The following is a 72,089-nucleotide window of genomic DNA, read 5'->3' as shown; positions in this document are numbered from 1 at the left end:
CCTAATGACCATGGTTTGTGAAAGAGTATGGAACTCCATCAATATGGTCAACACAAGGAATGGAGAAGTCTCACTATCAAGCAAGCAACGCATACTTTCCCCACACCAGATATGCAGGAGGGAAAGTGAGAGCACACAGTCTACATGAAGTATTCTAATGGTTCTACTGGAGGATTTTGCAAAAATTACAAATAAGAAGCAAATTGGAGTGCATGAGGCCTTACAGAGCACATTGAGCAGCACAAAAAGCAAAAAGGCAACAAGCATATAGAGGATCACATGCTGCACAAAAACACTCAGTGTGGCGATGATAGAAAGTGTGCATCAATCAATGCTAGGTAGACCGCACATAATGAAGCAACTCTTTTAAAAAAAATTGTATATTAAAATAGCAAGAGGAAGTATGTACAAGCCTTTTTGTATCTGGACCGAGATAATACCAAGGAAGTTCATCATCATCTTTTTCCTTATCTATAACATGATTCTATTAACAAGACATGTTTATTTACAAAAGACCATAACAACGCGACAGGGGGTAGTGCCGTGTTGAAAGAGAACCCGTATCGCGTTGTTGTGATCGTTCACAAAAATCATGTTTACCGCATAATGATACGAGAAAATCATGTTTAGTACCTCATGTTTGCATTCACTTTTACAACCAAGTAAGTTGATCATCATTTTTTCCTTGTTTTTAAGACGGTGCTATTAAAAAGACACGTTTATTACAAAAGACCACAACAATGCGACAAAGGGTAATCTTGTATTGAAAGATGAACCATATCACGTTGTTATGGTTATTCACAAAAATCGTGTTTAGTGTATGATGATGCAAAATAATCATGTTTAGTACCTCATTTTTTCCTTGTCTACTATAACCCGGTGCTATTAACAAGACATGTTTATTACAAATACACACACACACACACACACACACTTTATTTTGTCATTCTCTCTCTCTCTCTCTCTCTCTCTCTCTCTCTCTCTCTCTCTCTCTCTCTATTCTATTAACAAACCATGTTTATTACAAAAGACCATAAAAACACGACAGGGGGGTAGTCCTGGGTCGAAAGAGAACCCATACGGGTTGTTGTGGTCACTCACAAAAATTGTGTTTATTGCACACACTTTATTTTGTCATTGTCTCTCTCTCTCTCTCTCTCTCTCTCTCTCTCTCTCTCTCTCTCTCTCTCTATTCTATTAACAAACCATGTTTATTACAAAAGACCATAAAAACACGACAGGGGGGTAGTCCTGGGTCGAAAGAGAACCCATACGGGTTGTTGTGGTCACTCACAAAAATTGTGTTTATCGCATAATGATACAAAAAAATCATGTTTAGTACCTCATGTTTGCATTCACTTTTGGAAATAAGGAAGTTGATCATAATTTTATACTTTTATATAAGACAATGCTATTGAAAAGACATGTTTATTACAAAAGACCACAACAATGCGACAAAGGAGCAGACTAACTTTATAAAAAAACTACTTCATAGCCAATTTGTGCGATAGAAATGCTACAAGTGAAACCAAAAGATGTATGCACACCAAATGGCTATCATTGCAAAGATAGAGAGAGAGAGAGAGAGAGAGAGAGAGAGAGAGAGAGAGAGAGAGTCTAAGGCAAAGATATGAGAGAATTGGACATTTGATTAAAGTATTTTCCCACCAACTAAAATTTTGTTGTGTCGACTTCTTTTGCATAAGATAGAGAGTGAAACTCAAGCAAAGAGTTGAGAAATAAGGGCTTCTGTATGGACCAATTTTAATTTTTTCTCAAAGAGAGAGAGAGAGAGAGAGAGAGAGAGAGAGACTCAAGAAAAGAGCTCAGGGAGTTTCAACAAGATCATTTTTTTGTATACATTAGAGTGAGAAGGACATAAGGGCACATATTTATATTATTAGCATAAAACGAGAGAGATATTACAAAATAGCTTTAAGCACCCATTGTACTCAAGTCCCTCCTTTCTATATATTCTATGATACACTAGTTTTACATCCATGACCTCGTACTCTAGCCACTCTTCAGCTTGGGCTATCCTCTGGTCACACTCAAATTTTGCCTCAGTAACTTTCTACAGGGCCTCCTTGTTGGCTTCTGCAACCCCTCTTTTCTTCTGCAAAAGAGAAAGCACTGAGTTATGCTTACCTATGGAACCACTGAGTTAAGGACTTAGTTAGGCTTTCCTATGGAACCACTGATTAAAACACTGAGTAAATGCCTGAGTTATGCAGCAAGGAGAAAACAGAAGGAGAAAGGATTACCTCCAGAAGGGCCAACTCCAAACCTTACAGAATTTTGAGCACTTTTATTTTGTTCAGTCTCTGTCCCAATGATTGAGGGAGCACCAGGTATTGGAGGGGCTCGAAAAGCTCCATAAAGTCTAATACCTCCTCCGTTACATAGGAAAGGAGATTTTTTCGTAGTTTTTACACTACCTCACTATTAGCCAAAGGATGGTGTGTTGATAAGGTGGTTGTGTTGACAAAAGAGTGTTTGTAATGTTTACAAAGGCTCAAGTGTGTTTGCCCATGTAATGTGTAAGTTTGTCTTTTAACAAATTTGGCTTAAGTGTGTGTGCTCGTGTGAATTTATGATGAATACAACTGGGGGATGCATGTAAGTATTATTTGCTGATGTCATCATGATGATTACTATTTTATTGATGTCATCATGATGATTACTATTTATTAATGTCACCATGATGATTGAGAGAGAGAGAGAGAGAGAGAGAGAGAGAGAGAGAGGTTCTTAATCTTTTTTTGTAGTTATAATTCTTTATTTCTCTCTCTCTCTCTTTGTCTCTCTCTATCCCTCTCTCTCTTTCTAGTTAAATTTTGAGTGAGATGAAGGTGATGTCTATTAGAACAAAGCCTTCAACCTTATTTGGAAGCTTTGGTCTGTGCCATATATACAAAACTCTTCATATGTATGTACAAGCCTTTTTGTATTTGGACGGAGATAATACCAAGGAAGTTCATCATCATCTTTTTCCTTGTCTATAACAAGACATGTTTATTACAAAAGACCATAACAACACGACAGGGGATAGTCCTGTGTTGAAAGAGAATTGGTATCGCGTTGTTGTGGTCACTCACAAAATCGTATAAGCATTAACTTTTAAAACTAAGGAAGTTGATCATCATTTTTTCCTTGTCTATAACATGGTGCTATTAATAAGAGATGTTTATTACAAAAAGACCACAATAACACGACTTGGGGTAGTCCTGTCTTGAAAATGATCCATACAGAGAATGTATATTTCATTGATAAATTTCATACAGAGGTAAAAATTACAAACCCCCTATAAGGTATGGGGTGGTTGAGGATCGGAACAATTAGGTGGGGACTCCACACAACCAGGAGGAGGATGATCGGGACTATTGATGTGGATAGTTGCCTCAGCATCACGTTGAGGGGGAGCGGCGGTGCACCATCATGGGGCCAATGGTGTGAAAGGATAGGGGGCATTCCAAGGCCTAATACTAATTTGGTTGATTATCTGTTCGATAAGCTCTCTCTTGAAAATGTCGTAGTCCTCCTCATAAGCATTTACTGGGCGGTTCTACAAAAAACAAAAAGAAAGGTCAAGGATGAATAACATAAATTAAGCAAAAGAAAGGTATTTAGAATATGATGTGCAAAATTGTACCTCTGATGGTATTTTAAGAGGAGAGTGCATCAACAAGAAGGCATGGAATGCAACATGCCAACCACAAGAGCAGGTGTAGAACTAGTTGCAGATATTGATCATGTTGGTGACCTCGGATGCAAGGACCATTGAGACCAGAGAATTCACCATATACACCAACCACTGGTGATTTTTTGGTAGTCTTGAAATGAGGACACTGTAAACACAAGACGAACATGAAATTGGAGAAAATTACAATGGACCCCACAAGCAAAAAGATACATTAGAATGGCACCAACCTAAGAATGAGGGACATCAAATCATCTTTAACCTCCCTATAAGAGTCAGACATAATATTCACTTTGTCGGCACCGACAATGAAAAAGAAGTCAGCATTGTGAATCGAGACTCACACTTTGAAGTACGGCCTCAGATATTTGAGGGCTTGCGAGTTTATCGCAAAAAGCTCGAAAGCCAACTCAGGTTTCTCCCTTTGTTCTCGATCTCTTCTTTCCTGTACTCTTCTCCTTTCGGCTTTAGCCCTCCTCTCCTCCTCTAGCTGTTGTAGGGTCTCTTGTACCTGCTTAGCCACATTCTCTTCATCTCCTCCTTCTTGTGCATTCTCGATGTCTAGTTGTCCTAGGGTTTTAGTCCTCCTCTTCGAGTGAGTGTCTTGATTATGGGTGATTGGCACCTCCTTAATCCTGACCCTTTGCCTCCAAGATCTCCCTCATTCTCCAATTAGGAATAACGACAGGCTTAAGAGTCTTGTCGTACCTGAAACGGAGAGGCCGCCACAGAGAAGCCATATCCTTGGGCATGATGGTTGAGCGTGTGCTGCAAGTACATAGCTATCCTGAAAGAACTCCACAAGAAAGTCTTCCACGGACTCTTGGAGGCATCCCAGGGCAAAAGCTTGCCAGTGCACATCCAAGCCATAATCCACACAAATACCCCTAACCAACCCTTGGAAGTCTTGGTATGGCAATAGACATGTGCTTCTGCACCTTGCAAATCTCTCTCAGCATGCTGGCACAGTTCCTCACTCGGGTCCTCCAAGCTTGATTCATAATATCTATGTTCTTGCCCTTTCCTATTCGTCTCGTTATGCCAGGATCGCTTGGTGAGGTACGACGAGTTGTGGACTTCGTCCTAGCCATGACAACTAAAACCACGAAAACACATCACAACCTATTATAAATGGCAACAATAACAATATGATGACTAGCAAGTTGAGAAAATGACATAGAAGAACCGATACTCGAAAAAAAGACATGACCACAACAATGAGATGGTGGTCATTCTCTAACCAAGATTGGTTTATATCACGTTGTTGTGGTCATTTACCAAAACATAAGATTTTGCATTCAAACATCTTCATTCAAACAAAACATACCTTCACACCTAGAACGACCACAACAATGCAATATGGGGTATACTTACTGGTAGGATGACCTAGCATCTTGTTGTGGTGGTAGTTTTGGGGGATGGAAAGGACTTCCCATCTTGCATTTCTCTTTGCTACAAAAATGACCACAACAATGCGATACAACACATACTTGCTGGTAGAATGCCCTCCCCTCACGTGATTGTGGTAGTTTTCATAGATATAAGGGGCCTCATCTCTAAAACTTTCTATCCCCAAAGCAACCACAACAGCATGATACACAGTATAATTGCCGATGGGATGACCTCCCAATGTGTTGTTGTGGTCGTTTTGGTGGATACAAATTTTTTTTGAGCTACCTACATTAGACGAGCACCTATGCTAAGTTTGTATCTCAGAGAAACACGAAAACAAGACACGACCACAACAATGCGATGGTGGTCATCCTCTCACTAAGATTTGTCTGTATCACATTATTGTGGTCATTCAAACGAAACATACCTTCATACCTTCATACCTTCATTTATCAAAACATAAGATTTTTCATTCAAACATCTTCATTCAAACGAAACATACCTTCACACCCAAAACGACCACAACGGGATATGGGGTATACTTGCCGGTAGGATGACCTAGTGTCGCGTTGTGGTGGTAGTTCTGGGGGGGATGGAAAGGACTTCCCATCTTGCATTTCTCTTTGCTACAAAAACAACCACGACAATGTGATATGACACATACTTACTGGTAGAATGCCCTCCCCTCACGTTATTGTGGTAGTTTTTGTAGATAGAAGAGGCCTCACCTCTAAAACTTTATATCCACGAAAGCGACCACAACAGTGTGATACAGAGTATAATTACCAGTGAGATGACCTCCCAACACGTTGTTGTGGTTGTTTTGGTGGATACAATGTTTTTTCAGGTACCTACATTAAACGAGCACCTATTTAGAGGTTGTATCTCAAAGAAACATGAAAATGACATAGAAATCAGACGGCGACCCCAATAGCAAATATCGACATAGAAATCCAAAAACTATGGAATCAGTCAAAAACCTAATGCACATCACTGTAGTACCTATGCCATGTCATGGAATCAGCCCACGAAATAATGTAGTCATGAGGACGAAGATGATGACATAGAAGCAACAACATATTCATGAAGACAAAGGCAAAGATACAGACGAAGACAACGACAAAGACACAGAAGCAACAAAGGTCGGGAGACCCATGATGACGAACAAGATAGCATGCACAATTAAATATAGCATTAATTGGCATTGAATGCACAACATGGAAAATGTTCGAGGATGTCAATCACATCATGCACTTTCCGTCAGTTTGGGTCACGTGGAAAAAGTATGTCTTTGAGCCCTTTACCCGAGCCTACCCAATGTTCCCACTCTCATTCCATTTTTTGCCGTTTCCTCATCACTTGTCCTTTGTTTGAGTCTGAGTCCTTCACTAGGCCTTCGTCAATCCCTGAATCCATCCATTATGGTGGTAACTCTTACCCTTTTTAGACAAAAGTAAAAAGAATAACTTCATACCACAAATGACCCAAGCCACCAAATATTCTAGGACCTTTTTTCTGTATTGTGTTATCCAATGCCTTGTTCATTATGTGATTGTTATTCTCTCTTTTTTCCTTTGCTTCACAACTTCACATTCATCAAGTTTGATAACAAACTTAAGCATTCCTCTAGTCTCTACCAAGGTCATTCCAAACAATTGGACCATTGCCTTTTGTAATATTTTCAAATCAAAGAAAATATTGTTGGTCTTATCATATCTTATTTCTTCGTCATTATTAAGGTAGGTGTCTTTGATGTGAAAAGGCTGACCAAGCCATGTTCCGATTTGCTCATTGAGCACCACATGTTCTCTCCTAACATGATATGGTTTTGGAAGAAGTGTAGCCCAAATTCTGTTTTCTTTGTCTTTTGAGTGTATTAGCTTGAAAATCTCGGAATACCCCTTTCTCCCTATGCCAACATCATAAAGACATTTTTGTATATCAAGAGCTTGAAATACCTGGCTTTTCTTTGTATACTGTTCTATGAATGTTCATCGTACTTTCTTATACTTCTTCTCCTTGAGCATCTGGCCTACCATCTTTGAAGATAAAAACTTGGAATATTGTCTGGCTAGTAAATTCAATTCCATGTTTTCTTTATTTGGATATAGGAGACACTTAAAATGAATTCATCTTGTTATAAATTTACAAGTTACATGCACTAAATGTTGTATCATAGAAATGTAGAAGTTTATTACCTTGCAGCTTGTATTATTTTCTTGACTCCTCCACCACTTGGATTAAGTTGCTCTATGTTACTCAGATTCCTTTTTCTTTCTCTCATGCCAATGCTTGTTTCTTTTACATGTGCAACCTCTAATTTCTTGTCACTCTCCTATATTGTTTTAGATTGAGACTCTATTTTGCACAAGAGCTATGAACTTCTTTCTTGAAGAGAGATGTACACCTGTCGTCACAAATGACTACTCCAACTGTGCTGCATAATTCAAGTCTTTTAGAATTCTATTCGATTGGCTTAGTGCATTGAAATAGCCAAGTAGTCCTTGATGACTATCACCAACACATCTAATTGATGAGGCTGGATTTGAGAATGAGGGTGTGCTTGAGGTTAAAGGATTATTTGGATACATAGATCCATCACACCACAAGTCTATATGCTTTGAGCTTGAAGTTCTCATCTCTTCCTTCTCTCTTCGATTGATTGAAAGCTGTGGTTGATTTTGTTTCTTCAAAGGTGCATATTCTTCTTCAAGATCAATATGCATATGATATGGCTTCCTCTTCTCTCCCATATCAATGTGATGCAACTAAGTCACAATGTAGCACAATGATGAGCTTGCAATAGCCCGAGTTCACGAGAAATGCACTTGAATGTCTAAAATGGGAGAGAAAAGTCACTAGAAGGAAAATCCTTTGCCAAAAAGGAAATAAACATGCTTAGAAAGTGCATTAATGAGAGCGTGTTTCCATCAATATTTATTATGCACCCATAGGATGGCGGTGAATTCTCTTTGTTCTTCAGCATTTAAGGTCTGGACCACCATGTTGATTATCTCTCTCTACAAAAACAAAAAAAGGGTAAAAAATCCTTCCTTTTTCCAAATTTTGGGCCACAAAAAATATGGTGATGTAGATTATCTTACAGGGCTCCAAAATGAGTCCCAATTTCCCCTAATGTTAGCATGTAACCATCGCACTACATCGACTTTCAAGGGAATCTTTCCTGAGCAGTAGTAGATAATCATGCTACACAAAGAGAACAATTCAATCTAGCTCCTCACTAGCTTAGAAGACACTTTTAGACATGCCTTTTCACCTCTTGTTAATGGTTTCTGAGCCTGCGCGATCATCCTCTCACCTACTCTCTCAGGCAAGGACTTCTTTACGGTCCCTTCCGTCATTGTCATTTGCGCATGCCCTCTTCATCTTTGTAAGATTCCTCCTAAGCCCTGAATGATGTATAAGCTCTCACCTCAATCCCCTGTAATCGTCCCCTATTTTAGAATGCAAAAAAATAATGTTTTCCCTTGTTTTGGCCTAGAGAGAGAAAATATTCTAGAGAGAGGTAATTCAAAATTGAGATATTTTTTGATATAAAGTTTCTCCTAATATCTAAGATGAACTCCCCTAAAACATAAGTTCAAAATAAATTTTCCAATGTGCATTAATAATTAATTGAATATGTGTTCTAAAGGCCTTAGCCTAAGGGTCCACATTTTCATGAATTAACGCCCAAATAAGGTTCCAATGGGCCAATAGGATTAATCCAAGTGTTGGGATGACAAAAATGCAAAGAATAAAAGAAAATACCCCAAAAATAAGTAAATGCTCACATAACATGAAGAGTTGACTGAGTACAAGGTTTATTAGTTAAAAATTAAGGTTTATTAGTTAAAAATTAGGGTTTATTAGTTAAAAATTGGGACATTTTGCCTCTTCTTTTGGGAGCTTTGGAGCTTCTCTATTCTCCATCCTCTCTTGGAGATTACCCTCCCCCTGTTGGTGGCCAAGGACTTTCTTGAGGGCTTCACTTCTATCCAAAGAATCAAGCCAAAATCAAGGGTAACCTCTTATTTAATGGGTTTTTCTATTCCTCTCACAATGATTTTCTTCTTCTCAACCCCTCTAAAGCTTTCAATGGAATGGTTTTCTTCTTCTCAACCCCTCAAAATCTTGAGAAGCTTTCAATGGAATGGTTTTCTCTTGAAATCAAGTTTTCCAATGATTTATAATGTTTAATCAGATTAATGCTAGTCTATATGCTTAATTATAATGTTTCCTTTAAGAAAATCTCTATTTTGGAAAGATTAATCATCTTTATGATTAGATCATTGTTAGAAGGATGATTCTCAATGATAATCTCTTTATTTTAATCAAAACTCTAGGCTTGATAAGCTAGAGAAAGAGATTAGATATTTTCATGATTTTTAATCTAGTAAAAATGATGGTTAATTCTTTTAAGCTTCATTATGAGTAAGAAAAATTATATTAACTCATTATAAATTGAAACAGGGTTATGCTAACATTTTTAGTTCTAAATGAGGACTGGTTATGTTAGAATAATCAAGATATTTACTCATAATTATGCTTATAATTATGTTATGTATGCATAATTTAATTTTAATCTAAAAGAAGTGTTCCTATCATATTTCCATTACAAGTATTCATTTTAAAATTAAAAATAGAACATTCTCATTAATTGTAACAAAGCTATGGTAAAATTTTCTAGAAAAAAGATAAATCTTATTTTTGTGCATAATTTTAATAAGGCAAAAAGAGGAATTCCTATCATATTCTAGGTATAGATATTTTATGCTAAAAGAATGATTTTTATCATATTTATGAAAAATACCTTTATAGTATTTATGCATATTTATTTAATTAGAGAAAAGAGAAAATTTTGATAGTATTTATGCATATTTATTTAATTAGAGAAAAGAGAAAATTTTGATATATTTATTGCTTAGAATAACAAAATGTGATTTTTCTTCTACAAGAATTTAACTAACTTCATCCCAATCATTGCGCTTTATCCCAATCATTGAATTAGAGCATATATTTGATGTTAAAATAAGTAAGTATATGGAGTCCATGGCTGTAGAAGAGGCTTATTGAAAGAAAAGATTTCTCTAAATTCAGATAGAAAACGAATGATCCAAACGGTCAAATTTGAGACGATAATAAGTACTATAATTTATCACTTTAATTTATTTTTATCTAACGGTTCAATTTAGAGTTATAGACTTTGCAAGAACACAGTTTTTAGTTTAACAATTAAATTTTGAGCCATGTAAAAAGACAATAGTTGTTGTTCTTCTGAAAAATTGATGAAAATTTAAATTTTGGAATCCAAATTGTTGACAAAGTGGATTTTGAAATCCAAAATTCCATGAACAGATTGACATTCTCACAAAGTCAAATTTCTGTCCAAAGAAAGAAAAATTTCAATCCATAAATAGACATAAATTTCACTTTTGTCAAACGAAAATTTTAGCCTGATAATAATGGATAGAAATTTTTATCGACAGCCTAAAATTTTCATCATTTTTTGAAGAGAACAATTATTCTCATTTCATGGCTCAAAATCTACGCGTTATAAACTAAAAATTATGTTTTTGCAAAGGCTATAACTTTAAATCGAACTATTAGATCAAGGTAGTGGGTTTTTTTTAATGTTTAACATGAAAGTGTGTCTTTTTTTCCCATAAATTTGAAAAAATGTACATTTTTGGATTCCTTTCCAAAACTGGAGTTGAGTTGTAGTTTCCATGATTTTGTTGTTGTTTTTCATGACTCGTTGTTGCTTGTCAAGCCGTCATCATAATCTATCACTCATATCCTTGTATTACTCTCAAGGCTAATCATTAGTCACCTTCCACCACCCTTTTGTCAAGGATTATGCTACATTGTCATTGTCATTTTAATCATCATCACGGTCCTCTTGTATATCTACCTAATTTTCCATCTCACAAGCTAGACCCATTGCCATAGAAAAGGGGAGCTATGCTTTGCTTGAGCTTTGTTTGTATAAGATGTGTTGATTTACAATGCAAGGATGGGTTGGCTACCACATATTTTCTCTCGATCACCTCCCCTCTCCTCATTCCTCTTGACCCAAGGCTGTGAAGGGGCTAAGTAATCATTCCACACGCTTGAGGAAAAAGGTCTAGTAAATTCACATAAATCATGGGTTGCATGGGTGTGCCTGCGACGTTCATTTTTTTAAAGTTGATCGGTCTATTTGTTTTTTAAATCTAAATTTGCGAGCATAGTATTTGTAACTAGCTTGCTTGCCCTAAGATTTTACCTTGTCTCACCCCATGAATTTACATTTTGTGGGTTTAGGTAAATTTAGTAAAGACATCACTTTGGGAAGATTTTCTTTAAGTGGGATATATGCTAGCCATGTTTGGTTGAGTATATGCATAAATTACGATCCATGAATATTTTAAGAAAAACCCTTAAGTACTCATTCAAAGCATGAAACATGAATATTTGGAAAGTCGTTGGAGCATTCATCAGACCAAAGGGCATGACTTTATATGCAAACACCCCCTACAATGTTGATTTGCAGGGTGTATAGACACTCGCTTATATCTTGAAAAGCCATCTCAAAAGTTATACACCTCTTTACAAACCGCTCATTTGAGAACATGATCTGTAATCAAGAGAGGGTAATGGTCTCTAAGTGTAGCTGCATTAACCTTTTTCAAGTTGACGCAGACATGGACTTTACCACCTACATCTATGAGCTTATCATGCTCCCCTTTGATCATCCGTGCAAAGTATTGGCTATCAGCATAAGGCCTTTTTTTGGGGTCAATTTAGTGCCTTGATTCAAATGGTGTACTGGTAGAAGACCATGCAAAAATATATCTTGAGGGTTTCCACAAGTTCTTTCTCTTCTTCTGACGTCAAATCAGTGGAAATCTAAGCCGACTTTGATTTTCTACTCTAGATCAAACTTCATTGTTTCCTTAGGTCCGTCATATGACTTGCTTGGCTATTTGTTCACGCCTAGGATTTCGCAAGCAAACATTATGGTTTTCCACTTTTTTGAAGCTCTTGAAACTAGGCAGAACACAAATTTCGTCTTGTTTTTTTGTCTTCTTTCACATCAAATTTCGAAAGACTAGTGTGCTTTTAGGGATTTATTCGTCCATTGGGATTTCAATTTAGGTTCCTCATTCACTAGGGACTATTTGTTGGTTTTTTTTGTGTCAAGTTTAAGCAAGGGCTCCATTGCTCCAATAGAATAAAGATATTACTCATTATTTTGCAATACTAGGGTTTCTCTTTTACTAAACTTTATGGTTCTCTTTTTGTGTTCCCTTTTTTAGGATCAAGTCTGAGCTAATCTTTGCTAATTTGTAAGAGAACTTCTTCTTATATTCTTATGAGTAACATTCTCACCTTTTCTAGTTCTTTTTCTGGGAATCGTTGAGGTCATTGTTGGAATGGTTAGTTAAGATATGCACATGAACCACGTGCAACATTTCTTTCCGAAGTCTTCGACCCAGTGAGCGCACGGGAAAGATGTGTCTCAGCTAACAGTTGTGGCCGGTTCAAGTTGAAGGTAGTAGGAACAAATGAACATTGGAAAATAGTAAGGCATGTTTCTCTGCCAAATTTCACAGACAACGTGGGGCCGGTTCTTTACTGCTCTGCACGCCGCCTAGCTCCGCTATAGCTCAGTCCGCGGCAAGTGGGCTTCCAACCCACACCTTAGCTCAGTCCGCCTCTCTATTTTTTTATTTTAAATATTTGTCGTGATTTGCACCTTTAGTCTTGATACCCAGCTTTTTTTTTTCAAAAAAAGGGCAGATATATTGATGAGAGAGAGAGAATCCGAGGTTACAAAGAGGGGCCAAGTGTCTGTTATAAAACCAGACACGTGCAGACTTTACCAAGTACACAATCAGAGAAAAAATCAGGCTAGCCACGACCAAAGACAAAGCACTAATTGGCGTAATCTGCAGGCAGTAAAGTTGATCTTCATGCAGATATCACTGCAAACCCCCACAACCGAGTACAATAGACGTCTGAATCAGGACACTTTCAATGTACAGTACAAACGCCAACCAGATCCCTGCAAGAAGACAGAAACAATGAGGGACAAGCCTCGGAAAGTGACCTTCAGGACAGACTTGTCAGAACCAGTCCTTGCCTCGACTTCAAGCCTCGCCATAGCAGAAAGGTGCAGCTACCCACGAAGTCCTCTTTACCTCCTGCATGAACGGTGGAAAGCATCAGAACAAAGAAGCCGAGTTCAAGGCCAATCAATACCTCAGCGGGGAGGAGATTGATACCCAGCTTTAGTCTTGCCAGTTGCCTCTAGGCTTTAGAGACGCCACTAGTGAATTGCAATGAGAGTGAGTCAGTCGCATCATCGCTTGGATAACCTTCATGGCCACACACTCCAGAGAGAGGTCGGTGTGCGTGTGTGAGAGAGAAAGTGTGTGGGAGAGATGCTTTTCAGCTGATGTCTATAGAGAGAGAGAGAGAGAGAGCAGCTGTGCAATGGCGGTGAGGAAAGGCCTATGGGCTAAGTGCAACTTATCTTATCCCCAACAAATTCAGACCTAGTGTTATTTGTGTCCGCGGTGAGCTCAAGCCCTCACCACTACGCATGCAAGCACGCCCAATAGCTTACCTCACACCATCCTCACAGCTTATCTTGTCCAACGTGCTCAAGGAGCTGCATGGCTTCATCTTCTGCTCCCGTCTTGCTTCTGCTTCTAGTATTGGCAGCCGCAGCTTGGAGCTCCTCAGTACGAATGGTGGATGCGCAAGCCCGCTCACAGCCTTGCTGCGGAGCGCTGCCACAGGGCGGCACCGGTTTCTGCTCCACTGGCGAGTGCTGCAGCCAGTATGGCTTTTGCGGCGGGCCCAATGATAGTGCCTATTGTGGCAGCGGCTGCCAATCCCAGTACGGCCGTTGTGACGCCGCCGCCACCACTAGCACAACCACCTCCACCAACACCACCGCTGGGGGAAACAACTAGTAAGCTGGCGAGGCACCCCGCCAGCTGCTTGCTGGCATTGGTGGTTAGGCTTGGGTAGTTATATATAGTGGGGCACCCCTGCTAGCTGCTTGCTAGGGTTGGAGGTAGGGTATGTCTTGAGTATGATGCTTGTACTAATAAGTAGTGGCCACCACCCCCGCTAGCTAGCTGCTTGCTAGGGTTGGAGGTAATTGAGTATGGGGTTAATATGATGCTTGTACTAATAAATAATGGCCACCATGTATTGAGTACGATATAATATGATGCTTGTACTGATAAATAATGGCCACCATGTATTGAGTACGATATAATAAATAATGGCCACAATGTATTGAGAACGTCAATTGATTTTTTTTCGATTTGAACCGATGCAAAATACATTGAAGGATGGTTTATTCTAACACTAGTTGACACACTTGTCGTATCAATGTTTCTCATGTCTATGATCTGATTGTGCGACCTTCCAATGGCTGTGCTCAAAAAATGGTATTCTAGTGTGTTTCTATTGGCTAAAATGAAGAAAAGGTTGAAAAATTAGGGTGAAATTTACGTAGGCTTTTTTTTAATTATCAAATGAAACTTATATATAATTGACTTATAAACTGGCGAATAGTAATACTATCGAAAACCAAACCAAATAGAAATTTCCTAAACAAAGCCAAATAGTCATTTAAACTTTGCCTTTATTTTGATATTGAAAAACAAGCTATTTTTGACCACCAGCTACCATATCGATAATTAGCATGGTAGGGTCATCCTTACAATTGACTTGAATATCCTAATATGTAAGCAATTACAGTTGAATATTTGCAAGGGAAACAAAATTGTGTTTGTCATGTCTCAAGCTGTTAAATTTGTCACTTGCGATGTTCCTTCCCTTAGTGTTCCTTTCTTCTTTATACAAAATGGCCCTAGCAAATAAGATAATACTCTTGTTGGTTCATGTATCTCTATGGATTTGTTGATGTATATAACTAATGGCTTACTTTGTACTTTGGTTTTGAATGTGAAATAACAATAAAGGCTAGTATCTTCTATAGGAAGAGGAAGAGAGGAGGGAAATAGAAAGCCACACAGGTTGAGAATAATAATCTCAACCTGATCCTCACACAGGCATGAACTAGGGGTTGGTATAGGGAATGTTGTTGAAGATACTCCTCTTGCGTTGGTCTTGTGGCCTCTAGTAGTTCGTTGGAGGGGTAGGATGGTAGGCATGAGCAAGCTGGAGAGCTCATTCCAAATTGCATAGAATGGTGACCCAAATGGTCACATGTGTTTCTCGCAGGGTTTATAGCCAAGCACGGAGAGGTGTGGCTTAGCTGCACCAATAGGAGTAGGAGATAGTCATTATCATAACTTAATAGCGTCAAGCAAAGAAGGAGAGGGTAGATAGCCGGATCAAGCTTACGCCGTGGCTCTGCTGCGCTAACGGGAGGAGGAAGGCGATCGTCATTGTTGTGGTGGAGATGCACTTTAGTGACGAAGAGCTACTCCTAATTTGGCACATGACAAGCTCAGAAATCTTAGCATAGATATATATATAATATAAAACTAACCCCTCCCTTTCACCTTTCCACTCTTAACTTTTTAAATAAACTTCTCTTTTTAAAAGAAATCTACTTGTATTTTTTTCCCATCTTACAAATACTTTTTGTCTATATTTCTCTCTTTTTTAACAACCCCCTCAAATATTTTTTTCTTTTTTACAAAAAGAAAAAAGAAAAAGAAAAAAAAGATTCAAACGCCAAAAAGAAACAAATCTCATACATGGAAGCAACAAATGAAGTATCAAATAGATGAATGTCCAACATGTGAATTTGCATAACGAGGCAAAGGTGGATGGTTGGCCACACAATCTTCCACGGCACTGACCAAATTTTAAGCTTCTAATTCATTGTAGCTTCATTTTAAACTCACCACAGCTTTTCTAATCAGATTGTTTGATTAATTTTTCAAATGTATATCTTAACATATATTGTATAGCAACCACTGGAATCAATAATTAGCATCCTTGATGTTTTGCATGTGTATATTAGAGAGCAACAATAGAGAGCTCTCTCTCCAAGATCATTGACTGAGGCAGGTATATTCTTTTACGGCCACTATTTCCGAATTCATACAAGAAGAAAGATAACTTTTGTCACATTGAGTAAGGCTCCTTCGCTCGAATTCACAAGTCATGAATAAGTGCAATTATCGAGCAAAATGTTTCTAGGAGGTGCAATTTAATCTCAAACCACATATCTCTACAAGACTCCTTCAAGTAGCATTCGCAATGCTGGTAACGATATTTGTGGATTTGTTTGCAAAGTCAAGAATACGGGTTACAAAAATAATGTTAGTCTGTGAAAACATGCAATACATGGATATGCTTGAAATCCTTGACAGAGGATGTGATACAAAAGGAAGAGAGAAATGTAATTTGCTTTGTTGAAATGAAAATGTGTTGTAGGTATGTCTTTCTGCTTCTACAGACGTATACACAGAGTACATTATAAATTAGTGCCAATGGATCGAGACATGGATGAGAATGCTCTTATTGAAATTACAATTAAACTCAATGATAGAGTGATTTCAATGGTAACTATTGGTGAAAATTATAGTCTAAAACAGTTACGACAAGATATCATAAATGAGAGCCAAACAGAATTGCAGTTTGACTTTCGTTTTAGAGTGGGCAACAAGTAGGTAAACAATCCAATGCTCTCAAAATTCATAATATGACGAATCCTAAAATAATTTTCTTTACTATATAGGTGTCATCGAAATGTGAGCAATGCATATATTGTAAAGACCTACAAGACAAACAGTTTCACACTAACGTGTACGTGACCTTGATTGTTATTATTTTGCAGAGTTTTGACTTTGACTGCATTTAAAACTAGAAGATTGAAGAGGCGAACGAGACAAAATTGCAAGACACACTTTAAACAAAGAAGACAACAACAACGCGATATTGATCGTTAGGAGTTGGGTTCTATGTCATATCATGTTGTTGTGGTCGTTTCTTGAATGATGTTTAAACAAATTGGAACATACACTTCCAGAGCTAAACGACCACAATAATGTGATACTCGGTCATTCTACCGACATGTATACCCCCCACTACAAGACACTGCTGCCATACACGCGTTCCATATACGCGATAAGTTATGGGCGCGTGTATGGTCGCGCATGTATTTGAATAGTATCGACGGGCACGTGTATATTGACATCTAAATTCGCGTGTATTTTACTTTAGGTAACGCGTCTAACAGCACGTGTATATTGGCATCTAAATTCGCGTGTATATTGGTTTCAGAAACGCGTGTATATACACGCAATTATACACGCATTATTAAAAAAAACTAAATTTCTTTACAAAATTAAAAACTATTTTATTTAAACCATCTCATAGTACATTACAGTATATATCATTACACAATCCCACTACATGCATTTATAACAATGAAATATATTCAAAAATAAATCATGAGATAATTAAAAGACAACATATACAATAGAAATGTCATCAATTTAGAACGATACAGTGATGGATTGGTTAGGGTTCGATCTCATCTTCAATAAGATCCATCCTTGCCAGAAACGATCAACATCAATATTCATTTGATCAATTTGTAAGGCTACGATTAAATTTATTCCACTATCGATATTCTGTCCATTGATAATGGTATCGATGTCCTGGTCATCCTTATCAACATCACCATCATCCTCAGTGGTAGGGTCATTCTCATGATCATGAGAAATGGCACGCTCATCCTCATTATCATGATCATCTCTTATTTCTTGATCATCGATCATAACATCTTCATTGGCATGTTCGACATCATCTTCATTGCGGCTTGTTACATCCTCCATATGCTCCATATCACCCAGTGAATGTATTATACATTACTTTGGAACGTGGTGCAATAGGGATGACGTACCATCATTTAATGTCATGCACCATTGGCAGATAGATAACCTACTCAAATACACATACTGCAGTAATTAATTAGCATATCAAAAGTCAAGGGGTACGCGAGCTTAGATATATATGTACATGAAACACATTAGTAAAAAAATGCATACCTGCTCACATTGTTGTGGCAATACGAGCCTATCTTTCTTTGTTTGCCAAAACTTTGTAGAGTCAATAGTTACATAGCCACTTGCATGGTGTTTTATCGTTGCATTAGGCCCTTTTTCCACCACGTTCATTTGCCATTTGACATCCAAAATATACACAAAGAAGCGACGAAAGTCAAGCCTAAATATGTCTTGAATTGTGCCACAATAATCATCCATTTTTCCATTAGCTCCCTCAAAGCTACTAATGACACCGCAATCTTGTGTATTCCTCTTTTCATCAATTCTTTGTGTTCGAAAATGCTTGCCTTCAACCATATAGCATTGAACATAGTGCACTGGACCAAATAGAAGCAATATTTGTGTAAGCAATGTGAATAAATATTAAAAGCAAATCACTTACAACTAATGCAAAACATTAGTTCTATGTACCTTTAACATGCATCCTCGTGCATACTTCTATTCTTCCGCCGTGATATGGAGCCCCTCGTCACTCTCTCTGCTCTCTCCATTTCCTCATGCAACCAATCAACATGGATATATCATTCGGAAGTGTTGCGAGATGCTTAGGGTACGTCTTACGAGAGCCATGTTGCCTCCGAAAGAGAGCTCTTTTTGCTTACCTTTTTGTCTTTGCATCCTCATATCTTGTAACCCATCTTCTCATCACATCACTATTAAGGATGCAAGTGAAATTGAGATCATCAATCAATGTTCTGTCAATTACTTTACTCTGTCCTTTTCCTTGAGGCACAATAGAGGTCATCCTCAAGTCCTCTTCATTGCTCCATAGTCGTGGCAAAGAGCTGTCCACCTGACCAAGAAATTCTGAAATATATACAAGAGACTCTTGTATCAACCAACCCTCAGCCATGCTTCCTTCAGGCCTTGCACTTTGCCTCACAAAGTCTTTTAAGGTCTTCATGAAGCGCTCTAGGAAGAACATCCAACGTGCATGCACAGTGCCACATAAAGCAATTTCGTCCACTAAATGCACAATGAGATGTAGTTGACTTGTGAGAATTATTCACGGAAAAGTCTCCTCTACCAAATAAACCACCTCCACTGCCATAACACGCGCATCATCCAACGTGGCTGGATCAATTTCTTTGGAACTAACATATCTTGAAAATAAATAAATAGTACGTTATACGTCATGCATGTTCATTTTGCAAGGTATAATGAAGGGTGATCTGACATGGGTTTTACATACCTCACAAGCTCGCCCATCTTATAAATACATTTTTTCAAACTCTTATTTGCACAATGGTCGATGCTAGTAGGTAGTATGAACCGCGCACATAAGAGCACATGTATGTATGGTTTATGGCATTACAAAATTTAATTTCAACGTACAAGACTTGGAGAACACTTACTTGGAGCATCTTGTGCCAATCGTGGGACTTCAACCCATATAGTTGCTCAACGCCTCTTTTCTTAGTGGTTGTAAAGGCTCCCTTCAATGATCTCATGCATCCAGTGGGAGTACGCAAAGTGGTGATGGCCTGCTTTACCTGCTTCTCCTCTTTCTTTGATATAATCTATGGTGTAGGCGGAAGACGAACGTGTCCACCCTCCTCTCGTGGTCAAGCTTGACGCATACGTCCTGTGACCCGCAAGTCCTCCCGTACGCTAACGGTACGCTAACATTGTCTCGTTTACCAATAACATGTTCCCAAATACCAGATCTCACATTCTTGAAGATGTGCATGGGATCAAGAAGATGGTTGATCTTAAGATGGGTCCAATATGGTAGCCGAAAAAAATGGAGTACCTACACAAGGGATTGCTCTATGTGATCTTTAATCCAATTAGAGACTACACAAAACAAGATTGAAAAACATTACTATACCTGTTCATGCCATCTGGAGGAAGAATATTTGTAGACTCCCAAATACGCTTCCAATCTTTTGCGCACGAAGTGTTTGTGGAGGAATGTTACTCTTACTAGCAACATATTTAGGATGATCTGATGGGAGAAATCGATGATGATTATCGAATATGGTCTTACACAAACCGTCAGCATACTCATGTACTAAAACGAAGGGCCACAAACAGGACATGCATGTTTACCCGATGTTTTCAAAACTGCTAAAATATAAATAAAAGTTAGAATAATAAAATCAATAGTTATAATTAATATAGCCAATAGTATTAGAGTAGGGAGGTAATTAGAATTCTTACCAGAACAATCGCTGTATCTTGGAAAGTCATGCATTGTCCACATCAACACTGCTTTTAAGTCGAAGTGTCGAGAGGAGGGAGGCCTTCTAATGTCCACCACCGCAACACCTCTCCATAGTTCCTCCAACTCATCAATCAACGGTTCGAGATAAACATCCATATGCTTGACTTTATGTTTCCCTGGAATTAGAAGGGATAACATAAGATGTCCCTTCTTGATCGCCATTGATGGTGGAAGGTTGTAATTCACCAACACAACTGGCCACACGCTGTATGCGGTGCTTTTGAAACCAAACGGATTCACTCCATCCATACCTAGGCCAAGTCTCAAGTTTCTGGGCTCTGTTTTAAAGCTAGGCCACTCATCTTCAATATGCTTCCAAGCTGGAGTGTCTATGGGAATTCTCCACATGCCATCATCCGAGGAATGCCATGACATGAGCTCTGCTATGGATTTGCACTTGAACATGTGTTTGATGCGAGGAATTATAGGAAAGTGTCGCAAGACTTTACGAGGTACATCAAAACTCTTCACATCTGTTCTATACCTTGCTTCACCACAAGTGGGACAATGTCGAGCCTCCTTATGCGTCCCAGGAAAGAGAATGCAATCATTGATGCATGCATGTTTGCGATCATAATCCAATCCTCCAAGAGATGTCACATAGCGCCTCGCTATGTCTCTTGAGGTGGGTAGTCTATTTCCCTTTGGAAGCATGTTTGATAATAGCTTGCATCCAATATCATCAATTAGTCTTAAACCCTAAACCCTAAACCACTAATTGAAATTTGTAAGTTAGAATGCTTACTTCAATAATGCGTCAAGACTTGCATTGCTCCATCCATAAACTGTTTGTATATTGAGTAGTTCAAGTGAAGCACGTAAAATAGAGAATGTGCACCCTTCAAAAACCAGTGTCGAGATGAAGCCTTGTAAAGATCCACTCACCTCTAAACCTGTTTGATTCCATTCTCCATACATGGAGATGTGATTCAAGGTAATTCGACGCGCTCGTACAATGCATCCTTGACATCAATTACACATACACTTGATCCTTTGTCCCAACCACACATCGCGATTACGATGACGCATTGTCTCATCCTCACCAGAACTGCTTGAGGAGGTTGATGACATCCTATGTACAAAAGAGTAAACACAAAATCATAATCAATTTTTAATGAAAGTATAAAGATCGCATGTATAAACACGGCTACATCTTGAAAATCGCGTGTATCAACGCGGCTACATCCTAAAAATCGTGTGTATCAACGCGGCTATATCCAGAAAATCGCATGTATAAATGCGGCTACATCCTAAAAATCGCGTGTATAAACACGGCTAAATCCTAAAAATTGCGTATGTAAACGCGGTTGATTTATTATAAACGTGAAAATACATGCGATTTTACGCGCGACGATCTGTCCATACCTAAAAATAAACCGCCTTCTCCAAATAAACATTTTCAAACTAAAGATTTGCTCTCCTTCGTCGCCGCCTCTTCCAACAGAGCACTAAACCTAAGTGCAAGGAGCAGACAAGGAGCACACACGGGTGAAGGAAACCAGCCAAAAAGAAGACTCATTTTTTCAGAGGTGAGTCAGTTTGTCCTTTGTCCTGTCTCTTTCCTTCCATTTGTTTATGCTATTGTCTCTTTCCTTTATGCGTTTGTTTCCGTCTTTCTCCTTCTCCGGTTGCCATCTGGTGAACGATTGTGATAGTGGGCGACAGTGAGCTTTTTATAAGGATGATTTGTTGGAGGTTGGTCGCTTTCAAAAAAAAATTTCGCTGGCCACATGTAAGAACGCGTGTATGTCTGTGTGTATGCTGTCTGCACAGATGTTCACGCGCATATACACGCATTTTTTGACGGGTGTATACACGCGACTGTGTTTCACCCATGCTTGCTATCCAGGTTCTTCAGAGAGATGATCCCATCTACATATGGCTTTCCTTCACAAAATGATATGTGCTAGCTTGCATTTGTGCTTTTATGAAATCATGTATATACTTTTATTTTTGCAGATTCTTTATGGATCCACCAGGTTCTTTATCCGATCCATTTGCATACAGCAATTGGCTGATGGAGATGCTAAATCATTTTGGGCACCATCCTAGTCCAGTTGAGCTTACAGAGTACATGTATGCCCATCCCCCTCCTTCCATGCCTAGTATCTATACCCCGCGCGCGAGTATCCAGGTCACTCCATTGCCGTCTATGCCTGCGAGTCCGATGAGATAGCATGCAGCTTCTCCTCTTCCACGCCCACCGAGGAGACATACCCCGTCCTAGACACACTCACACACACCCTCCCAGGCACCGTCACGTCAGGGCTCACAGCCACCATCACGTACTCCCTCAGAGCCACCGTCACGTCAGGGCTCACAGCCACCATCACGTACTCCCTCAAAGCCACCGTCACGTTAGGGCTCACAGCCACCGTCACGTAGACAATACCCCAGTCGTGACTCCACCCGCAGTAGTAGGAAGAGTGGGAGTGGAGGATGCGGCGAGTGCTTGGTGGGGGAGGTAGTAGGGCACACGGTGAGAGAGGAGATAGATGGAGAAGAGTTAGAGGAGACAGTGAGGATGAGGAGGAGATGAGAGAGGTGGAGGGAGTGATCTGCTATGATGTGACGGATAGAGGCGGGATAGTGATGGATGCGAGGGGGAAAGAGGTAATGGAGTACATGCGTGGGGTAGTATCAAACTTGTATAGAAATTATTTTATTAGATTTAAAGATCAAAATAGCTGATTTGTTGGGGAGGTGATAGATGCTGTACATAGTCGCTGTACATAGTCAGTACCCCAATCCCCCACATGCGACATTCTCGGATGTATGGGGAAGGACGCGAATAAGGGAGATCTTAAGTAATAAAAGATCTCACCTTAAGAAACTCACGTACAATGATGGGCTAAATGTAGCTGCCGAGAAACTTGCCACTGCGCACAAACGCGAGTGGAAGGAGGCAAAGAAACGAGCAGGGGGTGGCGTGAAGAGTAGGCAGCATGTGGAGGCATGACGGATCCAGATGGAGACCATTGGATCTTCGCATTTCGGATCTGGCAGCGTCGAGTCATGGGAGGCGACTTTGTAAGTATCTTGCCACTTTATTTGATTGTTTACTTAATTCATTGATTCTATGATTGTTTTAATCTTACAAATTGTGTTAATTATGATACAGCGATGGGTTATGGGGAGGAAGCCCACAGCTCACGATACTGGGTATGCTCGCCAGCATAGTAGACGTGACACGTGGGCCCTCTTTAGAGCCGAGGGACGTATTACGGACGCGCAGTTTGAGATGGCCATGAGACCATACGGTCGACAAGTACTTGAAAACTCTAAACGAATGATTTTGGTTTATTGAATTACATATATATATACTTATATACTATATATTACTTGAACAGGCACAAGCTGCTGATGATCCACCCACCGCCACTGCAGAGGGTGGACGTGAGCACTACTCATTGGACATTCCGACCGATGTGAGATCATCTGATCATGGAGGGAGCAACGAGTCATCATCTGGGTCTAAGTAGTACTCAGACTTATAGTATCACATTCCATATTGAGGATGTGGTTGTATATATATTTTTGTAACTGAAGCCATGGGCTACTTCGACATATGGACTCCCTTGTATATATGTGTACACATAAAATTTTGATAGTAATATTGAATCGTGAATCGATAGTATTGCATTCATGTCTGTCTTGAATCGTGTATTGACAATGTATGCATTCATGTCGTTCTTGTCTTAAATCTTCCTCGTGGATGGTCCAATGCACCCAAAAAAAAAAAATCTTGAGTGTTATTGGGTGCTGGAATGCTGGAACAGCATTCAGGTACCAAATAGCACTCTCTAGATTATTTTTTTTTGCTCTCTGTTTGCGTGTATAGACGTGTCAACTCTGCAAAAAGTCATGTGTATATACGCGAATAATTTATGAAATACACGTGTATAGACGCGTCAAGTCTGTAAAAGTCGCGTGTATATACGCGGATAATCTGTGAAATACACATATATAAGCGCAGCTAAACTAACAAAACGCGTGTATACACCCTTCTATGAGCACGTCTAAGCGCAACTAAACTGACAGAACACGTGTATATGCTCGTGTATCAGCGCGTCTGACTATTCCTATACACACGATTTTACACGCATGTCTCTGGCTGCGATTATACACGCATGTCTCTGGCCGCAATTATACACGTGCTAATACACAGGCCCGTTACTTTTTTTCCACAAGTCATTTTTAGCGGCTAGGAGCGCAGGTTTGAGCCCGATCCCTTGTAGTGTCGTATCGCGTTGTTGTGGTAGTTTTGGAGAATAAGGAAAATGCACTTTATAGCACCTCATCACACCATTAAAACTATGTTTGCCCTTTCTTACGTTTGAATGAAGATTTTTAAATGCAAAATCTTATGTTTCAGTAATAAACGACCATAACAACGTGATATGGGACATTCTACATGGACTTTCGACCCACATCACGTTGTTGTGGTTGTTTTGTGTCCATATTTGTTTTGTCATTCGAACTATATCCAATGGGGATTTTGTCAGAAATTAACCATACTTTTTTTTTTAATGCAGGAAGAGATATGGACTAAGGTGCCAAGTTTGAGCTATCTGCCCCATTTTTTTGAAGAATGCCGCTCCATGGTGGTGAGATGGTTTGTTGTCTCACAAAGAGCAAAGTGCTATGACTATTGTGCTGCCCTCCTTAAATGGCTATCTGTAATTGTTCATATTTCAAGGTTACAGTTGTTTTACACAATGTTCTCATCACTCCTCCTCGATGGAGAGTTTGTAACAAAAGTTTTATGTGTATATAGTGACATTTCAATTCATTAAACAAATCTCACTTTCAATTTTATCATGTAGGTTGTGACAGAGGACCATGAAACCCTCCATTGGGTGTTCCATAATACAGATATAACTAACATAATTAGGAGGAAAAATGAAGGAGAAATGCTTCATGTAGAAGATATAGGAAGTTTCACTGTGGAATCGCATATGGCAGGTATGGCTTGTATTAGAGAATGATACCAAAAACATTCCCAAACAGTTCTTCTAAATAGGAAGCATTTAATAATAATTCTTTTGCTAGAATATTTTAGGAGACTTAAAAACACTCAAGTGAATGTAAAGGCTGGAAATGTAAAGTGCCCCACCTATACTGCATGGAACATGCAAGTACGATGGACAAAAGAAACTGGTCACAGTGTCATAAACAAGCATGAGAAAGATCCAAACTTCTGACCTGTGGTGCTAAATATTCCTCTTGCAACAAGAGTACATATCTGCACATTGCATGCACTGTGTAGGATAATTGAGAAACTTGTATTCCTGTACATTGGATTTGCTTAGAAGATCTTGCTTATATGCAGGAGAAAAAGGGCTATGAGAGCCTCGAAAAAAGTTCTATCTGGCATTGTCTTACATGGGGGAAACGTCAAGATAACAATCAATTAAAAGAGGTCAACAAAGAGCGTGCAAGTACCATCAAAGGCATCAATTGGTGGAGTGAAAGAAAGGCACTTTCTTTCCAACAATAGACATAATGTAGAAACAAGGAGGAGGAGCACTACAGTGTCATATGACAAATGGAAGGCATTGCATAATGCAGTAAAGGATCATGGGCATGATGGCAGTGCAAGAACGAAGAAGGAAGATATGTGGAAATCCATAGACAAGATCTTCCATTTCTACGAGAAGAAACGTTGGGACAAGAATGAACTTAACATCTTCAAAGCCACCATCAAGAATTTTGGAAATCGATGAAAGATACATGGAGCAAACTAAAAAGCATACATTATATGGCTAAATTCATTTCATTCATCTAGCAAGGACTCGAGTTTCATTCATCACACATTATAAGGTAAGAGCTCATTTCATTCATAATTTTCTTTCTACATCACATAATATACAACCATCTACCATGGTTTGTGAAAGAGTATGGAACTCCATCAATATGGTCAACACAAGGAATGGAGAAGTCTCACTATCAAGCAAGCAACGCATACTTTCCCCACACCAGATATGCAGGAGGGAAAGTGAGAGCACACAGTCTACATGAAGTATTCTAATGGTTCTACTGGAGGATTTTGCAAAAATTACGAATAAGAAGCAAATTGGAGTGCATGAGGCCTTACAGAGCACATTGAGCAGCACAAAAAGCAAAAAGGCAACAAGCATATAGAGGATCACATGCTGCACAAAAACACTCAGAGTGGTGATGATAGAAAGTGTGCATCAATCAATGCTAGGTAGACCGCACATAATGAAGCTACTCTTTTTAAAAAAAATTGTATATTAAAATAGCAAGAGGAAGTATGTACAAGCCTTTTTGTATCTGGACCGAGATAATACCAAGGAAGTTCATCATCATCTTTTTCCTTATCTATAACATGATTCTATTAACAAGACATGTTTATTTACAAAAGACCATAACAACGCGACAGGGGGTAGTGCCGTGTTGAAAGAGAACCCGTATCGCGTTGTTGTGATCGTTCACAAAAATCATGTTTACCGCATAATGATACGAGAAAATCATGTTTAGTACCTCATGTTTGCATTCACTTTTACAACTAAGGAAGTTGATCATCATTTTTTCCTTGTTTTTAAGACGGTGCTATTAAAAAGACATGTTTCTTACAAAAGACCACAACAACGCGACAAAGGGTAATCTTGTATTGAAAGATGAACCGTATCACGTTGTTATGGTTATTCACAAAAATCGTGTTTAGTGTATGATGATGCAAAATAATCATGTTTAGTACCTCATTTTTTCCTTGTCTACTATAACCCGGTGCTATTAACAAGACATCTTTATTACAAATACACACACACACACACTTTATTTTGTCATTCTCTCTCTCTCTCTCTATATATATATATATATATATATATATATTCTATTAACAAACCATGTTTATTACAAAAGACCATAAAAACACAACAGGGGGGTAGTCCTGGGTCGAAAGAGAATCCATACGGGTTATTGTGGTCACTCACAAAAATTGTGTTTATTGCATAATGATACGAAAAAATCATGTTTAGTACCTCATGTTTGCATTCACTTTTGGAAATAAGGAAGTTGATCATAATTTTAAACTTTTCTATAAGACAATGCTATTAAAAAGACATGTTTATTACAAAAGACCACAACAATGCGACAAAAGGAGCAGACTAACTTTATAAAAAAAAACTACTTCATAGCCAATTTGTGCGATAGAAATGCTACAAGTGAAACCAAAAGATGTATGCACACCAAATGGCTATCATTGCAAAGAGAGAGAGAGAGAGAGAGAGAGAGAGAGAGAGAGAGAGTCTAAGGCAAAGATATGAGAGAATTGGACATTTGATTAAAGTATTTTCCCACCAACTAAAATTTTGTTGTGTCGACTTCTTTTGCATAAGATAGAGAGTGAAACTCAAGCAAAGAGTTGAGAAATAAGGGCATCTGTATGGAGCATTTTACCACCAATTTTATTTTTTTCTCAGAGAGAGAGAGAGAAAGAGAGAGAGAGAGAGAGAGAGAGAGAGAGAGAGACTCAAGAAAAGAGCTCAGGGAGTTTCAACAAGATCATTTTTTTGTATACATTAGAGTGAGAAGGACATAAGGGCACATATTTATATTATTAGCATAAAAAGAGAGAGATATTACAAAATAGCTTTTTTTTAAAGAATCCTAACTTAAAAAGATATTACAAAATGGCTATCCCTTAAAAAGAGTCTTTCAGGGCTACAACTTTCCTAAGTTAAGCAGAAATTTTAGCATCTTTTTTGAAGCACCCATTGTACTCAAGTCCCTCCTTTCTATATATTCTGTGATACACCAAATTTACATCCATGACCTCGTACTCCAGCCACTCTTCAGCTTGGGCTATCCTCTGGTCACACTCAAATTTTACCTCAGCAACTTTCTACAGGGCCTCCTTGTTGGCTTCTGCAACCTCTCTTTTCTTCTGCAAAGAGAAAGCACTGAGTTAGGCTTACCTATGGAACCACTGAGTTAAGGACTTAGTTAGGCTTTCCTATGGAGCCACTGATTAAAGCACTGAGTAAACCCCTGAGTTATGCAGCAAGGAGAAAACAGAAGGAGAAAGGATTACCTCCAGAAGGGCCAACTCCAAACAGTATAATTGCCGGTGGGATGACCTCCCAATGTGTTGTTGTGGTCGTTTTGGTGGATACAATTTTTTTTTGAGCTACCTACATTAGACGAGCACCTATGCTAAGTTTGTGTCTCAGAGAAACACGAAAACAAGACACGACCACAACAATGCGATGGTGGTCATCCTCTCACTAAGATTTGTCTGTATCACATTGTTGTGGTCATTCAAACGAAACATACCTTCATACCTTCATTCCTTCATTTATCAAAACATAAGATTTTTCATTCAAACATCTTCATTCAAATGAAACATACCTTCACACCCAAAACGACCACAACAACGGGATATGGGGTATACTTGCCGGTAGGATGACCTAGTGTCGCGTTGTGGTGGTAGTTTTGGGGGGGATGGAAAGGACTTCCCATCTTGCATTTCTCTTTGCTACAAAAACAACCACGACAATGTGATATGACACATACTTACTGGTAGAATGCCCTCCCCTCACGTTATTGTGGTAGTTTTTGTAGATAGAAGGGGCCTCACCTCTAAAACTTTATATCCACCAAAGCGACCACAACAGTGTGATACAGAGTATAATTACCAGTGAGATGACCTCCCAACACGTTGTTGTGGTTGTTTTGGTGGATACAATGTTTTTTCAGGAACCTACATTAAACGAGAACCTATTTAGAGGTTGAATCTCAGAGAAACATGAAAACGACATAGAAATCAGACGACGATCCTAATAGCAAATATCGACATAGAAATCCAAAAACTATGGAATCACTTAAAAACCTAATGCACGTCACTGTAGTACCTATGCCATGTCATGGAATCAGCCACGGAATAACGTAGTCATGAGGACGAAGACGATGACATAGAAGCAACAACATATTCATGAAGACAAAGGCAAAGATACAGACGAAGACAACGACAAAGACACAGAAGCAACAAAGGTCGGGAGACCCATAATGATGAACATGATAGCATGCACAATTAAATATAGCATTAATTGGCATTGAATGCACAACATGGAAAATGTTCGAGGATGTCAATCACATCATGCACTTTCCGTCAGTTTGGGTCACGTGGAAAAAGTATGTCTTTCAGCCCTTTACCCGAGCCTACCCAATGTTCCCACTCTCATTCCATTTTTTGCCGTTTCCTCATCACTTGTCCTTTTCTTGAGTCTGAGTCCTTCACTAGGCCTTCGTCAATCCCTAAATCCATCCATTATGGAGGTAACTCTTACCCTTTTTAGCCAAAAGTAAAAAGAATAACTTCATACCACAAATGACCCAAGCCACTAAATATTCTGGGACCTTTTTTTTGTATTGTGTTATCCAATGCCTTGTTCATTATGTGATTGTTATCATCTCTTTTTTCCTTTGCTTCACAACTTCACATTCATCAAGTTTGATAACAAACTTAAGCACTCCTCTAGTCTCTACCAAGGTCATTCCAAACAATTGGACCATTGCCTTTTGTAATATTTTAAAATCAAAGAAAATATTGTTGGTCTTATCATATCTTATTTCTTCATCATTATTAAGGTAGGTGTCTTTGATGTGAAAAGGCTGACCAAGCCATGTTTTGATTTGCTCATTGAGCACCACATGTTCTCTCCTAACATGATATGGTTTTGGAAGAAGTGTAGCCCAAATTCTGTTTTCTTTGTATTTTGAGTGTATTAGCTTGAAAATCTCGGGATACCCCTTTCTCCCTATGCCAACATCATAAAGACATTTTTGTATATCAAGAGCTTGAAATACCTGACTTTTCTTTGTATACTGTTCTATGAATGTTTGTCGTACTTTCTTATACTTCTTCTCCTTGAGCATCTGGCCTACCATCTTTGAAGATAAAAACTTGGAATATTGTCAGGCTAGTGAATTCAATTCCATGTTTTCTTTATTTGGATATAGGAGACACTTGAAATGAATTCGTCTTGTTATAAATTTACAAGTTACATGCACTAAATGTTGTATCATAGAAATGTAGAAGTTTATTACCTTGCAGCTTGTATTATTTTCTTGACTCCTCCACCACTTGGATTAAGTTGCTCTATGTTACTCAGATTCCTTTTTCTTTCTCTCATGCCAATGCTTGTTTCTTTTACATGTGCAACCTCTAATTTCTTGTCACTCTCCTATATTGTTTTAGATTGAGACTCTATTTTGCACAAGAGCTATGAACTTCTTTCTTGAAGAGAGATGTACACCTGTCGTCACAAATGACTATACTCCAACTGTGCTACAGAATTCAAGTCTTTTAGAACTCTATTCGATTGGCTTAGTGCATTGAAATAGCCAAGTAGTCCTTGGTGACTATCACCAACACATCTAATTGATGAGGCTGGATTTGAGAATGAGGGTGTGCTTGAGGTTAAAGGATTATTTGGATACATAGATCCATGACACCACAAGTCTATATGCTTTGAGCTTGAAATTCTCATCTCTTCCTTCTCTCTTGGATTGATTGAAAGCTGTGGTTGATTTTGTTTCTTCAAAGGTGCATATTCTTCTTCAAGATCAATATGCATATGATATGGCTTCCTCTTCTCTCCCATATCAATGTGATGCAACTAAGTCACAATGTAGCACAATGATGAGCTTGCAATAGCCCGAGTTCACGAGAAATGCACTTGAATGTCTAAAATGGGAGAGAAAAGTCACTAGAAGGAAAATCCTTTGCCAAAAAGGAAATAAACATGCTTAGAAAGTGCATTAATGAGAGCGTGTTTCCATCAATATTTATTATGCACCCATAGGATGGCGGTATATTCTCTTTGTTCTTTAGCATTTAAGGTCTAGACCACCATGTTGATTATCTCTCTCTACAAAAACAAAAAAAAGGGTAAAAAATCCTTCCTTTTTTCCAAATTTTGGGCCACCAAAAATAGGGTGGCGTAGATTATCTTACAGGGCTCCAAAATGAGTCCCGATTTTCCCTGATGCTAGCATGTAACCATCGCACTACATCGACTTTCAAGGGAATCTTTCTTGAGCAGTAGTAGATAATTATGCTACACAAAGAGAACAATTCAATCTAGCTTCTCACCAGCTCAGAAGACACTTTTAGACATGCCTTTTCACCTCTTGTTAATGGTTTCTGATCCTGCACGATCATCCTCTCACCTACTCTCTCAGGCAAGGACTTCTTTACGGTCCCTTCCGTCATTGTCGTTTGCGCATGCCCTCTTCATCTTTGTAAGATTCCTCCCAAGCCCTGAATGATGTATAAGCTCTCACCTCAATCCCCTGTAATCGTCCCCTATTTCAGAATGCAAAAAAATAATGTTTTCCCTTGTTTTGGCCTAGAGAGAGGAAATATTCTAGAGAGAGGTAATTCAAAATTGAGATATTTTTTGATATAAAGTTTCTCCTAATATCTAAGATGAACTCCCCTAAAAAATAAGTTCAAAATAAATTTTCCAATGTGCATTAATAATTAATTGAATATGTGTATTAAAGGCCTTAGCCTAAGCGTCCACATTTTCATGGATTAACGCCCAAATAAGGTTCTAATGGGCCAATAGGATTAATCCAAGTGTTGGGATGACAAAAATGCAAAGAATAAAAGAAAATACCCCAAAACTAAGTAAATGCTCACATAAGATGAAGAGTTGAGTGAGTACAAGGTTTATTAGTTAAAAATTAAGGTTTATTAGTTAAAAATTAGGGTTTATTAGTCAAAAATTAGGATATTTTGGTAAAATGATGAATTTTTGACACCTCAGTAAAGGAGGGAGAGCCCCATCAAGTAGGAACCTTTTTTATCATCATTACTTGGATTTTTTAATTTAAAAAAATTAGATATTTTTCTCTCCTCTCTCTTGATGCAAATTGGATCAAAAAGGGAGCCAAACTGATCCAAATCTTGTCCGAATTGGGTCAAACTGAAGCTCGAAGCCTCTAGAACCTAGTTGGACTTGGTTAGTGGCCTCCCTCACCTATAAATAGATCCTCATTCCTTTGTATTTTTATCTTTGAAGCTTTGTTATGAGTAAGAAAAATTATATTAACTCATTATAAATTGAAACAGGGTTATGCTAACATTTTTAGTTCTAAATGAGGACTGGTTATTTTAGAATAATCAAGATATTTATTCATAATTATGCTTATAATTATGTTATGTATGCATAATTTAATTTTAATCTAAAAGAAGTGTTCCTATCATATTTCCATTACAAGTATTCATTTTAAAATTAAAAATAGAACATTCTCATTAATTGTAACAAAGCTATGGTAAAATTTTCTAGAAAAACGATAAATCTTATTTTTATGCATAATTTTAATAAAGCAAAAAGAGGAATTTCTATCATATTCTAGGTATAGATATTTTATGCTAAAAGAATGATTTTTATCATATTTATGAAAAATACTTTTATAGTATTTATGCATATTTATTTAATTAGAGAAAAGAGAAAATTTTGATATATTTATTTTTATGCATAAAAATTTAGATGCAAAAACAGGAATTTTTGTGATATTCGAGATTCAAACATTTAAAGGTTAAAAGAGGAATTTTGGCATATTCCAAGATATGGATATTTTTATTTATTTAAAAGAAGAATTTTCATTGTATTTTAAGTAGAAAAATGCATAAATTAATTTTGATGTTAAAAGAGAAGTTTTCACCTTGGCTCTTGCAAGGCTGAAGATAGTTGAAACAGCCAGAGTGGCTTGGAGAAACCATTGCAAGACAAACCATCTGGATCGGAATACCCAGACATGGAATGATCTCAAGACTTACCTAAGGAAGAGATTCTGTGCTCCCAACTTTTTCAAAACCAAGATGAATGAATTGGAGTTAACCCAGGGAAGCATAACTACTGAAGAGTATCACCAAGCATTCGCTCTCCTCCTCAAATACTTGCCACCGCTGGATGATGAAGAACAGCTGATGGCTAGGTTCATTCGGGGAATGAACGAACCTTTGGATACCCTAGTAAAGAATGCCAAGCCAGTTTCAATCGCTGAAGCAGTAAGGATGGCGAAGGAATTCGCCAAGGCCTTTATTGTTAAGGTCCTGCCCAAGCCAGCTCCCTTGACCTTCAAAAAGTTTCAAACAACGGAAAGTTCTTCCAACCTTTCACCTCCAAAGAGACACCAAGCTCCCAATCAGAACGAGGAGACCGAAAGCTTTCAGAAATGAAGGAAGACCTTTTCCTCAAAGCTCTTTTTCAGGAACTCCAACTCTTTCTAGAATGCAGACTCCAGAGGAAAGAGCTCAAGGATTGCCCAACTCCTTCTATGGGCCAAGGAAGCCAAGGTCCCAGAGTTCAGAGACCGACTCCTTCGTATTAGTCCAATTAGGATCTCCCTCACCAAAATCAGGGCAACCCCAGAAGAGTGCCAGCTCAGCCCTGCAGCATCAATACAATGTAGTCTCAGAACTCCCTCCCAGAATTGGGGAAACCAAAGAGAGAGAGTTCCATCTCAGATTGCAGCAGCTAGAGCCATCACAATAGTTGAGAAAGTGGAGGAAGAAAAAGGAAAGATCTATGCCGCCATTGAGCATCAGGGGCAGAATAATCAATTCTCAATCCTCCAAACTCCAGCAGAGTACAAGGGTAAGAAATTCAAGCTTTTGATTGATTCAAGCAGTACACATTCTTTTATTTCCCTAAGGATGTCTACCTAAGTTAGTCCTAAATCAAAAATCAGGAAAACCTATGCAAGTGGAATTGGCCAATGGAAAGATTCTTTTCACACACCTTGAGATAACCGTATTCAGTTTAATCTAGATGGGAACGTAACAGATTGCCAGTTCAGAGTCCTACCCTTGGGAATCTATGATGGAATCCTTGGAATGGATTGGCTCCATAAGAATCAGGCGGCTGACATTCACTATCACAATGGAATTGGCCAGTGGAAAGATTCTTTTCACACACCTTGAGATAACCGTATTCAGTTTAATCTAGATGGGAACATAACAGATTGCCAGTTCAGAGTCCTACCCTTGGGAATCTATGATGGAATCCTTGGAATGGATTGGCTCCATAAGAATCAGGCGGCTGACATTCACTATCACAATGGAGCCATCTCTTTCCTTGACCTTCAAGGGAATAAAGTTCAAGGAACTGGAATTTCCGGATCCCCAGTGCTGCAATCAGTCAAAGCTTCTAAATTGTTAAAGGGACTCAGAAAGAGGCAAGCTGATTATGTCGTTAAGATGAATCTAGTAGATAGAAAATTCAAGGCTAAGGAACCAGAGTTGTTAAGTGAGTATGCTGATGTGTTCTCCCAGAAGAGCTGACTGAGATGCCTCTGACTCGCGAAGTAGATCATGAGATAGAGTTAACCCCCGGAGCTCAGCTAGTAGCCCAACGTGCATACAAAATGCCAGTTCCAGAAGCCATAGAACTTAAGGAGCAGTTAAGACAACTGCTCCTAGAGAGCAAGGATTCATCAGACCAATGTTTCACCTTGGGGTGCACCCGGTCTCTTTCAGAAGAAGAAAGATGGAACGTTAAGACTCTGTATTGATTACAAAGGATTGAATCAGTTCACAATTAAAAATAAGTATGAACTTCTCGATTGGTTAAGTGAAACTTAAATGTTCACAAAGATAGATCTCAAATTCGGGTTTTACCAGATCAGAATCAAGGAACAAGATATCCCAAAGACAGCTTTCAATACTTGCTATGGGCATTATGAATGCACAGTCATGCCATTTGGATTGACTAATCCAAGCAGTCGTAGAGATTGGCTGGAGCCTAAGATGGTGAAAGAAGTCAGAGGATTCTTAGGATTAATCGGGTAGTATTGAATCTTTATACCCATATATGCTCAGATAGCATCCCCTTTAACTAACTTCTCAAGAAGAGTACCCTATATTTAGTGGATTGCTATGTGTCAGAGTGCCTTTGATAAGCTAAAGACATCTTTAGTAACCAACCCTGTCCTTAAGTTGCCATATTTTTCCAAACCTTTTGAGGTAGTTATAGATGCCAGTGTTTTTGCCTTAGGCAGTGCTCTTATGCAAAAAGGTCATGCAATACCCTTTGAATTAAGAAAGCTCATAACACATGAGAAAAATTATGATGTCTATGACTTGGAATTACTCTTAGTAGTTTATGCTATGAAGTTGTGGAGACATTATCTCTTGGGACAGAGATTCACCTTGATGACATATCATCAAAGTCTGAAGTGGATCTTCACCCAAAGGGATCTCAACATGCGCCAAAGAAGGTGGATGCAGACCCTGCAAGAATTCGATTTTGAGATTAAATACCAGCCAGGGAAAGAAAATGTGGTAGTCGATGCGCTCATCAGTAGGAAGGCCTCCTTGCTCTTGCAACCAATAACATTGAACACTATATTGGGGAATATGGGAATTTCTTATAAGTTTAGGACACATGGTCAAAACTTTGGATTCGCCATAACTTGAACACCAATACGCCAAATTGAGCACGCTATAGCTCACTAGATCCCATTTTTCAAGCGCTTTCCAATGATAGGTCACATGATAGGATTTTGAGAAACTTATAGGCATGTTCACCCGGTTCTACTTTTTTAGTATTCAAAAATGGGAATTGGAAGTAAGGGAGAAAATCATGTAGGACAAATTCTTTGCCCCTATTGCTACCCTACTGATGCAGGAAAGAAAGACTCCTCAGGAAATGAGTCAATTTCTTGGGTACAAATTGGATGAAGGATGCATGTATTATAATAATCGGCTATGCATTCCCAAGGATGAGGGAATAAAGTGAAAGATTATGAGAGAAGCCCATGATATCCTGATAGTTGGACATCTAGGGTTCATAAAAACCTACATGTCTGTGAAGAAAAGCTTCTTCTATCTAGGACTCAAAAAGGATGTACTTGATCATGTGCGGCAATGCTTAATGTGTCACAGAGTCAAGGCAGAGAGAGTCAAGATGCTAGGAAAGCTACATCCCCTAGACATTCCCAAGGATGAGGGAATAAAGGGAAAGATTATGAGAGAAGCCCATGAAATCCTGATAGTTGGACATCCAGGGTTCATAAAAACCTATATGTCTGTGAAGAAAATCTTCTTTTATCTAGGACTCAAAAAGGATATACTTGATCATGTGCGGGAATGCTTAATGTGTCACAGAGTCAAGGCAGAGAGAGTCAAGATGCTAGGAAAGCTACATCCCCTAGACATTCCATAGATGAAGTGGGAATGTATCAGTATGGATTTGGTCACTGGACTACCTTCAGTGTAATCAAGTAACAAGTCCATTTTTGTGGTAGTTGACAAACTAACCAAGGTTGCCCATCTAATTCCAGTAGAAGAAACCTACACTATAGTAGATGTTGCCAGATTTTTCCTCACATCGAGATTCTGGACTGCATTCTTCCAAGCAGTGGGAACTTTCTTAGATCTTAGTACAACCTATCACCCCGAGAAAGATGGTCAGACTAAAAGAGTGAATCAGGTAAAAGAAGATATCCTTCGATCATGCTGAGGCAGAGAACCCAAGAAGTGGTTAAGCTATTTGCACCTGGTTGAGTTTGCTTACAATGCTTCTTATCACAAAAGTATCGGGATGAGCCCTTTCAAAGCTTACAATGCTTCTTATCACAAAAGTATCGGGATGAGCCCTTTCAAAGCTCTCTGTACAGAAAAGATTGCCTTACACCATTAACTTGGTCCGACCCATTGATTAGGTTTGAGATGTTCAGACAAATGCTTGATGATATGGACCAGCAAATGCAATCAATCCGTAAAGATATTAAGGCTACCCAAGATAGACAAAAGCAGTATGCTAATAAAAAGAGATTAGAGAGAGTGTTTGAAGAATCAGATATGGTCTTCATTCGAGTACGATCCAAAAAAAGGTCTTTATCTTTAGGGAAGTACAAGAAGCTCTCCTAGATACTATGGACCATATGCTGTTATAAAGAAAGTAGGAGATTTATCTTATGAACTTCTTCTACCTTCCCATCTCAAGGTACATAATGTATTCCATGTCAGTTTACTTTTAAGAAGTATGTACCTAGCCCGAGTCACGTGCTTGATGATGATGAACAATTGGTTTCTCCAACTCAAGGTTAGATGGTACTCAGTCGTGAAGAAATCCTTAACGTTTGGGAGAAGGTTCTTACTAGGAGCACACAGAATTTCTGGTCAAGTGGAAGTTCTTCCCTTTAGAGGATGCCACTTGGGAGAAAGAAGAAGAGTTGGTAAAGGATTAGCCCCACTTTGCAAGATGAGGACATCTCGCATTTTTCAAGTGGGAGAGGATGTAAGATTCCTCCTCAACCCTGAATGATGTATAAGCTCTCACCACAATCCCTTGTAATCATCCCCTATTTTAGAATGCAGGAGATTATTATTTTCCCTTGTTTTCGCCTAGAGAGAGATAATTCCAAATTGAGATATTTTTTATATAAAGTTTCTCCTAATATCTAAGATGAATTTCCCTGAAACAGAAGTTCAAAATAAATTTTCCAATGTGTATTAGGAATTCATTGTGAATATGTGTATTAAAGGCCTAAGCCTAAGTGTCCACATTTTTAGAAGTTTTTGGATTAAGGCCCAAATAAGGTTCCAATGGGCCAATAGAATTAATCCAAGTGTTGGAATAACAAAAACGCAAAGAATAAAAAAATACCCCAAAAATGAGTAAATGCTCACATAAGATGAAGAGTTGACTGAGTACAAGGTTTATTAGTTAAAACTTAAGGTTTATTAGTTAAAAATTGAGATATTTTGGTAAAATGATGAATTTTTGACACCTCAATAAGGAGGGAGAGCCCCGTCAAGTACTTAGCTTTTTTAATTCAAAAAAATGAGATATTTTTATCTCTCCTCTCTCTTGATGCAAACTGGATCAAAAAGGGAGCCAAACTGAGCCAAACTGATCCAAATCTGGGTCAAACTAAAGCTGGAAGCCTCTAGAATCTAGTTGGACTTGGTTAGTGGCCTCCCTCACCTATAAATAGACCCTCATTCTTTTGTATTTTTATCTTTGAGTAATTACATCCAGTATTATCTTCATTTTTAATGTAATTTATATTATCCCTCTATTTTGCCTCTTCTTTTGGGAGCTTTGGAGCTTCTCTATTCTCCATATTCTCTTGGAGATTACCCTCCCCCTCTTGGTGGCCAAGGACTTGCTTGAGGGCTTCACTTCTATCCAAAGAATCAAGCCAAAATCAAGGGTAAGCTCTAATTTAATGGCTTTTTTTATTCCTTTCAATGATTTTCTTCTTCTCAACCCCTTTAAAGCTTGAGAAGAAGAATCAAGCCAAAATCAAGGGTAAGCTCTAATTTAATGGCTTTTTTTATTCCTTTCAATGATTTTCTTCTTCTCAACCCCTTTCAATGGAATGGTTTTCTCTTGAAATCAAGTTTTCCAATGATTTATAATGTTTAATTAGATTAATGCTAGTCTTTATAATTAATTATAATGTTTCCTTTAAGAAAATATCTCTTTTGGAAAGATTAATTATCTTTATGATTATATCCTTGTTAGAAGGATGATTCTCAATGATAATCTCTTTAATTTAATCAAAACTCTAGGCTTAATAAGCTAGAGAAAGAGATTAAATATTTTCATAATTTTTAATCTAGTAAAAATGATGGTTAATTCTTTTAAGCTTGATTATGAGTAAGAAAAATCATATTAACTCATTCTAAAATGAAAGGGGGTTATGCTAACATTTTTAGAAATGAGAAACGGTTATTTTAGAGTAATCAAGATATTTATTCATAATTATGTTATGTATACATAATTTAATTTTAGTCTAAAAGAAGAGTTCCTATCATATTTCCATTACAAGTATTCATTTTAAAATAGAAAATTGAACATTCTCAGTAATTGCAGTGAAGCTATGGTAAAGTTTTCTAGAAAAAAGATAAATCTTATTTTTATGCATAATTTTAATAAAGCAAAAAGAGGAATTCCTATCATATTCTAGGTATAGATATTTTATGCCAAATCAATGATTTTTATTATTTTTATGAAAAATACTTTTATAGTATTTATGAATATTTTTTTAATTAGAGAAAATTATAATTTTTGATATATTTATTTTCATGCATAAAAATTTAGATGCAAAAAGAGGTATTCCCATGATATTCGAGATTCAAACATTTAAATGTTAAAAGAGAAATTTTTGGCATATTCCAAGATATGGATATTTTTATTTATTTAAAAGAAGAATTTTCATTGTATTTTAAGTTAAAAAAATGCATAAATTAATTTTGATGTTAAAAGAGAAGTTTTTGCCATAATTTCATGTAGGAAATTTTGGTATATTAAGGTTGAGGATCAAATTGATGAAAAGAATATTTTAGATATTTCTATGCGGATAAATCAATAAAATAATACATACTCACAATTGGATTATTGGAAGAAGAGTTATTTTCGTGTTATTCTCGAATATAACTATTTTTTTAATTCTATTGTGGCTAGGAAGGAATGAATTTTCATAAAGTTGGAATTTTCCCTAAGTCACCGGTTAATTTTCAGTTAATTAGAAGAAAAATCCTTAGGAATGAAAGTTCGGATTAAACCGAGTAATTTATGGTTAGACCACGACAATGAGTATGGTGGGCTAGTAAGATACTTGCCCATCTCTCGAATCTGAATCAAGCAAAACCTCGTGACCAATTCCAAATCTTTGATACGAAGAATAGACTACCGGTTGAATTAGAGAAGTTTTCCTTAGACCGAATTCATCGAGAAATGAGTTGGAACTTCATTGAATTTGATGGGTAAATTATCCTCATATGAGATTCATGATTTTCATTAAGAAAGTCTGGTTTGTGAGAAAAAGGGTTTTGTGGAATCAAACTCAACGAGAAATTCTTACTTGCATAGAAATTTGTTTTTGAAAAGGACTGTTTTACGCCAGAATGCTGGAGGAAGTATTTGGTGTATGATTTAACTAAGGAGATATTCATTTGCAACAACTGGTGGTGGGGAGTCGTCAAAGGACATCGCTCGTGACAAAGCCTGCCGAGTCTTGACCAACCTTGGTATGGTTAAAATGGTGCGCTTCTGGTGGTACGATGGGCGAGGACCGACGAAGTGGTCCCTGAGTAAAGTGCTAGGACACCTAAGTAGGATCCTAGAGGATTTTGACCAGGTGATGCACAGGCTCGCGGTTGCTAGGACACCCATGCGTATGTCGAGGAAGATATGGATGGACTAGAAAGGAATTATTTATGTGAACTGGAATTTTATATTGGATTTAGTTGGTTGACTAGCTGGTCTTCAACGGAGGGTCCAGATGATATTTTTGTAAAATAATGGATTGGATATTTTGGAGGATTATGATCAGTAATACTATGGTTTCATTAAAAGATTGCTTTAAAGATAGCCAAATCTGTGAAAAAGGCAATTTCATATTGGGTATGTAAGTGGTGTGACTACCTTGAATTTTGCTTGCAGCACCGGCTAGGGGGCTTGGGAACTCTTTTCCTTGGTACCCGGGACAAAATAGAACCAAATTTTTATATAAAGGGATCCCACCTAACCCATGGGCCGGTTCAGCTGGATCGGTGGACTCCTGCGATACAGTCAGATACGTCAAGTTACGCTAGTGAGAATAAGTCCCTAGAAGATTCTTGTTATGTGGGAAAGAATCAGTTGTGCCTCGCTTAAGGGGAAAAAAAGCGGTGATTTCTATGAACCAAGTGCAAGTCTCTTCCTTGATTTGGCCATGCGACCTACGGGTTCGGTCGGATTAGATCGGATAGAACACCATATTAGTGAATTTGGGAATTTTCCAATTCCCATTTTTGAATACTTAAAAAAGGGGACATGGATAACATGTTTGTAAGTTTCTCAAAACCCTATCATATGACCTATCATTGGAAAGCGCTTGAAAAATGGAATCTAAAGAGCTATAAAGCGCTCATTTTGGATTAGTGGTGTTCAAGTTATGGTTAATACAAACTTTTGACCACGTGTCCCAAACTTGTGGGAAATTCCCATATTCCCCAATATGGTGTTATAGTTAACGCCTTGACCCGTTAGATGATTTTCCTGGTAGAATCGTTCGTGCCTTCCAAGCGAGGGAAGTTTTTTCGGGCTTGGTTTCGGAGGAACCGCTGGGCTAGTCTCTTGTCCAGATATTCGTGGGCGAGACCCCGAGTGGGAAGCCCTGCCTTGCACGAGAGGGTGACGCTGCTTCCGTCGCCAGTGCCCCGGAAGCGGCATCACGGAGAAGCTTGTGAATCGTGATGCTATTTTCAATGAACAGCTCATGGGCGGTACATGGTTCATGGATGATTCTGATGATACTAAATCTTTGCTTCAAGCTTTTCCATTCTTGTGTGATGATGAATCTTCTTCTATAGAGCAACTTTCCTCTTCACAATCATCTAAAGAGCAACTTTCCTCTTCACAACCATTGATTCCGAATGCTGTTATTGATGATGTTGACATTTTTATTGATCTGCCTATTGATTTTGAGCATGGTTCTTGTCATGTTTATGATGAAGATTTTGATGCTGATGTTTTCTCTACTTCTGAAGATCCTGCCACGTACAGTGATGCTATATGTTCTCCACAAAAGGATCAATGGCAAGAGGCTATGGAAGCAGAGTACAATTCTCTTATCTCTAAAGGTACATGGGTACTCACTGAGCTGCCTCCTGGCCGTACTGCCATTAAGTGTAAGTGGGTATATAAGACAAAATTTAAAGCAGATGGATCCTTTGACAAATTCAAGGCACGTTTAGTTGCCAAAGGTTATTCTCAAGTTGCTGGCGTTGATTATCATGAAACCTTTTCACCAGTTGTTCGCATTACTAGTATTCGGGTTTTATTGGCATTTGCTGTTCAATTCGACTTAGAAATTCATCAGATGGACGTGCGCACAGCTTTCTTGAATGGAGATTTGAATGAAGAAATTTACATGGAGCAGCCAGAAGGATTTGTTATTGCAGGTAAGGAAGATCTTGTTGCTCGTCTTCATAGGGCCTTATATGGTCTTAAACCAGCTTCCCGGGCCTGGTACATCAAGTTTGATCTTTTTCTTACCTCCCATGGCTTTCTCTCTTGCTCTTCTGATCCCAACTTATTTACCAAACACCAAAATGGTAGTTTTGTAATCCTTGCACTTTATGTGGATGATACAATCCTTGTTTCCAATGATTTGGGATTTTTACAACAAAATAAGCAGTTGTTATCTTCGGCATTTGATATGGTGGATCTTGGAGAGCTTCACTCGTGTCTTGGCATTCAGATTCAAAGGGATCGCAGCAAAGGTATTTTATTACTTCGACAGTCAAAGTTTATTAAAGATACTATTAAAAAGTTTGGTTTGGCGGGGGTCTCACAATCTTAGCAACCCCAACATCCCCCCAATCCTCCCAGCCATTATCATTTTCATTTGATCAATTCTCCTGGAGACCCTCCATGCATGCGCCTCGTCACTATATCACTAGGTATATGAGGACATGCACGAACACGTGGTGAGGTATCCCCCACTCCCCCACGATCGCCGCCACCTAAAGCTCATGTTAACTCACGTAATCAATAAAAGGTATGCACACCTAAGGCTCCCAAAGTTTCGGGTAGAGGAATATTTTGGTGTGTAAAAGGGGGATGGGGAGGTTTAATGATAATGAAAGAAGGGATGGGGTGTGGGTTAATGAAGGTATAAGAAGGGATGGATCATGGGGGCTAGACCGTGGGTTAATGTGTGTGTGAGAAGGGATGAGGGGTGTTTTATGGTAATGTAAGAGAAGGGGGCAATGTGGGTGTGAGAAGGGATGAGGGGAGTGGTAGGTAAGCATGTATGATATGAGAGAAAACAGGGAAAGGACGATCATTAATACCTTTGGGGGTCATTTTGAATGTTAGAACTTACGAGGAAAGAGGATATTTTTAATTAACAAAAATAAAAAAAGGGGAAAGGATGATCATTAATACCTTGGGGAGTTTGAATGTTAGGAGAAAAGGGTATATTTTTAATTAACAAAAATTAAAAAGTAGAACTCTACACGTTCGCCTTCCTCCCCCGACAACCTTTCCACCATCCATTGTCACCACCATGAGAGCTCGACCGCCTTCTTCGCCACCGCGCTCCACCATGATAGGTAGCTACCACCCCACTTTCTCATTGTGCCTCCTCACGATAGGCCGTGCTACCTTTGCTTAGCTCAGACGACCACATTGCTTGTGATGCTCCTACACAACCTGTGTGAGGCCTTCTGTGCTAGGGTTTTTGAGCTTATCTGTGCTAGGGTTTTTGTGTGGCCTTCTGTGCTAGGGTTTTTGAGCTTATCGTGTGCCATAGCCAGGAGTATCTCTTCGTCACTGCAGTGCGTCTCCACCACGACGACGGTTGCCTTCCTGCTCCCGTTGCGCAGTTGAGCCACGTTAGCTTATCGTGCGCCATAGCCAGGAGTATCTCTTCGTCACTGCAGTGCGTCTCCACCACGACGACGGTTGCCTTCCTGCTCCCGTTGCGCAGTTGAGCCACGTTAGCTTGCTGCTTACATTGGAGCCGGCCATCTCCCTTGCTACTGAGCTGACAGCCACCTATCCACCCTTTTCGTCTTTTCTTAGCGCTGTTGAGTTATGATAACGGCTGCCTCCTACTCCTGTTGGTGCAGCTGAGCCATGCTTATCTTTGGTTGTAGCGATACAAAAGCTCGTTTCCTCTCCTTGCTGCTTTGCTGGATTGCCTCCTCCACGTTGACTGCCATAGCTCGTCGATAGCTCTTCTGCCTTGCCCCAGCCGCCACCTCTCCGTGCTTCGCTATACATTGTGGGAGAATGCACATGTGATCATTTTGGTCACCATTCTATGCAATCTGGAATGATCTCTCCAACTTGTTCATGCCTACCATCCTACCACTCCAATGAACTACTGGAGGCCATAGGAATAACGGCAAGAGGAATATCTTCAACAACATCCCCTAAAACAACCTTTGCCTCCATAGGATGAAGGTGAGGATCAAGTTGAGATTGTTAGGCTCAACATGTGTAGCTTTCTATTTCCCTCCTTTCTTTCTCTTCCTATAGAAGATACCTTCCTTTATTGTTTTTGCACATTCATTAGTTATATACATCAACGAATCCATAGGGACCATGTTGAATGAATCATACGCTCCACAAGAATGAATCATATTAGTCACAAGTCACATATATATAGGCAAGACCTAGAGTGAGTTAGGGCTAGCTATATATAGCTCCAACATAAAGGACAGTTTTTTCTAGCACTGATTAGCACTCTTGTCTTATTAATGCTTCTCGTGTCTTTCATTTGGTTGTGCAGCCTCCTAATGTCAATGCTCGAAAAATGGCATTCTAGTGTATTTGTACAGGCTAGAATTAAGAAAAGCTGAAAAAAACTGGCTGAGATTTTAAGTAGGCCTTATTTTAACAAATGATTTTTTTATATAATTTAGTTATAAACTGGCATATAGTAGAGATTTCGGAAACAAAATCGGATAGAGATTTCTTGGAACAAAATCGAATAGATTTAAGAGTTTGTCCTTATTTTGATTGTTGAAAAATAAGGAACAAAACCGAATAGATTTAAGAGTTTGTCCTTATTTTGATTGTTTGGTGTCATGGTTGCTCAAAAATCTTCTCGCTTTTGCTCCTCCCATTGAAACATCTTGCAGAACATCACCTGTACCTCCAGAAAGAACAGGATCTTTTTTAAGATGCACTTCCCCACCATGAAAACCCATTTGAGAGAGCAAGGCTTTGCACTTTTCTATGCACTCATCTGCAAGTTTAGTCGGCTTAATAGAATATGCATAGTTCAGATGAAGTCTGAGCAATTTGTCCAAGATTCTTATCTCTGCATGCAATGTACATATATGCACATTTTTCAAATGTATTGGTAGAATTGGATCCCATATTTTAAGAGAAGTTGGATAATCGACGACATTCACATTATTTCTGGATGGTGGTTTTCCAATCTCATTTTCTGCAAGCCATTCTCTTGTCCCTGTGCTTGCCATGCAATACAGACATGGATATTTGGTATTTGCTCCTCCACATACACCAAACATACACTTCAACACCTTGAGGTCGGCACTCAAATGCCATTCCACAATGAAATCACCTATGTCGTCAACATGAAGGTGTTCACCTGTATTTTGGCTCTGAATAACTGAAGGAATGTCTGTTTGTGAGAAGAGCCACTTTAATGTTTCATGACTCTCTACTGGTACCTGAGCTGATCCAATCCACCATAGCTCCATTTCTGATTGAGTTTTGTGGTATGGAGAATCAAGCTTACCTTGACTATAGTCCAATGCTTTATTCATTAGGGATATAGATATTCTTTCCATTTTTTGACATTTTTGGATTTGAGCTTCATCTAATTTTAAAACAAATACAAGTTTTCCTTCACAATCTATTTCCCTTATGTTGTAATATCTCACCATAAAAGATTGGACTTTTCTAATGTTCATCCAAATATTATTATAAACGTATTCAAAAGATGATTTTTTTTTTTGTCTCTCATATGGCATTGTTCCCTCAATATGGAAATACTCTCCGAAATGTTTAGAAATTTCCTGATTTAACAGAGTTCTGTATTTTCCAACATTGTGAGGTCTAGGCAACCCAAAAGCTTTGATTTTGTAATACTTAAGGACCCTGAACCAGGTTTTAGAGATGGCTCTGTATCCCTTTCTACTCACTCCCACTGTGTCACAAACTTCTTGCATTTGGGAAGGCTAGACTAATAAGTCCATATCTTTTAAAAGATGTTGAAAGACCAGTTTTTTTTTAGTTTGATTTTCAGGAAGTTCTAAAAGTTTCAAGATATCCGACCTATTCATAAGCTCATTCAAAAATCTTACCCTTTCCTGAGCATTAGACATGTCAAATCCTAGAAGGTTAGTTACATGATCTCTTACAAGTTTTAACCTTTTTTTTCTTTGTCCAGATCTCTCTGTTAAGTTAACTACATCCCGCATTCGTTTTACTCGTGCTCTTAATCCTATTGGAGTTTCTTTTAAGGTTTTCAATTGATCATTTTCTTGTTTCAAAGACACTATTTTGTTTTCAAGTTCTATAATTTTTGTTGCATTCAAAGATGAAGTATTTTGAAGATATGTAGTATATTCTGCATAATTAATATGTGATTGAGATAGTCTTGAACTATAACCAAGTAAGCCATCCTCCCCATCACCAACAAATCTAATCAAATCATGTGGTGTGTGAAAAGAAGGATACCTTCCTGTTTTGGGATCCGGTGGATATAGACTTCCATCTGTCCATAGGTCAATATGCTTCTTTCCTTCGTTGCGAAGATGTTGAGCTTCATTTGCACATGAAAGGGATCTTTGGTAGACACTCCGTGTAGTTGCATACTCTTGGTTGAGCTTGATATTCAAATGAAACTTACGATTAGATGTATCACTCATTACTAACAGAGCTAAAAATATAAGCAGAGCTATTAGAACATGAGAGACACAGAAAAATGAGAATGAGATGTAGCTTGTGAAATTTTCAGAGAAGCAGAGGAGTGAAATTTTTTTGGAGAATGGATAAGAGCGCGTTTGGAGAGAATGGTCCTTTTGCCACGTAGTCACTAAAAGAGGACAAAATTTCGAGACGAGCCATTAAAGAGTAGCATGAAAACGATATATTTTTTTAGATTTTAAAATATGCACTTAGATACGTATTCAATTAGATAGATACGCTTTAAATATCCAAAACGGCTAAATTTGGAGCCGTTTTGACCGTCAACAAGAGAAACACGAAAACAAGACATGACCACAACAATGCGATGGTGGTCATCCTCTCACTAAGATTTGTCTGTATCACATTGTTGTGGTCATTCAAACAAAACATACCTTCATACCTTCATTCGTTCATTTATCAAAACATAAGATTTTTCATTCAAACATCTTCATTCAAACGAAACATACCTTCACACCCAAAACGACCACAACAACGGGATATGGGGTATACTTGCCGGTAGGATGACCTAGTGTCGCGTTGTGGTGGTAGTTCTGGGGGGGATGGAAAGGACTTCCCATCTTGCATTTCTCTTTGCTACAAAAACAACAACGACAATGTGATATGACACATACTTACTGGTAGAATGCCCTCCCCTCACGTTATTGTGGTAGTTTTTGTAGATAGAAGGGGCCTCACCTCTAAAACTTTATATCCACCAAAGCGACCACAACAGTGCAATACAGAGTATAATTACCAGTGAGATGACCTCCCAACACGTTGTTGTGGTTGTTTTGGTGGATACAATATTTTTTTAGGTACCTACATTAAACGAGCACCTATTTAGAGGTTGTATCTCAGAGAAACATGAAAACGACATAGAAATCAGACGACGACCCCAATAGCAAATATCGACATAGAAATCCAAAAACTATGGAATCAGTCAAAAACCTAATGCACGTCACTGTAGTACCTATGCCATGTCATGGAATCAGCCAACACGGAATAACGTAGTCATGAGGACGAAGACGATGACATAGAAGCAACAACATATTCATGAAGACAAAGGCAAAGATACAGATGAAGACAATGACAAAGACACAGAAGCAACAAAGGTCGGGAGACCCATAATGACGAACATGACAGCATGCACAATTAAATATAGCATTAATTGGCATTGAATGCACAACATGGAAAATGTTCAAGGATGTCAATCACATCATGCACTTTCCGTCAGTTTGGGTCACGTGGAAAAAGTATGTCTATGAGCCCTTTACCCGAGCCTACCCAATGTTCCCACTCTCATTCCATTTTTTGCCGTTTCCTCATCACTTGTCCTTTGTTTGAGTCTGAGTCCTTCACTAGGCCTTCGTCAATCCCTAAATCCATCCATTATGGAGGTAACTCTTACCCTTTTTGGCCAAAAATAAAAAGAATAATTTCATACCACAAATGACCCAAGCCACCAAATATTCTGGGACCTTTTTTTTGTATTGTGTTATCCAATGCCTTGTTCATTATGTGATTGTTATTCTCTCTTTTTTCCTTTGCTTCACAACTTCACATTCATCAAGTTTGATAACAAACTTAAGCACTCCTCTAGTCTCTACCAAGGTCATTCCAAACAATTGGACCATTGCCTTTTGTAATATTTTCAAATCAAAGAAAATATTGTTGCTCTTATTATATCTTATTTCTTCATCATTATTAAGGTAGGTGTCTTTGATGTGAAAAGGCTAACCAAGCCATGTTCTGATTTGCTCATTGAGCACCACATGTTCTCTCCTAACATGATATGGTTTTGGAAGAAGTGTAGCCCAAATTCTGTTTTCTTTGTATTTTGAGTGTATTAGCTTGAAAATCTCGGGATACCCTTTCTCCCTATGCCAACATCATAAAGACATTTTTGTATATCAAGAGCTTGAAATACCTGACTTTTCTTTGTATACTATTCTATGAATGTTCGTCGTACTTTCTTATACTTCTTCTCCTTGAGCATCTGGCCTACCATCTTTGAAGATAAAAACTTGGAATATTGTCTGGCTAGTAAATTCAATTCCATGTTTTCTTTATTTGGATATAGGAGACACTTGAAATGAATTCGTCTTGTTATAAATTTACAAGTTACATGCACTAAATGTTGTATCATAGAAATGTAGAAGTTTATTACCTTGCAGCTTGTATTATTTTCTTGACTCCTCCACCACTTGGATTAAGTTGCTCTATGTTACTCAGATTCCTTTTTCTTTCTCTCATGCCAATGCTTGTTTCTTTTACATGTGCAACCTCTAATTTCTTGTCACTCTCCTATATTGTTTTAGATTGAGACTCTATTTTGCACAAGAGCTATGAACTTCTTTCTTGAAGAGAGATGTACACCTGTCGTCACAAATGACTATACTCCAACTGTGCTTGCTACAGAATTCAAGTCTTTTAGAACTCTATTCGATTGGCTTAGTGCATTGAAATAGCCAAGTAGTCCGTGGTGACTATCACCAACACATCTAATTGATGAGGCTGGATTTGAGAATGAGGGTGTGCTTGAGGTTAAAGGATTATTTGGATACATAGATCCATCACACCACAAGTCTATATGCTTTGAGCTTGAAGTTCTCATCTCTTCCTTCTCTCTTCGATTGATTGAAAGCTGTGGTTGATTTTGTTTCTTCAAAGGTGCATATTCTTCTTCAAGATCAATATGCATATGATATGGCTTCCTCTTCTCTCCCATATCAATGTGATGCAACTAAGTCACAATGTAGCACAATGATGAGCTTGCAATAGCCCGAGTTCACGAGAAATGCACTTGAATGTCTGAAATGGGAGAGAAAAGTCACTAGAAGGAAAATCCTTTGCCAAAAAGGAAATAAACATGCTTAGAAAGTGCATTAATGAGAGCGTGTTTCCATCAATATTTATTATGCACCCATAGGATGGCGGTATATTCTCTTTGTTCTTTAGCATTTAAGGTCTAGACCACCATGTTGATTATCTCTCTCTAGAAAAACAAAAAAAAGGGTAAAAAATCCTTCCTTTTTCCAAATTTTGGGCCACCAAAAATAGGGTGACGTAGATTATCTTACAGGGCTCCAAAATGAGTCCCAATTTCCCCTAATGTTAGCATGTAACCATCGCACTACATCGACTTTCAAGGGAATCTTTCCTGAGCAGTAGTAGATAATCATGCTACACAAAGAGAACAATTCAATCTAGCTCCTCACCAGCTCAGAAGACACTTTTAGACATGCCTTTTCACCTCTTGTTAATGGTTTCTGAGCCTGCACGATCATCCTCTCACCTACTCTCTCGGGCAAGGACTTCTTTACGGTCCCTTCCGTCATTGTCGTTTGCGCATGCCCTCTTCATCTTTGTAAGATTCCTCCCAAGCCCTGAATGATGTATAAGCTCTCACCTCAATCCCTTGTAATCGTCCCCTATTTCAGAATGCAAAAAAATAATGTTTTCCCTTGGAGAGAGGAAATATTCTAGAGAGAGATAAGTCAAAATTGAGATATTTTTTGATACAAAGTTTCTCCTAATATCTAAGATGAACTCCCCTAAAAAATAAGTTCAAAATAAATTTTCCAATGTGCATTAATAATTAATTGAATATGTGTATTAAAGGCCTTAGCCTAAGGGTCCACATTTTCATGGATTAACGCCCAAATAAGGTTCCAATGGGCCAATAGGATTAATCCAAGTGTTGGGATGACAAAAATGTAAAGAATAAAAGAAAATATCCCAAAAATAAGTAAATGCTCACATAAGATGAAGAGTTGACTGAGTACAAGGTTTATTAGTTAAAAATTAAGGTTTATTAGTTAAAAATTAGGGTTTATTAGTTAAAAATTGGGATATTTTGGTAAAATGATGAATTTTTGACACCTCAGTAAAGGAGGGAGAGCCCCATCAAGTAGGCACCTTTTTTATCATAATTACTTGGCTTTTTTAATTAAAAAAATTAGATATTTTTCTCTCCTCTCTCTTGATGCAAATTGGATAAAAAAGGGAGCCAAACTGATCCAAATCTTGTCTGAATTGGGTCAAACTGAAGCTCGAAGCCTCTAGAACCTAGTTGGACTTGGTTAGTAGCCTCCCTCACCTATAAATAGATCCTCATTCCTTTGTATTTTTATCTTTGAGTAATTACATGCTAGTATTATCTTCATTTTTAGTGTAATTTCTATTATCCCTCTATTTTGCCTCTTCTTTTGGGAGCTTTGGAGCTTCTCTATTCTCCATCCTCTCTTGGAGATTACCCTCCCCCTCTTGGTGGCCAAGGACTTTCTTGAGGGCTTCACTTCTATCCAAAGAATCAAGCCAAAATCAAGGGTAACCTCTTATTTAATGGGTTTTTCTATTCCTCTCACAATGATTTTCTTCTTCTCAACCCCTCTAAAGCTTTCAATGGAATGGTTTTCTTCTTCTCAACCCCTCTAAATGGAATGGTTTTCTCTTGAAATCAAGTTTTCAATGGAATGGTTTTCTCTTGAAATCAAGTTTTCCAATGATTCATAATGTTTAATCAGATTAATGCTAGTCTTTATGCTTAATTATAATGTTTCCTTTAAGAAAATCTCTATTTTGGAAAGATTAATTATCTTTATGATTAGATCATTGTTAGAAGGATGTTTCTCAATGATAATCTCTTTAATTTAATCAAAACTCTCGGCTTGATAAGCTAGAGAAAGAGATTAGATATTTTCATGATTTTTAATCTAGTAAAAATGATGGTTAATTCTTTTAAGCTTCATTATGAGTAAGAAAAATTATATTAACTCATTATAAATTGAAACAGGGTTATGCTAACATTTTTAGTTCTAAATGAGGACTGGTTATTTTAGAATAATCAAGATATTTATTCATAATTATGCTTATAAATATGTTATGTATGCATAATTTAATTTTAATCTAAAAGAAGTGTTCCTATCATATTTCCATTACAAGTATTCATTTTAAAATTAAAAATAGAATATTCTCATTAATTATAACAAAGCTATGGTAAAATTTTTTAGAAAAAAGATAAATCTTATTTTTATGCATAATTTTAATAAAGCAAAAAGAGGAATTCCTATCATATTCTAGGTATAGATATTTTATGCTAAAAGAATGATTTTTATCATATTTATGAAAAATACTTTTATAGTATTTATGCATATTTATTTAATTAGAGAAAAGAGAAAATTTTGATATATTTATTTTCATGCATAAAAATTTAGATGCAAAAATAGGAATTTTTGTGATATTCGAGATTCAAACATTTAAAGGTTAAAAGAGGAATTTTGGCATATTCCAAGATATGGATATTTTTATTTATTTAAAAGAAGAATTTTCATTGTATTTTAAGTAGAAAAATGCATAAATTAATTTTGATGTTAAAAGAGAAGTTTTCACCTTGGCTCTTGCAAGGCTGAAGATAGTTGAAACAGCCAGAGTGGCTTGGAGAAACCATTGCAAGACAAACCATCTGGATCGGAATACCCAGACATGGAATGATCTCAAGACTTACCTAAGGAAGAGATTCTGTGCTCTCAACTTTTTCAAAACCAAGATGAATGAATTGGAGTTAACCCAGAATGGAGCCATCTCTTTCCTTGACCTTCAAGGGAATAAAGTTCAAGGAACTGGAATTTCTTGATCCCCAGTGCTGCAATTAGTCAAAGCTTCTAAATTGTTAAAGAGACTTAGAAAGAGGCAAGCTGTTTATGTCGTTAAGATGAATCTAGTAGATAGAAAATTCAAGGCTAAGGAACCAGAGTTGTTAAGTGAGTATGCTGATGTGTTCTCCCAGAAGAGCTGACTGAGATGCCTCTGACTCGTGAAGTAGATCATGAGATAGAGTTAACCCCGAAGCTCAGCTAGTAGCCCAGCGTGCATACAAAATGCCAGTTCCAGAAGCCATAGAACTTAAGGAGCAGTTAAGATAACTGCTCCTAGAGAGCAAGGATTCGTCAGACCAATGTTTCACCTTGGGGTGCACCCGGTCTCTTTCAGAAGAAGAAAGATGGAACGTTAATACTCTGTATTGATTACAAAGGATTGAATCAGTTCACAATTAAAAATAAGTATGAACTTCTGGATTGGTTAAGTGAAACTTAAATGTTCACAAAGATAGATCTCAAATTCGGGTTTTACCAGATCAGAATCAAGGAACAAGATATCCCAAAGACAACTTTCAATACTTGCTATGGGCATTATGAATGCACAGTCATGCCATTTGGATTGACTAATCCAAGCAGTCGTAGAGTTTGGCCGGAGCCTAAGATGGTGAAAGAAGTCAGAGGATTCTTAGGATTAATCGGGTAGTATCGAATCTTTATACCCATATATGCTCAGATAGCATCCCCTTTAACTAACCTTCTCAAGAAGAGTACCCTATATTCAGTGGACTGCTATGTGTTAGAGTGCCTTTGATAAGCTAAAGACATCTTTAGTAACCAACCCTGTCCTTAAGTTGCCATATTTTTCCAAACCTTTTGAGGTAGTTACAGATGCGAGTGTTTTTGCCTTAGGCAGTGCTCTTATGTAGGAAGGTCATGCAATACCCTTTGAATTAAGAAAGCTCATAACACATGAGAAAAATTATGATGTCTATGACTTGGAATTACTCTTAGTAGTTTATGCTATGAAGTTGTGGAGACATTATCTCTTGGGACAGAGATTCACCTTGATGACATATCATCAAAGTCTAAAGTGGATTTTCACCCAAAGGGATCTCAACATGCGCCAAAGAAGGTGGATGCAGACCTTGCAAGAATTCGATTTTGAGATTAAATACCAGCCACGGAAAGAAAATGTGGTAGTCGATGCGCTCATCAGTAGGAAGGCCTCCTTGCTCTTGCAACCAATAACATTGAACACTATATTGGGGAATATGGGAATTTCTTACAACTTTGGGACACATGGTCAAAACTTTAATTTTGCCATAACTTGAACACCAATACTCCAAATTGAGCACACTATAGCTCACTAGATCCCATTTTTCAAGCGCTTTCCAATGATAGGTCACATGATAGGATTTTGAGAAACTTATAGACATGTTCACCCGGTTCTACTTTTTTAGTATTCAAAAATGGGAATTGGAAGATTCCCAAATTCAGTAATATGGGTGTCAAATCCATTGATCAATGAAGTAAGGGAGAAAATCATGTAGGACAAATTCTTTGCCCCTATTGCTACCCTACTAATGCAGGAAAGAAGGACTCCTCAGGAAATGAGTCAATTTCTTGGGTACAAATTGGATGAAGGATGCATGTATTATAATAATCGGCTATGCATTCCCAAGGATGAGGGAATAAAGGGAAAGATTATGAGAGAAGCCCATGATATCCTGATAGTTGGACATCTAGGGTTCATAAAAACCTACATGTCTGTGAAGAAAAGCTTCTTCTATCTAGGACTCAAAAAGGATGTACTTGATCATGTGCGGCAATGCTTAATGTGTCACAGAGTCAAGGCAGAGAGAGTCAAGATGCTAGGAAAGCTACATCCCCTAGACATTCCCAAGGATGAGGGAATAAAGGGAAAGATTATGAGAGAAGTCCATGATATCCTGATAGTTGGACATCCAGGGCTCATAAAAACCTACATGTCTGTGAAGAAAATCTTCTTCTATCTAGGACTCAAAAAGGATGTACTTGATCATGTGCGGGAATGCTTAATGTGTCACAGAGTCAAGGAAGAGAGAGTCAAGATTCTAGGAAAGCTACATCCCCTAGACATTCCACAGATGAAGTGGGAATGTATCAGTATGGATTTGGTCACTGGACTACCTTTAGTGCAATCAAGTTACAAGTCCATTTTTGTGGTAGTTGACAAACTAACCAAGGTTGCCCATCTAATTCTAGTAGAAGAAACCTACACTATAGTAGATGTTGCCAGAGTTTTCCTCACATCGAGATTCTGGACTGCATTCTTCCAAGCAGTGGGAACTTTCTTAGATCTTAGTACAACCTATCACCCCGAGAAAGATGGTCAGACTAAAAGAGTGAATCAGGTAAAAGAAGATATCCTTCGATCATGCTGAGGCAGAGAACCCAAGAAGTGGTTAAGCTATTTGCACCTGGTTGAGTTTGCTTACAATGCTTCTTATCACAGAAGTATCGGGATGAGCCCTTTCAAAGCTTACAATGCTTCTTATCACAGAAGTATCGGGATGAGCCCTTTCAAAGCTCTCTGTACGGAAAAGATTGCCTTACACCATTAACTTGGTCCGACCCATTGATTAGGTTTGAGATCTTCAGACAAATGCTTGATGATATGGACTAGCAAATGCAATCAATCCGTAAAGATATTAAGGCTACCCAAGATAGACAAAAGCAGTATGCTAATAAAAAGAGATTAGAGAAAGTGTTTGAAGAATCAGATATGGTCTTCATTCGAGTACGATCCAGAAGAAGTTCTTTATCTTTAGGGAAGTACTATTCCATGTCAGTTTACTTAAGAAGTATGTACCTAGCCCGAGTCACGTGCTTGATGATGATAAACAATTGGTTTCTCCAACTCAAGGTCAGATGTCGTGAAGAAATCCTTAACGTTTAGGAGAAGGTTCTTACTAGGAGCACACAGAATTTCTGGTCAAGTGGAAGTTCTTCCCTTTAGAGGACGCCACTTGGGAGAAAGAAGAAGAGTTGGTAAAGGATTAGCCCCACTTTGCAAGATGAGGACATCTCGCATTTTTCAAGTGGGAGAGGATGTAAGATTCCTCCTCAGCCCTGAATGATGTATAAGCTCTCACCTCAATCCCTTGTAATCATCCCCTATTTTAGAATGCAGGAAATTATTATTTTCCCTTGTTTTCGCCTAGAGAGAGGTAATTCCAAATTGAGATATTTTTTATATAAAGTTTCTCCTAATATCTAAGATGAATTCCCCTGAAACAGAAGTTCAAAATAAAATTTCCATTGTGTATTAGGAATTAATTGAATATGTGTATTAAAGGCCTAAGCCTAAGTGTCCACATTTTTAGAAGTTTTTGGATTAAGGCCCAAATAAGGTTCCAATGGGCCAATAGGATTAATCCAAGTGTTGGAATGACAAAAACGCAAAGAATGAAAAAAAACCCAAAAATGAGTAAATGCTCACATAAGATGAAGAGTTGACTGAGTACAAGGTTTATTAGTTAAAACTTAAGGTTTATTAGTTAAAAATTGAGATATTTTGGTAAAATGATGAATTTTCGATACCTCAATAAGGAGGGAGAGCCCCGTCAAGTAGGCACCTTTTTATCATCATTACTTGGATTTTTTAATTCAAAAAAATGAGATATTTTTATCTCTCCTCTCTCTTGATGCAAGCTGGATCAAAAAGGGAGCCAAACTGAGCCAAACTGATCCAAATCTGGGTCAAACTAAAGCTGGAAGCCTCTAGAATCTAGTTGGACTTGGTTAGTGGCCTCCCTCACCTATAAATAGACCCTCATTCTTTTGTATTTTTATCTTTGAGTAATTACATCTAGTATTATCTTCATTTTTAATGTAATTTCTATTATCCCTCTATTTTGCCTCTTCTTTTGGGAGCTTTGGAGCTTCTCTATTGTCCATATTCTCTTGGAGATTACCCTCCCCCTCTTGGTGGCCAAGGACTTGCTTGAGGGCTTCACTTCTATCCAAAGAATCAGCCAAAATCAAGGGTAAGCTCTAATTTAATGGCTTTTTTAATTCCTTTCAATGATTTTCTTCTTCTCAACCCCTTTAAAGCTTGAGAAGAAGAATCAAGCCAAATTCAAGGGTAAGCTCTAATTTAATGGCTTTTTTTATTCCTTTCAATGATTTTCTTCTTCTCAACCCCTTTCAATGGAATGGTTTTCTCTTGAAATCAAGTTTTCCAATGATTTATAATGTTTAATTAGATTAATGCTAGTCTTTATAATTAATTATAATATTTTCTTTAAGAAAATATCTCTTTTGGAAAGATTAATTTTCTTTATGATTAGATCCTTGTTAGAAGGATGATTCTCAATGATAATCTCTTTAATTTAATCAAAACTCTAGGCTTGATAAGCTAGAGAAAGAGATTAAATATTTTCATAATTTTTAATCTAGTGAAAATGATGGTTAATTCTTTTAAGCTTGATTATGAGTAAGAAAAATCATATTAACTCATTCTAAGATGAAAGAGGGTTATGCTAACATTTTTAGAAATGAGAAATGGTTATTTTAGAGTAATCAAGATATTTATTCATAATTATGTTATGTTTACATAATTTAATTTTAGTCTAAAAGAAGAGTTCCTATCATATTTCCATTACAAGTATTCATTTTAAAATAGAAAATTGAACATTCTCAGTAATTGCAGTGAAGCTATGGTAAAATTTTCTAGAAAAAAGATAAATCTTATTTTTATGCATAATTTTAATAAAGCAAAAAGAGGAATTCCTATCATATTCTAGGTATAGATATTTTATGCTAAATCAATGATTTTTATTATTTTTATGAAAAATACTTTTATAGTATTTATGAATATTTTTTTAATTAGAGAAAATTATAATTTTTGATATATTTATTTTCATGCATAAAAATTTAGATGCAAAAAGAGGTATTCCCATGATATTCGAGATTCAAACATTTAAATGTTAAAAGAGGAATTTTTTGCATATTCCAAGATATGGATATTTTTATTTATTTAAAAGAAGAATTTTCATTGTATTTTAAGTTTAAAAAAATGCATAAATTAATTTTGATGTTAAAAGAGAAGTTTTTGCCATAATTTCATGTAGGAAATTTTGGTATATTAAGGTTGAGGATCAAATTGATGAAAAGAATATTTTAGATATTTCTATGCGGATAAATCAATAAAATAATACATACTCACGATTGGATTATTGGAAGAAGAGTTATTTTCCTGTTATTCTCGAATAAAACTATTTTTTTAATTCTATTGTGGCTAGGAAGGAATGAATTTTCATAAAGTTAGAATTTTCCCTAAGTCACCGGTTAATTTTCAGTTAATTAGAAGAAAAATCCTTAGGAATGAAAGTTCGGATTAAACCGAGTAATTTATGGTTAGACCACGACAATGAGTATGGTGGGCCAGTAAGATACTTGCCCATCTCTCGAATGTGAATCAAGCAAAACCTTGTGACCAATTTCAAAATTTGATGGGTAAATTATCCTCATATGAGATTCATGATTTTCATTAAGAAAGTCTAGTTTGTGAGAAAAAGGGTTTTGTGGAATCAAACTCAACGAGAAATTCTTACTTGCATAGAAACTTTGTTTTTGAAAAGGACTGTTTTACGCCAGAATGCTGGAGGAAGTATTTGGTGTATGATTTAACTAAGGAGATATTCATTTGCAACAACTGGTGGTGGGGAGTCGTCAAAGGACGTCGCTCTTGACAAAGCCTGCCGAGTCTTGACCAGCCTTGGTATGGTTAAAATGGTGCGCTTCTGGTGGTATGATGGGCGAGGACCGACGAAGTGGCCCCTGAGTGAAGTGCTAGGACACCTAAGTAGGATCCTAGAGGATTCTAACCAAGTGATGCACAGGCTCGCGGTTGCTAGGACACCCATGCGTATGTCGAGGAAGATATGGATGGACTAGAAAGGAATTATTTACGTGAACTGGAATTTTATATTGGATTTAGTTGGTTGACTAGCTGGTCTTCAACGGAGGGTCCAGATGATATTTTTGTAAAATAATGGACTGGATATTTTGGAGGATTATGATCAGTAATACTATGGTTTCATTAAAAGATTGCTTTAAAGATAGCCAAATCTGTGAAAAAGGCAATTTCATATTGGGTATGTAAGTGGTGTGACTACCTTGAATTTTGCTTGAAGCGCCAGCTAGGGGGCTTGGGAACTCTTTTCCTTGGTACCCGGGACAAAATAGAACCAAATTTTTATATAAAGGGATTCCACCTAACCCATGGGCCGATTCAGCTGGATCGGTGGACTCCTGCGATACAGTCAGATACGTCAAGTTACGCTAGTGAGAATAAGTCCCTAGAAGATTCTTGTTATGTGGGAAAGAATCAGTTGTGCCTCGCTTAAGGAGAAAAAAAGCGGTGATTTCTATGAACCAAGTGCAAGTCTCTTCCTTGATTTGGCCATGCGACCTACGGGTTCGGTGGATTAGATCAGATAGTTAACGCCTTGACCTGTTAGATGATTTTCCTGTAGAATCGTTCGTGCCTTCCAAGCAAGGGAAGTTTTTTTGGGCTTGGTTTCGAAGAAACCGCCGGGCTAGTCTCTTGTCCAGATATTCGTGGGCGAGACCCCGAGTGGGAAGCCCTACCTTGCGCGAGAGGGTGACGCTGCTTCCGCCGCCAGTGCCCCGGAAGGGGCATCACGGAGAGGGCGGGGGTGTCACAATCTTAGCAACCCCAACATCCCCCCAATCCTCCCAGCCATTATCATTTTCCTTTGATCAATTCTCCTGGAGACCCTCCATGCATGCGCCTCGTCACTATATCACTAGGTATACGAGGACATGCACGAACACGTGGTGAGGTATCCCCCACTCCCCCACGATCGCCGCCACCTAAAGCTCATGTTAACTCACGTAATCAATAAAAGGTATGCACACCTAAGGCTCCCAACGTTTCGGGTAGAGGAATATTTTGGTGTGTAAAAGGGGGATGGGGAGGTTTAATGATAATGAAAGAAGGGATGGGGTGTGGGTTAATGAGGGTATAAGAAGGGATGGATCATGGGGGCTAGACCGTGGGTTAATGTGTGTGTGAGAAGGGATGAGGGGTGTTTTATGGTAATGTAAGAGAAGGGGGCAATGTGGGTGTGAGAAGGGATGAGGGGTGTTTATGGTAATGTAAGAGAGGGGGCAGGAGTGGTAGGTAAGCATGTATGATATGAGAGAAAACGGGGAAAGGACGATCATTAATACCTTTGGGGGTCATTTTGAATGTTAGAACTTACGGGGAAAGAGGATATTTTTAATTAACAAAAATAAAAAAAGGGGAAAGGATGATCATTAATACCTTGGGGAGCTTGAATGTTAGGGGAAAAGGGTATATTTTTAATTAACAAAAATTAAAAAGTAGAACTCTACACGTTCGCCTTCCTCCCCCGACAACCTTTCCACCATCGATTGTCACCGCCATGAGAGCTCCGCTCACGACCGCCTTCTTCGCCACTGCGCTCCACCATGATAGGTAGCTACCATCCCACTTTCTCGTTGTGCCTCCTCATTGCTCAGACGACCACATTGCTTGTGATGCTCCTACACAACCTGTGTGAGTGCTAGGGTTTTTGAGCTTATCTGTGCTAGGGTTTTTGTGCGGCCTTCTGTGCTAGGGTTTTTGAGCCTTCCTGCTCTCGTTGCACAGTTGAGCCACGTTAGCTTGCTGCTTACACTGGAGCCGGCCGTCTCCCTTGCTACTGAGCTGACAGCCACCTATCCACCCTTTTCGTCTTTTCTTAGCGCTGTTGAGTTATGATAACGGCTGCCTCCTACTCCTGTTGGTGCAGCTGAGCCATGCTTATCTTCGGTTGTAGCGATACAAAAGCTCGTTTCCTCTTCTTGCTGCTTTGCTGGATTGCCTCCTCCACGCTGACCGCCATAGCTCGTCGATAGCTCTTCTGCCTTGCCCCAGCCGCAACCTCTCCGTGCTTCGCTATACATTGTGGGAGAATGCACATGTGATCATTTTGGTCACCATTCTATGCAATCTGGAATGATCTCTCCAACTTGTTCATCCTACCACTCCAATGAACTACTTGAGGCCATAGGAATAACGGCAAGAGGAATATCTTCAACAACATCCCCTAAAACAACCTTTGCCTCCATAGGATGAAGGTGAGGATCAAGTTGAGATTGTTAGGCTCAACATGTGTAGCTTTCTATTTCCCTCCTTTCTTTCTCTTCCTATAGAAGATACCTTCCTTTATTGTTTTTGCACATTCATTAGTTATATACATCAACGAATCCATAGGGATACATGAACCAACAAGAGTATTATCTTATTTGCCGGGGCCATTTTGTATAAAGTATGAAGGAACACTAGGTGAGAAGAAACACTGCAAGAGACAAATTTAATAGCTTAGAGGAACTAAATTCAATCCATTTTGCATGAAAAACACAATCTAGTTTGCATTGCAAATATTCAAAAGTAATTTCTTACATATTATGGTATTATTCAAATCAATTGTGAGGATGGCCCTACCATGCTCGTTATCGATATTGGAGCCAGTACTTGAAAAAAACATATTTTTCAACAATCAAAATAAGGACAAACTCTTAAATCTATTCGGTTTTGTTCGGTTTTGTTCCTTATTTTTCAACAATCAAAATAAGAACAAACTCTTAAATCTATTCGATTTTGTTCCAGGAAATCTCTATCCGATTTTGTTTCCGAAATCTCTACTATATGCCAGTTTATAACTAAATTATATAAAAAAATCATTTGTTAAAATAAGGCCTACTTAAAATCTCAGCCAGTTTTTTTTAGCTTTTCTTAATTCTAGCCTGTACAAATACACTAGAATGGCATTTTTCGAGCATTGACATTAGGAGGCTACACAACCAAATGAAAGACACGAGAAGCATTAATAAGACGAGTGCTAACTAGTGCTAGAAAAAACTGTCCTTTATGTTGGAGCTATATATAGCTAGCCCTAACTCACTCTAGGTCTTGCCTATATATATGTGACTTGTGACTAATATGATTCATTCTTGTGGAGCGTATGATTCATTCAACATGGTATCAGAGTTCTCACAACCCGACATGGCAAACACCATACTTGTTAATGGATTTCCTTCTGGGCAGCATTCTGTTCCTCTTTTCCAAGGCCAAGGATTTCCTGGTTGGAAATACAAGATGCTATTAATTTTGGAAGGAGACGAATTGGCAAATATTGTTCTTGATATTCTTGCATGCCCTCCTTAACCTATTGATCCACTTCAGAATAATTTAATTATTATCGAAGGTCCTATTTTTGAACAATGGAAAATTGATCATGCACACTGGATTCGTCGTGATAAGACTGCTTATCGGTATATACTTTCTGCCCTTAACGATTTACTCATGCACACTGGATTCATCGTGATAAGGCTGCTCATCGGTATATACTTTCTGCCCTTAATGATTCACTCATGCTAGATGTTTATCTGTTATCCACGTCATATGCTATATGGGACTATCTTATCTCATCACTATGTTTGAGAAGAAAACTGTTTATAGAGATTCTGTATCTCCGTAATCTTTTGGGCAAGCTTCAATTCCATGTCTAGTCACATTAAATCATTCAAAGGTATTATGAATCAACTTTCTGCTTCTGCAGGGGATCCTATTCCTCCAACTCAATTGGTTACACACCTTCTTGATACAGTGAAGGATCCTTTGTATGATAATATTATCACTATATTATCTAAGAAGGATGGAATTGACTTTGAGCATACATGTATTTCTTTGATTGAATATTCTCAACGTCATGATCATCAGACGTCGGTAACTCATGAAACGGTCATGATTGCCCAAGAGTATGTTAGAAACATGGCTAATCGGCAAAATAGAATCATAGTAAAGATTGAAGAGTTCTTTTATAGACCGGTTTGTAGAAGAACATTTCTTGTAGAGATCAATGTTCTCGCCCTCTTCCTTCTGCATCTCGAATCCATGTCAAAATCTCCGGCTCCTTCTCCACACGATGGTGTTGCTTTGGGGGCTATGAGCTTGAGGCCGGGAGATCAAGAAGCACATAGGGTTTCAATTAGATGGCTTTCTGCAGAAAATATATGAATGCAGACACAGAATAGCAGAGATTAGGGTTTCTGCAGAAGAGAAAAAAAGGTTGTCATGGTCTTGAACCACAAAAATTTCTAAATGTGCTAAATAATCTTCCTTGAATGTGTGTAGAGGGTAGTAGGGGTCATGGCTATACTTAAGAAGTGTATGACTTTGTGTGGTTCACAAAAATACATCCTTGTTCAACAAGATGGAGAAGGAAGGAAACGTGCTCAATCGGGCCCATCGACTAGCCTTTTCCACTAACCATAGGTTTAATGCATGTACCTTGGAGGGGCAGTTTAGATTTCTAAAGGCTTCACATCATTGTTCAAACATTTGTATGAATTGAACAGGATTAGTTGTTCCATCATATTTGCTTATGATTTTGGAAATATGTATGGCCGTGTTTTTGTATGTCACTTAGGCCATGTGTGGGTGCTAATGTGGTTAGGGACTCACTTAGTCCTTGGGCAATCCCCCTTCCTAGATTAGTTAATACGTCCAAGGTGTGGGTATCTAGGGGTTGCAAAGGGTTGGTACCTAGCATGTTTAAAGGCTCAGGACTTGTGATAGTGCTAGGCAAAGGGCCCAATACTAGAGGGATTGATGTGACAGTGGGTGTAAAACCCTATGATACGCTTGTAGGCATGAAAAATGGAATAGGGAGATGCATTTTGGGCATAGATCTCAATGGCTCGAAGATATCAACCATTGGGTTCAGTCCGGGTGTGAGCCCACGTGTATCGTTGCCATATCTTGATGTTGTCAATAGCTCCTTAATGAGAGCAAGCATATTTTTATTTTTTTTGCTTTTTAGGTTTTCTTACAGCTCATTACAGCCTCAAGAAGCATGGCGTAGTCTTCGTTAGAAATTTATATATACATTATTAAGTATATTGCAAAAAAAAGAGATGAAAGATTATGAAATATGTACGAAAGTGCTTGATGCTGCCAATGTCAAGGTGAGATATCCCTGAACCTTCAAGGCATGCTTTAGCAGCCTCTCGTTGTTGCTTGTATTTGTGAGAGGTGTCGTAGACTGCAACCATGCTGATGCAAATGAATGCGAAGATGGACACGATGGCTACAAGGGTGGAGGTCAATGATAGACTTGATACTATGGCCACAAGGATGGAAGTCTTGGAAGAGAGGGTGGCTCGGCCAATGAGCCAACCTTCATTTGATAGTGGTCATGGTGTTTCACATGCAGGCAAGCAATATGGGACAGCTTTTGAAGGCCGTAGGGAAGGCAAGCTACCTATGGCACAAGAGGTTTCTCCCAAAGTAATGCATGAGCATGCCACCAAGAATGCTACTTTTGGATTCATGGCGGATGCACGGAGGCCCCTTGTCAAGGACATGTTTCATTCTTCTTTTCACTCGGGTCCATCTAATTCCAATATGCACATGATTGATGAAGAGGTGGTACTCGATTGGAACCAATTGTCCTTTGCCCAAAGACAAAGGGATGCTCATGAGAAGTGGGTGGAGTTACCAAATGACATCAAGAGGGACTACAAAGACTTTGCGCAATTCATGGAATCGTATATGAAGATGCAAAGGTTCAAACCCTCTACCCAACATGACAACCCATCCTACACAGCTTCTAAGGATGTCAAAGACAAAGTCTCACTATCAAAGTTCAAAGGTGGTGGATCATCTCCGCAAGAGTTGGAGGAGTGGGCTACTAAGCTTGACACTTATTTCCAACTTTACCCAAAAAGTGAGCATGATATGGTACAATTTGCTTCCCTACATCTTGAAGACTATGCTCATCAATGGTGGAGGTATATGGTCAAACAAGGGAACACGCCATCAACTTGGGAAGGATTGAAGCGGGAGATGAACTTGGCCTTCCTTTCATCCTTAGTGCTTGATCGATACCATGAAGAATGGTATGAGCTTTCTCAAAAGGGGATGATGGTGAGAGATTATATCAAGAGGTTTTTGAAGCTTTCAATGTATGTGGAAGGTTTGAGTGAAGACATGAAGATGAGAAAGTTTGTGCATGGGCTTGAACATTTCATCAAGGCGGATGTGTCGGCTCAAAGGCCTAGCTCTCTCAAAGAAGCTATGAGATTAGCCGAACTTTATGAGCCAAAGTACAAGAGGTCTCAGCCCATGACCTTCGCCATAGACACACCCAAACCAACCACTACTACTTGTAACCTTGGGAAGGATCCTACCTCCACATTACCATCCTCTACTCCAAGGTTTCCTACATCATGTGGGAGTGGACAGCCAAAGGATGGAGTGCATATTGATGCCAAAAAGGGTAGTGATCCTACGAAGAAGCCCTTTCAACACTTCAAGGAGATTCAAAGAATGGATGATCAAAACATTGAGGAGTTGAGAAGCAAAGGGCTATGCTTTAAGTGCAAAGAGAGGTGGTCACCCGGGCATGCTTGCAAATCAAAGAAGATGGTGATCACTATGATCCTCATGGACAAAGAAGAGAACAAGTATGACTCTCATGACATTGAGGAATGGGAGGATTGCAATGATGAAGTGCATGAGGATGGTGAGTTTCCTTTTGACCCGGGAGGGTGAGTTAAGGAAAATCTTGTGGATGGAGACATGCCTACCAATGCAGAAATTTCAGTTTGCATATGCTCTATCTCACAAGATGTATTGACGGGTTGCAAGGACCCAAGCACACAAAGGTTGGTGGGGCCTAGAGTGCTGAAACTACCTTGCCAAATGGATACAATTACCCATGAATATGGCTACTTGGCAATCAATGGACTATGCCCAACAACATGGCTTACTTGTGGATGATTTTCTTGGCCAAGTGGTATGATTTACTTGAGCAAATTGGGTAATATGAGGAGGATTATACATGCTGTAATTTCTGGACAGCTTTGGAAAGGTCTACTATTGGGCCTATTTTTCTACTCCAACAAGCTTCATTCGGCATCAAAATGGAAGACCATGATGTGGGACATATATGGCTGAGTGTACATATCATTTCCAGCCCATTTTATGGAGTTTACATGAAGAATTTTCAAGGTACTTCATCGACTAGAAGGGCTGTCATAACAGTCTCACTCATACTTTTTGGACTTGGAGCTTGGCGGACTTGTGTACATCCGGATTTTCATTGCATATGTGCTTTGGATGTACTTGAGGACTCTCAACCACTTCCCATTGATTACATTAGAGTCTCATATTTGGAGATTGTACACATTATAGATTTTGAGGACAAAATCTTTGGGAAGGGATGGTTTGTAATAAAGTAGGAACTTTATTAAATAGGATTAATAATGGGGACAAGTCCAGGTATAAAAGAGGGGGCTTGGCCCATGGATGTAACTTTTGATGATCATTTTTAGAAATGGAAACTCATGTTTCTTGGAGCTCATGGCTTCTTGGCTTGTGGAAGGCTATTTCCATTCTCTTGGTGTGAGAGACTAAACACACTTAGGCATCATGTTTACATGGTGATTACTCATATTTTCATGCATTACATCCCTTCATTCCACAATGCTATTAAAAAGACATGTTTATTACAAAAGACCACAACAATGCGACAAAGGAGCAGACTAACTTTATAAAAAAAAACTACTTCATAGCCAATTTGTGCGATAGAAATGCTACAAATGAAACCAAAAAATGTATGCACACCAAATGGCTATCATTGCAAAGAGAGAGAGAGAGAGAGAGAGAGAGAGAGAGAGAGAGAGAGAGAGAGAGTCTAAGGCAAAGATATGAGAGAATTGGACATTTGATTAAAGTATTTTCCCACCAACTAAAATTTTGTTGTGTCGACTTCTTTTGCATAAGATAGAGAGTGAAACTCAGGCAAAGAGTTGAGAAATAAGGGCATCTGTATGGAGCATTTTACCACCAATTTTAATTTTTTCTCAAAGAGAGAGAGAGAGAGAGAGAGAGAGAGAGAGAGACTCAAGAAAAGAGCTCAGGGAGTTTCAACAAGGTCATTATTTTGTAGACATTAGAGTGAGAAGGACATAAGGGCACATTTTTTTGTCTTTTGTCTGGCTAGTAAATTCAATTCCATGTTTTCTTTATTTGGATATAGGAGACACTTGAAATGAATTCGTCTTGTTATAAATTTACAAGTTACATGCACTAAATGTTGTATCATAGAAATGTAGAAGTTTATTACCTTGCAGCTTGTATTACTTTCTTGACTCCTCCACCACTTGGATTAAGTTGCTCTATGTTACTCAGATTCCTTTTTCTTTCTCTCATGCCAATGCTTGTTTCTTTTACATGTGCAACCTCTAAATTCTTGTCACTCTCCTATATTGTTTTAGATTGAGACTCTATTTTGCACAAGAGCTATGAACTTCTTTCTTGAAGAGAGATGTACACCTGTCGTCTCGCAAATGACTATACTCCAACTGTGCTGCAAAATTCAAGTCTTTTAGAACTCTATTCGATTGGCTTAGTGCATTGCAATAGCCAAGTAGTCCTTGGTGACTATCACCAACACATCTAATTGATGAGGTTCGATTTGAGAATGAGGGTGTGCTTGAGGTTAAAGGATTATTTGGATACATAGATCCATCACACCACAAGTCTATATGCTTTGAGCTTGAAGCTCTCATCTCTTCCTTCTCTCTTCGATTGATTGAAAGCTGTGATTGATTTCGTTTCTTCAAAGGTGCATATTCTTCTTCAAGATCAATATGCATATGATATGGCTTCCTCTTCTCTCCCATATCAATGTGATGCAACTAAGTCACAATGTAGCACAATGTAGCACAATGATGAGCTTGCAATAGCCCGAGTTCACGAGAAATGCACTTGAATGTCTAAAATGGGAGAGAAAAATCACTATAAGGAAAATATTTTGCCAAAAAGGAAATAAACATGCTTAGAAAGTGCATTAATGAGAGCTTGTTTCCATCAATATTTATTATGCATCCATAGGATGGTGGTATATTCTCTTTGTTCTTCAGCATTTAAGGTCTGGACCACCATGTTGATTATCTCTCTCTACAAAAACAAAAAAAAGGGTAAAAAATCCTTCCTTTTTTCAAATTTTAGGCCACAAAAAATAGGGTGACGTAGATTATCTTACAGGGCTCCAAAATGAGTCCCGATTTCTCCTAATGTTAGCATGTAACCATCGCACTACATCGGCTTTCAAGGGAATCTTTCCTGAGCAGTAGTAGATAATCATGCTACACAAAGAGAACAATTCAATCTAGCTCCTCACCAACTCAGAAGACACTTTTAGACATGCCTTTTCACCTCTTGTTAATGGTTTCTGAGCCTGCGCGATCATCCTCTCACCTACTCTCTAAGGCAAGGACTTCTTTACGGTCCCTTTCGTCATTGTCGTTTGCGCATGCCCGCTTCATCTTTGTGAGATTCCTCCTCAACCCTGAATGATGTATAAGCTCTCACCTCAATCCCCTGTAATCGTCCCCTATTTCAAAATGCAAAAAAATAATGTTTTCCCTTGTTTTGGCCTAGAGAGAGGAAATATTCTAGAGAGAGGTAATTCAAAATTGAGATATTTTTTGATATAAAGTATTTTCCAATGTGTATTAATAATTATTTGAATATGTGTATTAAAGGCCTTAGCCTAAGGGTCCACATTTTCATGGATTAAGGCCCAAATAAGGTTCCAATGGGCCGATAGGATTAATCCAAGTGTTGGGATGACAAAAATGCAAAGAATAAAAGAAAATATCCCAAAAATGAGTAAATTCTCACATAAGATGAAGAGTTGACTGAGTACAAGGTTTATTAGTTAAAAATTAAGGTTTATTAGTTAAAAATTTGGATTTATTAGTTAAAAATTTGGGTTATTTTGGTAAAATGATGAATTTTTGACACCTCAGTAAAGGAGGGAGAGCCCCATCAAGTAGGCACCTTTTTTATCATCATTACTTGGCTTTTTTAATTCAAAAAAATTAGATATTTTTCTCTCCTCTCTCTTGATGCAAATTGAATAAAAAAGGGAGCCAAACTGATCCAAATCTTGTCCGAATTGGGTCAAACTGAAGCTGGAAGCCTATAGAACCTAGTTGGATCTGTTTAGTGGCCTCCCTCACCTATCAATAGATCCTCATTCCTTTGTATTTTTATCTTTGAGTAATTACATGCTAGTATTATCTTCATTTTTAGTGTAATTTCTATTATCCCTCTATTTTGCCTCTTCTTTTGGGAGCTTTGGAGCTTCTCTATTCTCCATCCTCTCTTGGAGATTACCCTCCCCCTCTTGGTGGCCAAGGACTTTCTTGAGGGCTTCACTTCTATCCAAAGAATCAAGCCAAAATCAAGGGTAACCTCTTATTTAATGGGTTTTTCTATTCCTCTCACAATGATTTTCTTCTTCTCAACCCCTCTAAAGCTTTCAATGGAATGGTTTTCTTGTTCTCAACCCCTCTAAAGCTTGAGAAGCTTTCAATGGAATGGTTTTCTCTTGAGATCAAGTTTTCCAATGATTCATAATGTTTAATCAGATTAATGCTAGTCTTTATGCTTAATTATAATGTTTCCTTTAAGAAAATCTCTATTTTGGAAAGATTAATCATCTTTATGATTAGATCATTGTTAGAAGGATGATTCTCAATGATAATCTCTTGAATTTAATCAAAACTCTAGTCTTGATAAGCTAGAGAAAGAGATTAGATATTTTCATGATTTTTAATCTAGTAAAAATGATGGTTAATTCTTTTAAGCTTGATTATGAGTAAGAAAAATTATATTAACTCATTATAAATTGAAAGAGGGTTATGCTAACATTTTTAGAAATAAGGAATGGTTATTTTAGAATAATCAAGATATTTATTCATAGTTATGCTTATAATTATGATTATAATTATGTTATGTATGCATAATTTAATTTTAGTCTAAAAGAAGTGTTCCTATCATATTTCCATTACAAGTATTCATTTTAAAATTAAAAATAGAACATTCTCATTAATTGTAACAAAGCTATGGTAAAATTTTCTAGAAAAAAGATAAATCTTATTTTTATGCATAATTTTAATAAAGCAAAAGGAGGAATTCCTATCATATTCTAGGTATAGATATTTTATGCTAAAATAATGATTTTTATCATATTTATGAAAAATACTTTTATAGTATTTATGCATATTTATTTAATTAGAGAGAAAATAGAAATTTTTGATATATTTATTTTCATGCATAAAATTTAGATGCAAAAACAGGAATTTTCGTGATATTCGAGATTCAAACATTTAAAGGTTAAAAGAGAAATTTTTGGCATATTCCAAGATATGGATATTTTTATTTATTTAAAAGAAGAATTTTCATTGTAATTTAAGTAGAAAAATGCATAAATTAATTTTGATGTTAAAAGAGAAGTCTTCACCTTGGCTCTTGCAAGGCTGAAGATAGTTGAAACAGCCAGAGTGGCATAGAGAAACCACTGCAAGACAAACCATCTGGATCGAAATACCCAGACATGGAATGATCTCAAGACTTACCTAAGGAAGAGATTCTGTCCTCCCAGCTTTTTCAAAACCAAGATGAATGAATTGGAGTTAACCCAGGGGAGCATAACTACTGAAGCAGTAAGGATGGCGAAGGACTTCGCAAAGGCCTTTATTATTAAGGTCCTGCCAAAGCCAGCTCCCTTGACCTTCAAAAGGTTTCAAACAATGGGAAGTTCTTCCAACCTTTCAGAATTTCTCGTTGAGTTTGATTCTACAAAACCCTTTTTCTCACAAACTAGACTTTCTTAATGAAAATCATGAATCTCATATGAGGATAATTTACCCATCAAATTCAATGAAGTTCCAACTCATTTCTCGATAAATTCGGTCTAAGGAAAACTTCTCTAATTCAACCGGTAGTCTATTCTTTGTATCGAAGATTTGGAATTGGTCACGAGGTTTTGCTTGATTCAGATTCGAGAGATGGGCAAGTATCTTACTGGCCCACCATACTCATGGTCGTGGTCTAACCATAAATTACTCGGTTTAATCCGAACTTTGATTCCTAAGGATTTTTCTTCTAATTAACTGAAAATCAACCGGTAACTTAGGAAAAATTTCAACTTTATGAAAATTCATTCCTTCCTGGCCATAATAGAATTAAAAATTTAGTTTTATTCGAGAATAACAGGAAAATAACTCTTCTTCCAATAATCCAATTGTGAGTATGTATTATTTTATTGATTTATCCACATAGAAATATCTAAAATATTCTTTTCATCAGTTTGATCCTCAACCTTAATATACCAAAATTTTCGACATGAAATTATGGCAAAAACTTCTCTTTTAACATCAAAATTAATTTATGCAGTTTTTTACTTAAAATACAATGAAAATGCTTCTTTTAAATAAATAAAAATATCCATATCTTGGAATATGCCAAAAATTCCTCTTTTAACATTTAAATGTTTGAATCTTGAATATCATGGGAATACCTCTTTTTGCATCTAAATTTTTATGCATAAAAATAAATAAATCAAAAATTATAATTTTCTCTAATTAAAAAATATTCATAAATACTATAAAAATATTTTCCATAAAAATAATAAAAACCATTGATTTAGCATAAAATATCTATACCTTGAATATGATAGGAATTCCTCTTTTTGCTTTATTAAAATTATGCATAAAAATAAGATTTATCTTTTTCTGGAAAATTTTGCCATAGCTTCACTACAATTATTGAGAATGTTCAATTTTCTATTTTAAAATGAATACTTGTAATGGAAATATAATAGGAACTCTTCTTTTAGACTAAAATTAAATTATGCATACATATCATAATTATGAATAAATCTCTTGATTATTCTAAAATAACCATTCCTCATTTCTAAAAATGTTAGCATAACCCTCTTTCATTTTAGAATGAGTTAATATGATTTTCTTACTCATAATCAAGCTTAAAAGAATTAACCATCATTTTTACTAGATTAAAAATTATGAAAATATTTAATCTCTTTCTCTAGCTTATCAAGCCTAGAGCTTTGATTAAATTAAAGAGATTATCATTGAGAATCATCCTTCTAACAAGGATCTAATTATAAAGATGATTAATCTTTCCAAAAGAGATATTTTCTTAAAAGAAACATTATAATTAAGTATAAAGACTAGCATTAATCTAATTAAACATTATAAATCATTGGAAAACTTGATTTCAAGAGAAAACCATTGCATTGAAAGCTTCTCAAGCTTTAAAGGGGTTGAGAAGAAGAAAATCATTGAGAGGAATAGAAAAAACCATTAAATTAGAGCTTACCCTTGATTTTGGCTTGATTCTTTGGATAGAAGTGAAGCCCTCAAGCAAGTCCTTGGCCACCAAGAGGGGGAGGGTAATCTCCAAGAGAATATGGAGAATAGAGAAGCTCCAAAGCTCCCAAAAGAATAGAGGGATAATAGAAATTACATTAAAAATGAAGATAATACTGGCATGTCAAAGATAAAAATACAAAAGAATGAGGGTCTATTTATAGGTGAGGGAGGCCACTAACCAAGCCCAACTAGATTCTAGAGGCTTCCAGCTTTAGTTTGACCCAGATTTGGATCAGTTTGGCTCCCTTTTTTATCCAGTTTGCATCAAGAGAGAGGAGAGATAAAAATATCTCGTTTTTTTGGATTAAAAAAGCTAAGTAATGATGATAAAAAAGGTGCCTACTTGGCGGG

Source organism: Cibotium barometz, chromosome 34 (assembly GCF_041138505.1).
Source record: "Cibotium barometz isolate CiBa-2024 chromosome 34, ASM4113850v1, whole genome shotgun sequence".
In the NCBI taxonomy this organism is placed as follows: domain Eukaryota; kingdom Viridiplantae; phylum Streptophyta; class Polypodiopsida; order Cyatheales; family Cibotiaceae; genus Cibotium; species Cibotium barometz.
Note: the sequence above shows the minus strand (reverse complement) of the source record.